General features: G+C 42.9%; 3 protein-coding genes, 1 long non-coding RNA gene and 1 pseudogene across 5 annotated transcripts; 4 read left to right on the top strand and 1 right to left on the bottom strand.

Annotated features, from left to right (window-relative positions):
• Positions 1-293: 293 nt before the first annotated feature.
• Positions 294-9652, top strand: LOC106024640. Its single transcript, XM_029125150.2, has 5 exons — positions 294-662; positions 1148-1990; positions 2118-2518; positions 7065-7194; positions 7933-9652. The coding sequence occupies exons 1-5, from the start codon at positions 602-604 to the stop codon at positions 9009-9011; spliced, it is 2514 nt and encodes an 837-aa protein (XP_028980983.2). The 5' UTR covers positions 294-601; the 3' UTR covers positions 9012-9652.
• A 3178-nt stretch (positions 9653-12830) lies between these two features.
• LOC105015123 lies at positions 12831-15132 on the bottom strand. Its single transcript, XR_828356.5, has 3 exons — positions 15047-15132; positions 14854-14926; positions 12831-14518 (listed from the first exon to the last, which is right to left on the bottom strand). It is a non-coding gene; the product is annotated as an uncharacterized LOC105015123 (long non-coding RNA).
• A 2569-nt stretch (positions 15133-17701) lies between these two features.
• On the top strand, positions 17702-20709 carry LOC114840863 (proteinase-activated receptor 2-like). 2 transcript variants are annotated; one of them, XM_029125175.2, is made up of 2 exons: positions 17702-17840; positions 19348-20709. In XM_029125175.2, exons 1-2 carry the CDS (start codon positions 17765-17767, stop codon positions 20427-20429), a joined length of 1158 nt encoding a protein of 385 aa, XP_028981008.1. In that variant the 5' UTR covers positions 17702-17764; the 3' UTR covers positions 20430-20709. The 2 variants fall into 2 exon arrangements, with proteins under 2 accessions (XP_028981008.1, XP_028981009.1); XM_029125176.2 differs by lacking the exon at positions 17702-17840 and adding an exon at positions 19123-19193 and having other exon boundaries at positions 19348-20699.
• A 19229-nt stretch (positions 20710-39938) lies between these two features.
• On the top strand, positions 39939-44851 carry LOC106024641 (annotated as a pseudogene).
• Positions 44852-58878: 14027 nt separating this feature from the next.
• Positions 58879-65003, top strand: LOC105015156 (proteinase-activated receptor 2-like). The gene is made up of 2 exons (XM_013137179.4): positions 58879-59199; positions 63650-65003. The coding sequence occupies exons 1-2, from the start codon at positions 59052-59054 to the stop codon at positions 64732-64734; spliced, it is 1233 nt and encodes a 410-aa protein (XP_012992633.3). The 5' UTR covers positions 58879-59051; the 3' UTR covers positions 64735-65003.
• Positions 65004-72089: the final 7086 nt, after the last annotated feature.

The following is a 72089-nucleotide window of genomic DNA, read 5'->3' on the forward strand; positions in this document are numbered from 1 at the left end:
AACTGCAGACTGTTTTGCTTGATTTGGGTCAAATACACGGCACCTCACAACATGTAACGCGGCTCTTCGTTACACTGGGAAGTGGGCCTAGCGCATTCCTAGAAACCCCATATATTTAATCTTTAACAAGACCGACCCTGCCCCTCACCCATTTTCGCCACCCGCTTCAACATTGTTGCAACCAACACACACATTAACAAAGAACCTGCTCTCAAACGTAATGTTAGCAGAAAGAAGCAACAACACTTCCCAATCCCTATCTTCCCACATTGCTCTTCGCTTTTATAGTCTCTCCGAGTAGCAGACAGAGCTTTTCCCAGATGCAGTCTGTTCCGAATCTAAAGCTGCCACGCGTGTCAGTAGGCCAACTGCACTGGGAAAATGTGCAGTAACTCCACTAGGAATGCGCTCCTCACTGGACAAATTCCACAGTATGCGTCACAGTGGGACAAGGCGTCAACTGTGAAATAGTTCGCTAACCAACAAACCTGAGACCAAACGTACACCCGCAGATAGGTAATACAACGTTTTCTACCCGAAAAGGCTGTGGACTAAAAGACATTTTCATCTTTAAGGGATTTAATTTGGGATTTCTGCAAGGATGTTTTTTAAAACCGTTATTTTCCTGACAGCCGTGAATGAAGTTTTCTCCGTTTATAACGGTAAGTAGAACACAACTTTATTTGAACATTAACATTTTATCAATGTTCCGTCACTTTTACACGTTTTCATGTTTGATGTGCGGGCCCCATAACTTAGAACACAACATGTTAAATTGATTATGTTGAATCCTAGGGTATAACAAGTCGTTTTTTCTTCACTGACTGTTTATTTTATCACTGACTAGTCAACATGTAAAGCATCATAAGCGTTTGTAGACGTTTTATTCCAAAGCAATTAAATATATTAGCTTATTACCAAAAATGATATGATTTCATTAAATGCTCTTATACATTTTCTTAATTTTACTGTCTAATTTCGTTCTCCCCTATTGTTAATGTCAGGAGATCAAACAGTCACTACTTCAGCCGTCCAGATTACTGAACTCCATTATTGTATTATACTGTAATGTAAATGGCCGTGCTCCACAGTCAACATGGCCAGATATGTGCCTGACTCCTGTTTCTATGATTTTCTCTATATGCAGGCAGCTCCATCATCAGGACCTTTTCCAGGAATAGGTTAGTCATTGAAGGGCCCCTGGTCACAGATGAGCCCATAGATCTGGACTCACTGTACTCAGATGAAGAAATCAACAGGCCCGGCGTCAGAATAAGCAATGGGTCTGGACCAGAGCAGGTGAAACAGAATCATAACTCAATCGAGCAATACACAATCTCTGTTACGGCCAGTGACTTCCTCACAGGCCACCTGTCCACCATCTTCATCCCAACGCTTTACACCACCGTCTTCCTCATCAGCGTGCCCCTCAATGCCATCGCCGTGTTGGCCTTTACCCGATGGATCCGACCCGTGAAGCCGACGGCTGTGTACATGCTGAACTTGGCGGCTGCTGACCTGCTGTTCTCCCTGCTGCTGCCCTTCAAGATTGTGTACCACTACAGAGGCAACGACTGGGTCTTCGGGGAGGGGATGTGCCGCCTGGCCAGCGCGGGCATCTACTGCAACATGTACTGCTCCGTCCTCCTCGTGTCCTGCATCAGCGTGGACCGCCTGCTGGCTGTGGCCTACCCCATTGCCTCCTTGCCCTGGAGGAGCCCCGGTAGGGCCGCCTTGATCTGCGGCATCATGTGGGTCCTGGCCGTGGGCGGCTCACTGCCCCTGGTCCTCTCAAGGCAGACGCTCTACTACGACCCGCTGGGTGTCACCACCTGCCATGACATCCAGGACCGGGAGATGCTAGAGGAGCTTTACGTCTTCTTCTTCCCCATCCTCTCCTGCGCCCTGTACTTCCTGCCTCTTTTGGTCTTTGCAATCTGTTACTCCCGGGTGGTTCAGGTGCTCAACAAGGCTCCTAGTGGTTTTGTAGGTAAATACAAACCAGGGAGACAACACAATAATGTATTGAAGTTAGCAGATATTTGTCGTAATTTTGATGAAAAACCTGAGTAATTGAAAGGCGATAACATGTTCTATTGTAATTGGCTGTGTTCCAGGTCATTCGAGGCACAAGGCACGGGCCATGGTGATGGTGGTCACTGTCCTGCTTGTATATGTGGTCTGTTTCACACCCAGCAACGTCATTCTCCTGGCCCACTATCTGCAGATCGCTGGGCTGGTGGGAGGGCAGTCAGACACTACCCATGTGGCATACCTGCTGTCACTATGTCTGGGGAGCGTCAGCTGCTGCCTGGACCCCCTGATCTACTGTTGTGGCTCATCCCAGTGCCGGAGGCTGGTGACGGGACTGTTTGGATGCACCAAGGGACAGAAGGGCCTGGCCCTCTCCTCTGGTTCCTCCAGGAACAAAACAAAATCCAACCAGAGAAGCAGCACGAGGATTACTAGTGTGGATGCCTTTCAAGCCAGCCTCAAAAACCAGTACAACAAACTCCTGGTTTGATGGATGGAGACACATATCTGTTTCTGATTCATTCACTTAAATAAGGAATATATATTTAGTGTGTGGTGTTTTAGAAACAATTTGGTCAGAAATTCATCCGTAGTTAGTTATTAACACACTGAAGTAGAGACATTAATGTTCCTTTTTAGACAGGGCATGCAGATTCTGTTCTAATTTATTCGCACTATTTTGTCATTTTCATTAGTGGTCAACACTATCTGGTGTGGACATGGAATCAGGGTATATAAAAAGCAATCATATCACACAATTTCAGCAATCATCAAATTATCATAATTTCCACATGATTTTACACAAAATGGGATAACTTGACAAATTCTCCAATTGCCTACAATAATTTGAAAATATAGGTGCAAAAACACTTATTTCAATTTGCAATGCGAAAAATGTAGCTTATAGCGCAAAGATAGCTGTCAGTTTGGAAGAATGGCTGGTAATTTTAGATCAGATTAGATTCAACTTTATTGTCATTGAACAGTACAAGTACTGTACAACGAAATGCAGTTAGCGTCTAACCAGAAGTGCAAATAGAAGAAGGCAGAACATTTTCAAGTATTAAGTATAATGTATTTTACAAGTGTGATGTATAGATGTGCAATGAAGGAAAATCATATTTATTTTATTAATTTACATTGACATACTGCATGGTGACATTCAATATAAAACCCAGACCTGAAACACAACGTTGGGTCGAAAAAAATGTGAATCTCAGAAGAGACAGCAATTCCATTTAAACATCGGAAGTGGGACAATTCTATTTGCCAATTCGAGGTAAATTATATTTTTACTGAATTCATGAACTACAGACATTGATTGTTGTACATTATGGACTTTCAGGTGAAGGAGTGGATGTCTACTGGGGTGGGACCTACAGTGGGGAGAACAAGTATTTGATACACTGCCGATTTTGCCGGTTTTCCTACTTACAAAGCATGTAGAGGTCTGTAAATCCAGAAAATCACATTGGATGATCTTTAAATTATTAATTTGCATTTTATTGCATGACATAAGTATTTGATCATCTACCAACCAGTAAGAATTCCGGCTCTCACAGACCTGTTAGTTTAAGAAGCACTCCTGTTCTCCACTCATTACCTGTATTAACTGCACCTGTTTGAACTTGTTACCTGTATAAAAGACACCTGTCCACACACTCAATCAAACAGACTCCAACCTCTCCACAATGGCCAAGACCAGAGAGCTGTGTAAGGACATCAGGGATAAAATTGTAGACCTGCACAAGGCTGGGATGGGCTACAGGACAATAGGCAAGCAGCTTGGTGAGAAGGCAACAACTGTTGGCGCAATTATTAGAAAATGCAAGAAGTTCAAGATGACGGTCAATCTCCCTCGGTCTGGGGCTCCATGCAAGATCTCACCTCGTGGGGCATCAATGATCATGAGGAAGGTGAGGGATAACCACTCACCGGCAGGACCACTCACCGTGTTAAGAGGAAGAAGAGAGATGAGTACAAACCCAAGAACATCCCAACCGTGAAGCATGGAGGTGGAAACATCATTCTTTGGGGATGCTTTTCTGCAAAGGGGACAGAACGACTGCACCGGATTGAGGGGAGGATGGATGGGGCCATGTATCGCCGGATCTTGGCCAACAACCTCCTTCCCTCAGTAAGAGCATTGACTTCCATTGGGCATTGGGTCTTCCAGCATGACAATGACCCGGAGAAGGTCTGTATGGAAGACTGGGCCAAAATCCCTGCTGCAGTGTGTACAAACCTGGTCAAGAACTACAGGAAATGTATGATCTCTGTAATTGCAAACAAAGGTTTCTGTACCAAATATTAAGTGCTGCTTTTCTGATGTATCAAATAATGATGTTATGCAATAAAATGCAAATTAATTACTTAAAAATCATACAATCAGATTCTCTGGAATTTTGATATTAGATTATGTCACTCACAGTTGAAGAGTACCTATGATAAAAATTACAAACTTCTACATGCTTTGTAAGTGGGAAAATCTGCAGTGTATCAAATACTTGTTCTCCCCACTGTATATAATTCCCATGTAAGTTGAACTTGGTATTATTGAACAAGATTGAAAGTCCCAAAACAAGGAATAACAAAATACTATGGAATCCTGTGTACAAGGACATTCTTTACTATGCAAGCTAAGTGAGGTCACCATTAGGTCAGTTCAATTATGATTTTTTTTTTATAACCATTTTGTATGTTCTTTCCTTTCCAATCAAGTTGAAAAGGAAGGTTTTGAGTGAGGAACAGAAGGGTTAAAATTATGAGACCACTGCAAATTGAACACTCAAAACTTTTCCAAAGAAAAAGGTGCAGTGGTCTCAAAATGTTTTCCGAAGCTTTATATTCAGTCATCACATGTGAATACAAGGAGATTTGGTTGTTGTTATACCAATACCAATTAATGTATATCGCTGTGGAAATTGGCATCTGCAAAGCCATGGTTGTCAGTGTTGTATAGGAATACCATGTGTAATAGACTGTATTTTAACTTAAACATAGACTCATCAAACATAGACCCAAGTGTACATTTGAATGTATAATCAGTGCTTTTAGAAATGTAGGAGCTTTTTGAATATTCAAATCCTTAGACTAGGGTTGTAAGTAATGCTTATGATGCCCTCTACTGGTGTAACTGTTACTTTAAGTCAAGAACATTTACATCACTTCGTCATGATCCTGTGTAGCTACTTATTTAGTACAAACAACTATTTCACTTGATAAGATGGGTCATATTCCGGTCTGAAGTATAACATAAAATAAAAAAATATATATCTCAATGGCTAAAGAAGTGAGCCAATTTGTGCCATAAGATAAACAAAATACAAATAAGCAATGGTGTATGTTTCAAATTAAGCTGAGGCATTTTAGTGTTTGGTCTTGTGAATTTAGTGGTTTCATTTCTTAGAAATGTATAAAATCTAACAAGGAATCATGAGGCATTGCAAATAGCTGAAAACATTTTGGGACTTTCAAGATCTAAAGACAATGGCTCAGATAACGTGAACACTCAACATCATGGTTATTCTCTCCCCCCTCCCCCCACCATTATTAAACTCCATTCCTTTCCTCTGTTTCCGTTTGAACAGTAACAAACTTTGCAAGATAAAGGCCTGAATCATCGAGTAATTTGCTATCCACTTCACATTGAGTTTTACTGACTAAACAGCCAAGTTGCTATAGCCTGCCTTGCTCCAATAGTCTGCCCTCAGGACATCCGGCCTGTTGCAACTCACTCCAGTCTCTCATTACTCTCATAAAGCTTTGTTCTGTGTTGCAACTGAAAACATAAAGGTGGATTAGAAGGCTGGGGAGATCCGACAGAACATCGTACTCTTTAAAACGTTATACACTTAAAGACGAATCTATTAACTAGCGTGCCTACAGCTACATATGCTGGCAGGCTGATGAACAGCTTCGTTACAATACCAAACTATCGCTTTAAGAGGGAAGGAATGTAACCTTATGTCACTTGTATACTAAAGTGTGCCGACTGAAGGAGAAACTGCCCGGTTTTGTATTCAGTCACTTGTGAGTGTACATACCCCCCTTGCTCATCTTCACATTTGGCTTCCTTCACTAATAATCTAAAACTGGTATTTCAGTGGATATTTCCCCCAGCAGACCAACACAGCCTACTCCCCATTTTATTGCTGGCAGCCTAGCACCCTGCACCCCACTGCTGGCCTGTCCCTAACGTTAAGCAGGCCCAGTCCCTGGATAGGGGACCAGATGCTTATCGAAATGTAAAAAAAAATGACTGCAAAAAATATATAAAAACTGTAAAGTACTATATTTTATAAGTGTATACAATCCAAAATGTATGTAAGTTGCTATGGATATGAGCTTTAACTAAAAGTCAAATGTGTGCCTACTCACACACATTCCGATGTATTCACTAATTCGTTCTTTGTCCAATCACATCAGACACTTTGACATTAGATTCATCCTATCATAGCAGGGGTAAAACTAAAATAACCCAATGAGTAGTGTTAGGTTGTAAGATATCCTGTCTCTGGGGAGAAGACAACTATCCCAGATATTTCTGTTTTATTAGGATTTGGCAGTGTGGTATTGATCTTTATGGGAGCTGATGAAAAGAAAAAACAAAATGTGAAAATTTGAATTTTCAAACACAGCCCTCTACTGCAGTAATGACCCGGAAATCTCTTGTCTGCTTGTCAAGGGCTGTGTTTAAACAGAGATTCCAAGGACATTTTTATTTTATTAATTTTTTACTATTTGGTTTCTTCAGCAATCAGATTAGCTATGAAAAATATTGGATATAAAAAGATCCTAATGTTCTGAGGAAAAACACATTTTAATTAGGCAGCCAGTGTGAACGCATCCAAGCAGGTGGTAGTTAACTCAAAGATAGCAAGATAAGCAAAAAACTGGAGACGCCCTCAACTCGGTTTAGAAAAGGACGAGAAAATTGCGCAGGTGACTTACCCTCCTACCGACGACGTGTTTTATATTCTACCTACATTCAGTTGCTTTCAACGTCGCATAGACGAAATCGACATTAAATACTCTTCAAGCATTGCAGATATTATTGTTGTAACGTATCGTTGTCAGTTAATATGACTTTTGACCAACATTGGATTAAACTAATCGCTCTATTGGCCTGCGTCGAACTCTGTCTTTCGAATAAGAATGGTAAGAAAAAGCTTTTTGCATTATAATCATGCAATATCTCTTTGAATCATACAATTCTCTTTTGTTTGACCAGATGACTTGGTATTGAAGATGTTATCTTCAATACCAGTTTTTCAGTACAAATTGGCAGTTTGATTCAGATACGCACTATATTCCAAAATGAAAACATTGTGATGAAGGCTACTACTTGGCAAGTTGTACAGTATTGCCTGGACCTCAGGACATCAATTGATGAAAGTCATCATAGCACATAACACTGATCTTACCAAAGTGGTAGTTTGATTTAGATACGCACTGTAATATTCCAAAATGAAAACATTTAATGTGATGTAGGCTACTACTTGGCAAGTTGTACAGTATTTCCTGGTATCTAAAAAAGAAAAACATTCCTTTTGGGGTTTGTTTTCCTTTTGCCTCACCAGTGCACCTGTTGTCACTTTCATTTGCACCATAACCGGTGACATTGATTCACAATCGCTTATGTTTCCTAACTGGACAGATTGATATCCCTGAAGTTGAATTGACTTGGTGTTATACTGTGATGATTACGTGTTCCCTTAATGTTTTTGAGCAGTGTACATACAGTAAGTGCAGAATATAAGTAATAGTTGAGACATGCACCTAGCTGTCAACTAAATACATCTAACACCTATTGTGTTGAAATGAACATTGAATTTCAACCTCATCATTACATTTGTCATATATCCCCCTTTTCTACACGTCTTCTTTCTTTCTTAGGCCATGGTGATGAAGGCTACTCATACCGTGGCTTATCAGGGATAGAGACAGCGGAGGGGGTGCAAGTCTCCAAGACTGCTGGCATGATCCTGGGCAGTCGTCTGACCACGGTGTTCCTTCCCATCGTCTACATAGTGGTGTTTGCTGTGGGACTGCCCACCAACGCAATGGCCATCTGGGTCTTCTTGTTCAGGACCAAGAAGAAGCATCCTGCCGCCATTTACATGGCCAACCTGGCTCTGTCCGACCTGCTGTTTGTCATCTGGACCCCCCTGAAGATCGCCTACCACTTCAACGGTAACAACTGGATATATGGAGAGGGGCTGTGTAAAGTCCTGGTAGGCTTCTTCTATGGGAACATGTACTGTTCCATTTTCTTCATCACTTGTATCAGTGTTCAGCGGTACTGGGCCATTGTCCACCCCCTCTCTCAGAATAGGAGAAACAACCAGTTAGCCGTTGGTGTCTGCGGTGCCATCTGGGTCGGGGTCTGGCTGCTGACCACCCCTCTGTACCTCTATGACCAGACGGTCAGGGTGACCAACCTCGACATCATCACCTGCCACGACGTTACCCGACCCAGCCAGAATAACATGGCATCCGGCTACTTCCTGACCATGGGAATTGTGGGCTTTGTATTTCCAGCCATTGTGTGTGTGGTGGCCTATGTTCTGATGCTCAAGGCCCTGAGGGAGACCATGACTGACCCCAGCATCACCAACAATCGGCACAGGGCAGTGGTGCTCATCATTACTGTACTGGTCATGTTCCTGGTCTGTTTCACCCCCAGTAACATTATGCTGCTGGTACACTACTCTCTCCTGCTGGCAGGCTTAGAAAACAATGGCTACGGCTTCTACATCACCACTCTGTGTCTGGCCTCCCTCAACAGCTGTCTGGATCCATTTGTATACTACTTCATCTCAGAGGAGTTCAGGGATCATGTGAAGAACTCACTGAGATGTCGCAGCGATAGGACTGTGAAACGAAAGAAGGTCTCCTTCAGTGCTCTGAAGTTCTCAAAGAAGAGCAGCACTTATACCTCAGAGTCTGGCAACACACAGAGCAGCTCCTGTTAGGGAGTTGTTGGCTGGAAAGGAAGTACTGATGTTTTCGAAGAACTGGACAGGTGCCAGAAATACTGCATATTGCTTTCTACGGACATTTTGTTTTTATTGGTATTGGAGAGGAAGCCATTTTAAATGATGTGCTCATTGCATCATAATTATTAACATTTAATTAAGGTTAAATGTTCTTGACCAATATAAATAATACCTAAACCATGAATGTATGATCTTTATATTCTTGTATGTGCACATCTGACTGACAAGAAATGTATTTACTGTACATATTTATTTGTAGTTTAAACCTTTTAAACTGCAATTGAGATGGAAATCTTGCTTTCTCAATAAAGATGTATTTTTTTCAAATGTTATTGCATGCTATGGTCAGCTTAGTGGCATTTATTATTTGTTCCCCTTTGTTGTCATGAGTTTCCTGATAACAAAGACAAAATAGGAAGCTAATGTTTATATTTAATGTTCAGTAAAAGATTTTATTTTCTGTACTGTAGACTATACCCTGAGAGATGCTGATACACCAACTAAAATCGCAAATTCCTGAATTTAATTCAATAAAATAGATCCCTCAGAGCAATTTTAATGTTTATTGTTTACATATTAAAATCATACAACTAAAAATACTTTGTTTGGGAAATGATAGTGTTGATAAAAGTATATAGCTCCCACTTATGTCTGAGCCCAACGTATGGTTTATTGTTTGGGTTGTTTATTTTCTTAATTCATGTTTGCTTAATTTTTAATTGGGTGCCAATACTTCTGGAGTTCAATGGTGCCCTGCATTACAACTGCAGCAATAAAATATATACAAAATAACTGATTTAAAACGGGTAAAAACACACATTAAGAATAGCAAACACAATTTACAGGAAAATGTTTACCCAACTGTTTAAAATCTGGAATGGTGGTCTTCAACTTCAGGCCATCCTGAAAGTATTTCCAGGACAGAGGGGCGTGTTAGTTAAAACAGTAACCAATGCCTCCCTTCTGGAGGACAACGAATCCCAAACAACAGTAGTGTACAAATTACAGTGGTGTCTGTGTACACTCACACCAGTAATAATGTGCAGCGCAGCATGTTAGCCCGGATCCAGACTATTTAAATCAGATGTTGAAGCAGGCATGTATAGTATGTCTTCATAGTCCAGTACTGACAAATGTGGCCTGCCCTTAAAAATGATGTTTCATTGTTGAGGTGGCAGACATGCTTAGTTTATGTGAGGAAATAATGATATACATGTAAATGAGTGTGTAGGGTTTCTTGGGGTTAAATGCCCCCCTTGTAATTTTCCACCAAACCACAAAATGAAGGCAAATTTTATTTCCACACATTCCTTGGTTGCCACTATTCTTGTTCATCTAGAAAACGTTGTTGAATCGTCTCAACTGAGCAAGACGATTTTCACATGAGTTGATCTTATTTTTTATCATTTAGAAAACTTTGTGAAGTGACGTGATGAAGTTGGACCTTTAAACAGATTTTTGATATTTCAATAGCAAGGCCTTAGGCTAAGTAATCTACTTGTTCTGAGAAAAAAAAAATACCCCTGAGAATATTATGTTGAAATATAACAAAATTAGAAAACATTTGCTGAAGTATTACAAAAGTTCAAGATATAACCTAATATAAGTAGTTTTAGTTCAATAGCTAGTTTACTGAGCAAATATTAACCTCTAATATAAAAGGCCTATTAATGGATGCACTGATATTGAATTCCAATTGATGCTCAATATTATTGATTTAATGTTTTTAAATTAATACATTATAGCTATGCATTGGTCCCTGTGTTATGTTATCATCATAGGTGTCATTCACACTGGGGACGCTGTCCCCACCACTTTTTGAAATGGCTGATTTTGTCCCCACCACTTTTTGAAATGGCTGATTTTGTCCCCACCACTTTTTGAAATGGCTGATTTTGACCCCACCACTTTTTGAAATGTTAAAGGTTTATTGGCACAAAATAAAACATGCAATGCAGTTTAGATACAGAAAGAAACAATGTACATTGTCCAAAAAAAGTAACTTAAAATAAAACTATTACTGATTCTAAAATGACCCAAAAACATGCATGCATCAGTAACCTGAACAAATTCTTGACACAGTTTATTTTGGGTGCCGCAATGTTGTCCTGTCAGTCGGATTTAGAGCACGTAATTCATCAGTTTCTCCCGAAATACATACAAGAAAGTGGCCGGTGAACTGTGAGATTGTGGGAAAGCACAGTTTGAATCTGGCTGTTAAACGACGTCACTTGAGCAAGCAGCGTGACATGACCTCTTGCTGTTCGAATGTCTCCAGGCTGGGAATGGATGCAACAAGACTTAATGAAATTGGGAGGGGAGAAAAACTGGGTAAAAAATGGTAAACAAATGTGATAGTAATAAAAGTGAGAATGTATAGGTATTATATGAATGTATTTATGAGAGAAAGAGAAACTGTTTGTTTTTTTAACCTATATTCCTCCTTTTTTTTACTCCTCACTTTCAAAGGAAAAAAATACTTCCCCTCCCACACACACGCACATATACACTCTGCATACACAAATAAAATGTTTCCTTCTGTCACAGATTGTCCCCTTCCCATGTCCAGCTAGGAAAGATCTAAAAATGGCAGCGATGGATTTTGATGGTTAACATGCAACATCTAAGCAGAGATGGGCAAAGATACATCAAAATGTATTTTAAAATAAAATACCAAATACCTTAATACTGAAAATACTTTTACAAGGGAGCATGAAATAACTTCTCAAAACCCTCCAACTATCAGCCTGTTTGATCCATCCCTGTGATCACCCAGATGAAGGTTCGTTTTTAAGTAACCAACAGTTTAATGTTTTACTAACAGTTTGGTTATGACTCATACTTGTATCCTAATTTAGTTACTTGATGTTTGGTAATAAAGGGCCTACTTTGCATCAGCAACACTGACTCAATGAAAAATAAATCATTCATAAGAAGACAACAGATGACACCTTTATTCATAGCAACTCATTTCTAAGTAATGAATCATTTCATTGTTAATCATAAATACACTGCTCAAATAAATGAAGGGAACTCATAAATCACACATTAAGTCTCGATGAAAGAAATGTATTAAAGATCTAAATCTTTACTGTACATTGTGTAATTCATTGAGAACAAAGTGAACTGAACTTGACTTCAAAACCAAAATACACAAACCGATTGAGGGCTGTATTCAAACTCACACATAAAATCAAAGTAAACAATAGAAATCACAGGCTGTTCCAACTTTTGTGAATTTCATCATGGCAACTCAATGTGACTCAATAGTGTGTATGGCCCCTACAGGCCTGTATGCACTTTCAAAAAATGTCTGGACATGCTCCTGGTGAGACGTCAGATGGTGTCCTGGGGGATCTCCACCGAGGACACCATTGTGCGACATGGAGGATGGAGGATATGCACATGAAGGATATACCTTCCCAGACCATCACTGACCCACCGGCAAAACGGTCATGCTGGATGATGTTGAAACACTATTATAATTTTTTTGACAAAAACCTAAGTTAGCTAGAACATTATATTGGTAAAGGATTTAGCCTAGGCTACTATAACACCAAAACATAACAAAAATGTATGGAAAGCTGTCAACCTACATGTTTCTCACCTTAACATTCTTCTTCAGGTATGGATCAATTTCATGTTCTGATCTCAACAAGTTTGGGCAAATTACTGAGTAGGCACCAATCAGAGGCAGCATTTTTATGTTGTCATCATGTACTCTTATCAAAAAGTATTTTACAGTATTTTTTTGATACAAAATACAAAGCCATTTTCATCAAGCCTATCAAATTACAAAATACTATTTTGTATTTGAAATATGTTTTTTAAATACATGTATCATAAATACTGCCCATACCTGCATCTAAGCACATCAGAGGAAGTGTACTGCTCTTCTGTGTTAAGATGAGTTTGTTACGTTTGAAGATTTCTATTTCTGAAATTGTGAATTTGGCAGTGATTTTGTTTGCTTATTCCCACTCTCTTAACTATTATTCTATGTGACAGACTTCATGAATGTCTGACTTCCTCTATTATGAGGAGAGTTCAGGTCAGATTTTCTGATGCAGTTCAGAAAATCGTTTCAGCAGTAATGTAGTGGTTTACGGACTCTTGCACTGACTGGAAGTCATCACGTGATCTCTGGGAAAGTGAGGACCAGAGGCAGACATGAACAAAGCTGTTTGGAATGAGATCCTAGGAGACAAAAACACCTCTTACATAAACACACAGGCACACACAGAGACAGAGAGGCACGAACACAGAGAGACACAGAGACCCACAGTATAGCATGGCATGAGCTTCAATATAAGTGGAATTGTCATTACAAAAGGCAGGCACACAGGTGTTCATCTAGGGCGTATCTGTGCCCAGATGGGTAAAGTCGAGTAAAAAGTACCCAATTCAAGTCAATTGCGGCCTATGGTGTATCTAGCAAAAATTGGCTAAAGGTTGTGAATACTTATGTAATCAATTCCTTACTGTTCAGACTCAAGAAATCAGTCAGACTAAATACATTTGTCAGGCCCTACTCTATGGATTTTGCATTACTGGGAAAATAAGTATCAATCTGTTTGACACAGATAATGTAGCTTGAGAAATAACAAAAAGGTAGGAGTGTGGATCACTAAACCAGTTTGACCACTATTTACCTCAAGTAATACAATACCTCTCATCAAAGCGTTGATCGTGCTGTTGTTTCGTCACGGCGTAAATGTGCGACTCCAAATTGCTACTGATAAAATGCAATTTTGCATGCTGTCCTTATGTCTGTCTACATCACAGGCAACAAATCGATTTCACAGAGGCCAAAGTGTATGCTGGTTTTTGGGTTTCCCTTTCAATTGGTGCCCAATTGAAGCCTACACAACCAGGTGAGGGAAGAGCAAACACCAGCAGACACACGGCCCTCTGCGGAACTGGTTGGACAACTATGTCCATATCATAACCCATCTGCCACTATTGGGCTCTATTCACAATGTTGACAAGAGCAAAATGCTTTTGTCTGGTACAGTTTGAACCTTCACAGGTACTGCAAAGCATGTTCATAACAATGAATAAATCAGTGATCTTACACTGTGGGACAGTACATTGCTGTGTTATGCACTCTATAAAAAAAATGTAGAACTTGACGTTATACAAATAAAAATGTCAGATGTTGACATTGTTTAAACCAACACATCGATTTTTCTAAACATTTCCAGAGGCCTGTTTTCCATTGGAAAATAAACTGACCTTGTAGAACCTGCCCCCTTGAATGGTTTTGTTTAGCTGTGACATTGACTTGTTTAGCTGTGACATTGACTTGTTTAGCTGTGACATTGCTTGTAGGAGGCAGAACACAGGTATAGAGAGTACAGAGGATGGATAGTGTAGCGGCCCCTTGGATTTATTGATCAAGGCGAAGAGAGTTTCAAACGGGTGTCGATTTATTTCTACCTCTCAACGAGCACCATGCACCATAAGCATGAACACTGTGAAAACTACAGAATAAAACAGAAGAAATACAAAATGCTTCTATGAAGTTTCACAAATAATTTGCACATAAATCATGTTCACATATTAATCATGTTTACACCCAATACAAATCATTTTAACTAATAACCGAAATGAAATATGACATATGTTTATAAGCTATTATGACAAATATCACATGCTTCTTTTAAATGAAATACAATATATTATAATTGTTCACAGAAAGAATATATTGCTTTTATCTTGATGACATGTACAATTATCCCATAAACAAATGAAGTAATGACATTTTCTTTTCCTTAAACAAATCCCTTCTGATAATACACACATTTTTCCTTCATACCTCATTCCGTTCACCAAGGGCCGCCATCAGCAAGCATGCTCTCTAGTTCGACACACCTTCACAGTTCGGAGCTCTTAGGAATAACGGTTACGAACAATACAAAATAATGAAGTAAATCACAATGTAAACTCTTTCTTTACAGGATTCAAATGGATGAACATGATAAATAACTACTGTGTTTACACGTTTTTACCGTTTCTCCGACGATGCGTGAGCATCACATTGTGAAGAGAGTGTAGCAGGAAGTTTAGCATCATAAAAAACATAAGAAAACGGCGCCTTTCAAAATAAAAGCAGAACAGCCCACAAGGTGGCACTGTAGAACTACAATGTCTTGTTAACACAAATATAATGCCGTGTGGGAGAATATTAATGCAATTGAATCAGACATTTACAGATAGCAAGGACATTGGTTGAAATGATTTGTATTGGGTGTAAACATGATTAATATGTGAACATGATTTATGTGCGAATTATTCATAATTTCCGCAAGGTCTTACACAAAATGTGAAACTTGACACATTTTCCAATTGACTACAATATTTTGAAAATATAGGAAAATTTAGCTTATAGCGCAAAGATGGCCGTCAGCTTGGAAGAATGGCAGGTGATTTTAGATTAGATTCAACTTTATTGTCATTGAACAGTACAAGTACAGTACAACGAAATGCAGTTTGTGTCTAACCAGAAGTACAAACAGAAGAGGGCAGAACATTTTCAAGTATTAAGTATAAGCTTATAATGTTACAAGTGTGATGTATAGATGTGCAATGAAGGCAAATCATATTTTCTTTATTAATTTACATTGACATACGATATGGTGACATTCAATATAAAACCCAGATCTGAAACACAACTTTGGTTTGAAAAGAATGTGAATCTCAGAAGAAGAGACAGCAATTCCAATTAAACATCGGAAGTGGGACAATTGTACTTGCCAATTCAAGGTAAATTGATTGTTGTACATTATGGACTTCCAGGTGAAGGAGTGGATGTCTACTGGGTGGGACCTATATAATTCCCATGTAAGTTGAACTTGGTAATGTTGAATAAGATTTAAAGTCCCAAAACAAGGAATAACAAAAGACTATTGAATCCTGTGTACAAGGACATTCTTTACTATGCAAGCTAAGTGAGGTCACCGTGAGGTCAGTTCGATTATGATTATTTGTTTACCATTTTGTTTTGTGTCCAAGTATACACAGTTCCGGAAGAATGTAAGAGACCACTGCACCTTTTTCTTTCCTTTCCAAACAAGTTGAAAAGGAATGTTTTGAGTGAGGTACAGAAGGGTTAAAATTAAGAGACCACTGGAAATTGAGCACTTCTGTTCCTAACTCAAAACTTTCCTTTTCAACTATTTGGGAAAGGAAAGAAAAAGGTGCAGTGTGCTCTTACTTTTTCCAAAGCTATATATTCAGTCATCACATATGAATACAAAGGAGATTTGGTGTTTGTTATACCAATGCAATTCTTATTAATGTATATCACTCTGGAAATTTGCATCTGCTAAATGGCTAACATCTGAAAGCCAAAGTAGTCATTGTTGTATAGGAATACCATGTGTAATTGCCTGTATTTTAACTTAAACATAGACTCATCAAACATAGACCCAAGTGTCAATTCAAATGTATAATCAGGGCTTTTAGAAATGTAAGAGCTTTTTGAATATTCTAATCCTTAGACTAGGGTTGTAAGTAATGCTTATGATGCCCTCTACTGGTGTAAATGTCACTTAAAGTCAAGAGCATTTCCATCACTTCGTTATGATCCTGTGTAGCTACTTATTTAGTACAAATATTTAACTTGATAAGATGTGACATATTCCAGTCTGAAGTATAACATGAAATAAAAAAATATATATCTCAATGGCTAAAGAAGTGAGCCAATTTGTGCCATAAGATAAACAAAATACAAATAAGCAATGGTGTATGTTTCAATGGTGTATGTTTCATTTTAGTGTTTGGTCTTGTGAATTTTGTGGTTTCATTTCTTAGAAATTTATCAGATCTAAAAAGGAATCATTAGGCATTGCAAATACCTTAAAACATTTGCCCTCAGGGCATCAGGCCTGTTGCAACTCACTCCATTCTCTCATTACTCTTATAAAGCTTTGTTCTGTGTTGCAACTGAAAACATAAAGGTGGATTAGAAGGCTGGGGAGATCCGACAGAACATCATACTCTTTAAAATGTTATACACTTTAAGACTAATCTATTAACTAGCGTGCCTACAGCTACATATGCTGGCAGGCTGATGAACAGCTTCGTTAAAATACCAAACTATCGCTTTAAGAGGGAAGGAATGTAACCTTATGTCACTTGTATACTAAAGTGTGCCAACTGAAGGAGACACTGCCCTGTTTTCTATTCAATCACTTGTGAGTGTACATACCCCCCTTGCTCATCTTCACATTTGGCTTCCTTCACTAATAATCTAAAATTGGTACTTCAGTGGATATTTCCCCCAACAGACCAACACAGCCTACTCCCCATTTTATTGCTGGCAGCTCAGCACCCTGCACCCCACTGCTGGCCTGTCCCTAACGTTAAGCAGTCCCTGGATAGGAGACCAGATGCTTAACGAAATGTTTAAAAAAATGACAAAGAATATAAAAACTGTAAAGTACTATATTTAATAAGTGTGTACAATCCAAAATGTATGTAAGTTACTATGAATATGAGCTTTAACTAAATGTCAAATGTGTGCCTACTTTCACACACATTCCAATGTATACACTAATTCCTTCTTTGTCCAATCACATCAGACATTTTGACATTAGATTCATCCTATCATAGCAGACCCTCCTACCTACGACGTGTTTTATAGCCTTCCTACAATGTCGATTTCGCATAGATTAAACACTTCATCTCAAGCATCGCAGATATTATTATTATCGTCGTCAGTTAATATGACTTTTGACCAACATTGGATGAAACTAATCGCTTTATTGGCCTGCTTCGAACTCGGTCTTTCGAATAAGAGTGGTAAGAAAAAGCTTTTTCCATCATGCAATATCTCTTTCTATCATACAATTATTTTTTGTTTGACCAGGTGACCTGGTATCGAAGATGTTGTCATCTTCAATACCAGTTTTTCAATACAAAATTGGCAGTTTGATTCAGATACGCACTATATTCCAAAATGAAAACATTGTGATGAAGGCTACTACTTGGCAAGATTTACAGTATTGCCTGGACCTCAGGACATCAATAAGTGATGAAAGTCATCATAACACATAACACTGATCTTACCAAAGTGGTAAATTGATTAACTAGAGTCTTATTAGTAAATATGTCTTGTTACATGTGCAGACTGCAGAATCTATGTACACTGCTCGAAAATATTAAAGGAACAGTTAAATCGCACATCGGTTCTCGATTAACAAAAAAAAGATCAAAATCTTCACTGTACATTCTTTAATTTGTTGAGAACAAAATGGTAATGGAAATCAAAATCACCACCTGGTTGATGGATTCAAACTTCCACTGAAAATCTAAGTAAACGGTTGAAATCATAGGCTGTTGTTCCGTCTTGCGTGAATTTCATAACGGCAACTTATAATGTGACTCACTAGTGTGTATGGCCCCCACATTCCTGTATGCACTCCTGACAATGTCTGGGCTTGCTCCTGATGAGACGACAGATGATGTCCTGGGGGATCTCCACCCAGATCTGGATAAGAGCATCAGTGAGCTCCTAGACAGTCTGTGGAACTACTTGGCGGCATCAGATGCACCAATACAGAACGTCCCTGAGGTTCTCAATTGGATTCAGGTCTGGGGAACATGATGACTCATCGTCATCCAGAAATTGCCTACACACTCTGGCCACATGAGCCTGGGCATTGTCCAGCAACAGGAGGAACCCAGGGTCCCACTGCACCAGCATAAGGTCTGACAATTGAGCTGCACGGTGCTGGGCTGCGAGCACAGGTCCCACTAGAAGACATAAGGCCCTGATGCCACCCTCATGGAGTCTGTTTCTGATAGATGGTTCAGAAACATGCACACCAGTAGCCCAATGGATGTCATTTTTAGGGCTCTGGCAGTGCTCCTCCTCTTCCTCCTCTCACAAAGGAGCAGATACCGGTCCTGCTGATGGGTTGATGCCCCTCTACGGTCCTGTCCAGCACTCCCTGTGTAAAGGCCTGTCTCCTGGTATCTCCTCCATGCTCTTGAGACTATACTGGGAGGAGACCCAGCAAACCTTCTTGCAACGACAGGTATGGATGTGCCATCCTGGAGGAGCTGGACTACCTGTGCAACCTGAATGGGCTGCAGGAACCGCCTCATTCTACCAGTGATGTTCCCTTAATATTTCTGAGCAGTGTACATACAGTAAGTGCAGAATATAAGTAATAGTTGAGACATGCACCTAGCTGTCAAATAAATACATCTCACATCTATTGTGTTGAAATGAACATTGAATTTCAACCTCATCATTACATTTGTCATATATCCCCCTTTTCTACACGTCTTCTTTCTTTCTTAGGCCATGGTGATGATGTCTACTCGTTCCGTGGCTTAACAGGGAACGAGACGGCGGAGGGGGTGGAAGTCTCCAAGACAGCTCAGATGATCCTGCGCAGTCGTCTGACCACGGTGTTCCTTCCCATCGTCTACATAGTGGTGTTTGCTGTGGGACTGCCCACCAACGCAATGGCCATCTGGGTCTTCTTGTTCAGGACCAAGAAGAAGCATCCTGCCGCCATTTACATGGCCAACCTGGCTCTGTCCGACCTGCTGTTTGTCATCTGGACCCCCCTGAAGATCGCCTACCACTTCAACGGTAACAACTGGATATATGGAGAGGGGCTGTGTAAAGTCCTGGTAGGCTTCTTCTATGGGAACATGTACTGTTCCATTTTCTTCATCACTTGTATCAGTGTTCAGCGGTACTGGGCCATTGTCCACCCCCTCTCTCAGAATAGGAGAAACAACCAGTTAGCCGTTGGTGTCTGCGGTGCCATCTGGGTCGGGGTCTGGCTGCTGACCACCCCTCTGTACCTCTATGACCAGACGGTCAGGGTGACCAACCCCGACCTCTACATCATCACCTGCCACGACGTTACCCGACCCAGCCAGAATAACATGGCATCCGGCTACTTCCTGACCATGGGAATTGTGGGCTTTGTATTTCCAGCCATTGTGTGTGTGGTGGCCTATGTTCTGATGCTCAAGGCCCTGAGGGAGACCATGACTGACCCCAGCATCACCAACAATCGGCACAGGGCAGTGGTGCTCATCATTACTGTACTGGTCATGTTCCTGGTCTGTTTCACCCCCAGTAACATTATGTTGTTCGTACACTACTCTCTCCTGTTGGTAGAGTTAGACAACAATGGCTACGGCTTCTACATCACAACTCTGTGTCTGGCCTCCCTCAACAGCTGTCTGGATCCATTTGTATACTACTTCATCTCAGAGGAGTTCAGGGATCATGTGAAGAACACACTGAGATGTCGCAGCGATAGGACTGTGAAACGAATGAAGGTCTCCTTCAGCGCTCTGAAGTTCTCAAAGAAGAGCAGCACTTATACCTCAGAGTCTGGCAACACACAGAGCAGCTCCTGATAGGGAGTTGTTGGCTGGAAAGGAAGTACTGATGTTTTCGAAAAACTGGACAGGTGCCAGAAATACTGCATATTGCTTTCTACGGACATTTTGTTTTTATTGGTATTGGAGAGGAAGCCATTTTAAATGATGTGCTCATTGCATCATAATTATTAACATTTAATTAAGGTTAAATGTTCTTTACCAATATAAATAATACCTAAACCATGAATGTATGATCTTTATATTCTTGTATGTGCACATCTGGCTGACAAGAAATGTATTTACTGTACATATGTTTTTGTAGTTTAAACCTTTTAAACTGCAATTGAGATGGAAATCTTGCTTTCTCAATAAAGATGTATTTCTTTCAAATGATATTGCATGCTTTGGTCAGCTAATTGGCATTTATTATTTGTTCCCCTTTGTTGTCATGAGTTTCCTGATAACAAAGACAAAATAGGAAGCTAATGTTTATATTTAATGTTCAGTAAAAGATTTTATTTTCTGTACTGTAGACTATACCCTGAGAGATGCTGATACACCAACTAAAATTGCAAATTCCTGAATTTAATTCAATTAAATAGATCCCTCAGAGCAATTTCAATGTTTATTGTTTACATATTAAAATCATACAACTAAAAATATTTTGGAGGTACTGATTTTCATCCCCACCGCTTCACACTCGGCTGCAAACCGTCCAAGTGCATGCTGAAGGTCCTGGCTTGAAGGGGCCAACACGACAACATCATCCGCAAAGAGCAGAGACGAAATCGTGTGGTCCCCAAACCTGACACCCTCCGGCCCCTGGCTGCGCCTAGAAATTCTGTCCATAAAAATTACGAACAGAACCGGTGACAAAGGGCAGCCCTGCCGGAGTCCAACATGCACAGGGAACAAGTCTGACTTACTGCCGGCAATGCGGACCAAGCTCCTGCTTCGGTCGTACAGGGACCTGACAGCCCTTAGCAAAGGACCCAGGACCCCATATTCCCGAAGCACTCTCCACAGGATGCCGCATGGGACACAGTCGAATGCCTTCTCCAAATCCACAAAACACATGTGGACTGGTTGGGCAAACTCCCATGAACCCTCCATCACCCTGTAGAGGGTATAGAGCTGGTCCAGTGTTCCACGGCCATGGTCCTCAGTCGGAAAAGGGTGGCTTGCCCACTTCAGGTTGGTGGAGAGTGCCTGCCTCAAGTGGAGGAGTTTAAGTATCTAGGGGTCCTGTTCACGAGTGAGGGAAGGATGGAACGGGAGATTGACAGACGGATCGGTGCAGCTTCTGCAGTAATGTGGTCGATGTATCGGTCTGTCGTGGTGAAGAAAGAGCTGAGCCGCAAGGCGAAGCTCTCGATTTACCGGTCAATCTACGTTCCTACTCTCACCTATGGTCATGAGCTTTGGGTCATGACCGAAAGGACAAGATCCCGGATACAGGCGGCCGAAATGAGCTTTCTCCGCAGGGTGGCTGGGCGATCCCTTAGAGATAGGGTGAGAAGCTCGGTCACCCGGGAGGAGCTCAGAGTAGAGCCGCTGCTCCTCCACATCGAGAGGGGTCAGCTGAGGTGGCTTGGGCATCTGTTTCGGATGCCTCCGGAACGCCTTCCTGGGAAGGTGTTCCGGTCCCGTCCCACCGGGAAGAGACCCCGGGGAAGACCTAGGACACGCTGGAGGGACTATGTCTCCCGGCTGGCCTGGGAACGCCTCGGTGTCCCCCCGGAAGAGCTGGAGGAAGTGTCTGGGGAGAGGGAAGTCTGGGCATCCCTGCTTAGACTGCTGCCCTCGCGACCCGGCCCCGGGTAAGCGGATGATGATGATGATGATGATGATGATAAAAATATTTTTTGGGGGAAATGATAGTGTTGATAAAAGTATATAGCTCCCACTTATGTTTGAGCCCAACATATGGTTTATTGTTTGGGTTGTTTATTTTCTACATTCATGTTTAATATTAAATTGGGTGCCAATACTTCTGGAGTTCAATGGTGTCCTGCATTACAACTGCAGCAATAAAATATATACAAAATAACTGATTTAAAACGGGTACACATACACATTAAGAATTAAGAATAGCAAACACAATTTACAGGAAAATGTTTACCCAACTGTTTAAAATCTGGAATGGTGGTCTTCAACTTCAGGCCATCCTGAAAGTATTTCCAGGACAGAGGGGCGTGTTAGTTAAAACAGTAACCAATGCCTCCCTTCTGGAGGACAACGAATCCCAAACAACATTAGTGTACAAATTACAGTGGTGTCTGTGTACACTCACACCAGTAATAATGTGCAGCGCAGCATGTTAGACCGGATCCAGACTATTTAAATCAGATGATGAAGCTGGCATGTATAGTGTGTTTTCATAGTCCAGAACTGACAAAAGTGGCCTGCCCTTAAAAACGATGTTTCATTGTCGAGGTGGCAGACATGCTTAGTTTATGTGAGGAAAAATGATATACATATACATGTAAATGAGTGTGTAGGGTTGCTTGGGGTTAAACGCCTCCCTGGGTTAAATGCCCCCACTGTAATTTTCCACCATACCACAAAATGAAGGCAAATTTCATGTCCACACATTCCTTGGTTGCCACTATTCTTGTTCATCTAGAAAACGTTGTTGAATCGTCTCAACTGAGCAAGACGATTTTGACATGAGTTGATCTTATTTTTAATCATTTAGAAAACTTAGTCAAGTGATGTGATGAAGTTGGACCTTTAAACAGATTTTTGATATTTCAATAGCAAGGCCTTAGGCTAAGTAATCTACTTGTTCTGAGAAAAATAAATTACCCCTGAGAATATTATGTTGAAATATAACAAAATTATAAAACATTTGCTGAAGTATAACAAAAGTTCAAGATATAACCTGATATAAGTAGTTTGAATGTCGAATGTCCCCAGGCTGGGAATGGATGCAACAAGACTTAATGAAATTGGGAGGGGAGAAAAATGGCAAACAAAAGTTATAGTAATAAAAGTGAGAATGTATAGGTATTATATGAATGCATTTATGAGAGAAAGAGAAACTGTTTGTTTGTTTTTTGAACCTATATTCTTGCTTTGTTTTTACTCCTCACTTTTAAAGGAAAAAAATACTTCCCCTCCCACACACACGCCCATATACACTCTGCATACACAAATGCAACATCTGAGCAGAGATGGGCAAAGATACATCAAAATGTATTTTAAAATAAAATACCAAATACCTTAATACGGAAAATACTTTTACAAGGGAGCATGAAATAACTTCTCAAAACCCTCCATCTATCAGCCTGTTTGATCCATCCCTGTGATCACCCAGATGAAGGTTCGTTTTTAAGTAACCAACAGTTTAATGTTTAACTAACAGTTTGGTAATGACTCATACTTGCATCCTAATTTAGTTACTTGATGTTTGGTAATAAAGGGCCTACTTTGCATCAGCAACACTGACTCAATGAAAAATAAATCATTCATAAGAAGACAACAGATGACACCTTTATTCATAGCAACTCATTTCTAAGTAATGAATCATTTCATGGTGAATCATAAATACACTGCTCAAATAAATTAAGGAAACACTTAAATCACACATCAAGTCTTGATGAAGGAAATGTATTAAAGATCTAAATCTTTACTGTACATTGTGTAATTCATTGAGAACAAAGTGAACTGAACTTGACTTGAACGTAAAAACGGTCAATGGAAACCAAATACACCAACCCATTGAGGGCTGTATTCAAACTCACACATAAAATCAAAGTAAACAATAGAAATCACAGGCTGTTCCAACTTGCGTGAATTTCATCAGCAACTCAATGTGACTCAATAGTGTGTTGGCCTCTACATGCCTGTATGCACTCTCAAAAAACGTCTGGGCATGCTCCTGATGAGATGGCAGATGGTGTCCCCACCCAGGACACCATTGTGCGACATGGAGGATGGAGGATATGCACATGAAGGATATACCTTCCCAGACCATCACTGACCCACCGGCAAAACGGTCATGCTGGATGATGTTGAAACACTATTATAAGATTAAAAGATTTAGCCTAGGTTACTATAACACCAAAACATAACAAAAATGTATGGAAAGCTGTCAACCTACATGTTTCTCACCTTAACCTTCTTTTTCGGGTATGGATCGATTTTATGTTCTGATCTCAACAAGGTTGGGCAAATTACTGAGAAGGCACCAATCAGAGGCAGCATTTTTATGTTGTCATCATGTACTCTTATCAAAAAGTATTTTACAGTATTTTTAAACCACAAAATACTAAAGTATTTTGATACAAAATACAAAATACTATTTTGTATTTGAAATATGTTTTTTAAATACATGTATCATAAATACTGCCCATGCCTGCATCTAAGCACATCAAAGGAAGTGTACTGCTCTTCTGTGTTAAGATGAGTTTGTGACGTTTGAAGATTTCTATTTCTGAAATTGTGAATTTGGCAGTGATTTTGTTTGCTTATTCCCACTCTCTTAACTTTTATTCTATGTGACAGTCTTCATGAATGTCTGACTTCCTCTATTATGAGGAGAGTTCAGGTCAGATATTCTGATGCAATTCAGAGAATCGTTTCAGCAGTAATGTAGTGGTTTATGGACTCTTGCACTGACTGGAAGTCATCACGTGATCTCTGGGAAAGTGAGGACCAGAGGCAGACATGAACAAAGCTGTTTGGAATGAGATCCTAGGAGACAAAGACACCTCCTACATAAACACACAGGCACACACAGAGACAGAGAGGCACGAACACAGAGAGACACAGAGACCCACAGTATAGCATGGCATGAGCTTCAATATAAGTGGAATTGTCATTACAAAAGGCCGGCACACAGGTGTTCATCTAGGGTGTATCTGTGCCCAGATGGGTAAAGCCGAGTAAAAAGTACCCAATTCAAGTCAATTGCGGCCTATGGTGTATCTACCAAAAATTGGCTAAAGTTTGTGAATACTTATGTAATCAATTCCTTACTGTTCAGACTCAAGAAATCAGTCAGACTAAATACATTTGTCAGGCCCTGCTCTATGGATTTTGGTATGAATCTGTTAGACACAGATACTGTAGCTTGAGAAATAACAAAAAAGGGTGGAGTGTGGATCACTAAACCAGTTTGACCACCATTTACCTCAAGTAATACAATACCTCTCATCAAAGCGTTGATCATGCTGTTGTTTCGTCACGGCGTATATATGCCACTCCAAATCGCTACTGATAAAATGCAATTTTGCGTGCTGTCCTTATGTCTGTCTACATGACAGGCATCAAATCGATTTCACAGAGGCCAAAGTGTATGCTGGTTTTTGGGTTTCCCTTTCAATTGGTGCCCAATTGAAGCCTAAACAACCAGGTGAAGGAAGAGCAAACACCAGCAGACACACGGCCCTCTGCGGAACTGGTTGGACAACTATGTCCATATCATAACCCAACTGCCACTATTGGGCTCTATTCACAATGTTGACAAGAGCAAAATGCTTTTGTCTGGTACAGTTTGAACCTTCTCAGGTACTGCAAAGCATGTTTATAACAATGAATAAATCAGTGATCTTACACTGTGGGACAGTACATTGCGGGATTATGCACTCTATAAAAAAAATGTAGAACTTGACTTTATACAAATAAAAATGTCAGATGTTGACATTGTTCAAGCCAACCCATCGATTTTTCTAAACATTTACAGAGGCTTGTTTTCCGTTGGAAAGTAAACTGACCTTGTAGAACATGCCACATTGAATGTTCTTGTTTAGCTGTGACATTGATTTGTTTAACTGTGACATTGCTTGTAGGAGGCAGAACACAGGTATAGAGAGTACAGAGGACTTAAACAAAAATATCTATGTAGCAAATCTAAAACAAGAAAATAACAAGGTCACAAAAGGAACGGAATGCAAACAATGACCAACAAGACACACTTGGGAAGGAGTATTAAGTAGGGACAGTGATGAGGAATGGAGGTGAGGGCAATAACATCAAACAGGTGTCCATGCTCCAAATGAGGTAGAGAGGATCTCACTGGCCCTGCAGGCTTGCCATGCCAAGACATGACATTAGCTTCAAGAATCCTGCATTAATTAATAGGATCAATGTCTCTAAATGATTTAACTACTGAAGAAAAAAGAAATCTAACAAAACAAGGATTTTCTTCATTTTGGGTCTCATTGAATTTCATACCCTAGGTTAGAGATTCTGTCTGTAGCCCACCTTCCCACCTCACATTTTTAAAAGTATGAAATAAATACATTTTACAGACCTGCTCAGAAATCAGCTGGCAGTCTCTTGATTCATCTCGAAAATCCTGTTCCTCTTCGCGGACAGTATGGGTGGAGGGGGGTGCGTTAACAAAAAACGCAAGCAGCTTCAATTCATTCCCTAATCTTTCTCATTGTTTCCCTCAACTTTTATTAATTTCATACACTTTTTCATGAATTTTCTTAGATCTCACATGTTGAGTACATATTTGAGGATTAATGGCATAACAACTAATCCATGCAATTTAAACTACATAATATTTGGTTGTACTTTTTTAATGTGTAGGGCTGACGGTTATATAAAGTGCTTATTTTTTTCTAGATTTTGTAAATTGGGAAACTCTGAATCACTGAAATCACAAACAATTTATCATGGCAAGCAATCTTCAGAAGATCAAATTTGAGATTGCAGAAATTCCTAGCTGTTTTCAAATGAAGCATATGTGTCGAACTGGGAGTTGACACGCATTTACGATAAACTGCAGACTGCTTTGCTTGATTTGGGTCAAATACAAGGCACAAATATGTAACTCTCTTCTTTAAACCGGGAAGTGGGCCTAGCGCATTCCTAGAAACCCCATGTAATCTTTAACATGACCGACCCTGCCCCTCACCCATTTTTGCCACCCGCTTCAACATTGTTGCAACCAACACACACATTAACAAAGCCCCTGCTCTCAAACGTAATGTTAGCTGAAAGCAGCAACACCACCGCTTCCCAATCCCCATCTTCCCAATATTATACATCTTCCCATATCGCTCTTCGCTTTTAGTCTCTCAGAGTACCAGACAGAGCTTTTCCCAGGTGCAGACTGTTCTTAATGTAAAGCTGCCACGTCTGGCAGTAGGCCAACTGCACTGGGAAAATGTGCAGTAACTCCACTAGGAATGCGTTCCTCACTGGACAAATTCCACAGAATGCGTCCCGGTGGGACAAGGCGTCAACTGTGAAATAGTTCGCTAACCAACAAACCTGAGACCAAACGTACACAAATAGGTTATATAACATATTCTTCCCGAAAACACTGTGGGCTAACAGACATTTTCCTCTTTAAGGGATTTAATTAGGAATTTCTACGATAATGTTTTTTAAAACCGTTATTTTCCTGACAGCCGTGAATGAAGTTTTCTCCGTTTATAACGGTAAGTGAACACAACTTTAATTTAAACAGTGATAAAATGTTAATTTTCCGTCACTTTTACTCGTTTTCATGTTTGAAGTGCGGACATCATACCTAACTTAGACCACAACATGTTAAATTGATTATGTTGAATCCTAGGGAATAACAAGTTGTTTTTTCTTCACTGACTGTTTATTTTATCACTGAATAGTCAACATGTTAAGCATCACAAGCGTTTGTAGACGTTTTATTCCAAAGTAATTAAAAATATTAGCTCATTGCCAAAAATAATATGATTTCATTATATGCTCTTATACACTTTATTCATTTTACTGTCTAATTTCGTTCTCCCCTATTGTTAACGTCAGGAGATCAAACAGTCACTACTTCAGCCGTCCAGATTACTGAACTCCATTATTGTATTATACTGTAATGTAGATGGCCGTGCTCCACAGTCCACATGGCCAGATATGTGCCTGACTCCTGTTTCTATGATTTTCTGTATATGCAGGCAGCTCCATCATCAGGACCTTTTCCAGGAATAGGTTAGTCATTGAAGGGCCCCTGGTCACAGATGAGCCCATAGATCTAGACTCACTGTACTCAGATGAAGAAATCAACAGGCCCGGCGTCAGAATAAGCAGTAGTTAGTGTAGGGTATATTGTGTCAGAATGGTGATTTATGGCCCTGGGGGGGCGGGACATATTGATGTGACAGGTGGACGGGACATCCGGTTTGTAGGGTGGGACTTCCGGTATGACGTATGTTAGGGTGGGACTTCCGTTATGACGGGGTGGGACTTCCTGTATGACGTATGTTAGGGTGGGACTTCCGGTATGACGTATGTTAGGGTGGGACTTCAGGAGTGACATATGCATGTCTGGTGACTTTGTTATTTATGATTACATTGATGTTTGATGTTTTACAACGCTTGATGTGCAAACCAGACTAGTGTTATAACAGGTGGGTTATGTTTGATGATTAACAAATGGGGCTTAGGGTTCCGGAATGTTAAATTCCCAGGCAGTAAATAAGTGTTGTGTCAGCGGTAAGGTGTTTGGTGTTAAACAAAAGGAGGCCAGGGTTCCAATGCCTTGTGGTACAGACATAAACTTCCATGTTTTGCAATGTGGTTGTAACATGGTGTGTTTCCACAAACACGGAGTTACATGAGAGAGACGTGTTTTTCTGTAAGATACAAAGAAGGGGATGGGACGGGACTTATGAGTTTGGATATTTTTCAGCCCGACATTCATTTTAACAAATGATGGGCTTCAAGGTTATATCTGCCCAGTAGTAATGGTCCCTAAATAACCACTAATACAAACTGTAGTATATGCAGGTTAGAAACCATCCCATGTCTCACGGTTTGAAGTCCAACACAGCATTACATCAAACTAACATCACATGAGCAATGCTATTATTTTGAAGGAGCTTCCATGGCCCCAGGCCAACAACACATTTCGCAAAGGTGGATTGTGTCGTGGTTGGGGGGGTTTTAAAATATTGTTATAAATAAAAACAAGTGTATGTATGAGCAATGTTGAGTTTTGTAATAAAAATGGTTGTTTAAGTCAGCATTAACTTCTAAGTTGCATTATAAGGCAAAACGTTACAAAGTTACCAGCAAGGTCGCGTATAAATTTGCATGAACAACGGGGAATCGTTGACAGGTAAGGATAGGTTATTTCAGGTAATTAAAACAATCGTAAAGGCGTCTTTTGAAATTGTACAACAGAGATCAACGCAAGATTGTTTTCTACACATTGGTAGATATGTTTAATAATAGGCAACGTTGGTTAAAAAAAATACTATAGTATTTGTGTTAGTATGGGGTTATGCTGTCACTTCCGGGTGAAGATGTGCTGCATTCTCTTAACGAACAACTCGTGAAATCTGATTTTGTATTGCTGCATTATGGTCCTGTGTTTGTTAAATGTTGAACTGATTAATGGCGATATGGTGACAATAGCAAGCGTTTATATGTAAGCAGATGAGTTTATCGTTAATATATACAATTCTATGACGTGATGTCACGGCTGAGCCGCGAAAATTAACGAGAACGGCTGTTCTACCAGACAGGATATAGCAATATATTTGGTTGCCAAATGGCTACAAAAATCAGAACTAAATAGTTAAGTTTTATCCTGAATTTGTATCATTGCAGCATATATAGTACTAACACAATTTGAATCTAACGTGAAGAACGATGACATGTAACCAATGACAAAGTTAAGAGGCGTGACTTGCTGGAGGAGCCCCGGCTGCGATGTGAAGACAGTAATTAAACCCCGCCGCATCCACAAAAGACAGCTGGTGTTTAAAGCGTGGAGTATATCGTTTCTGTTGTAAGTACACGTTATTTTATTTGAAGTAATTTATTTGAATTGTGATGCAACTTTTTAAGAATTTGTAATCAATTTTACGATTGCGCAATCCATTCATTTTTAGCTGTCTTTCATATTGCCTGTTTAAATCTCCGGTTTAGGTTGAGCGGATTTGAACACCGACCGTGTTTGATAAACACATTTTTGGACCTCCAAATCTTGGTAAGTAGACTTTTGACATTATTGTTAATCAGCTTTAATTACCTGTATACGCTTGTTAATCCTATTTGTATTTAGTTCAAGTGACCGGCATCTGCGTCAGTTGGACTGGGTGGTCAGACTGTGATCTTACACAACCTGAGCAGATACTTTGTGTAAGTTTAATTATTTACAGACATTTTTAGTCTTGTTCTAAAGTGTTATTAACAATTATGACTATGCATACTGACCCTTGGTACAACATTCTATATTCCAACAGATTGAGGACAGCCGGGTGATGATACAAGTACATTACCACAATGGGGTCAGTTACGGACACCCTTCCTTGTGGCTGCACAGCGTGAGGGGATTTTTGTTTTCTTTCAGGCTTGAAAGCTGAAGGTAATACAGCCAACTCTTCAAAACTGTGCTGTATGTAAATGTATGTCTGAGTTAGAATATTCAAATCTGAAAAGTGGATTGTTATTTACACGTTAAACCAGAGAAATGGCGAAAGATAATGCTAACGACAGTCCAGACACGGAACAGCCAACAACCTCTACAAATAATCAATCGACCATACCCCAAAATACAAATGAACCAACCGCTACTTTGTTACACAGCGATGCGCACAATAATCCTCAGATACAAGGCTTGTTAACCGAGCTTAGTAGCCCCCATTTTTCACACGATCTAGTTGACACTACTTCGAGCTCTCTGATGCAAACTCAGTGCAGTGATGGCGATGTTAGAGTTATACAACGTAATGCGTTTGACAATGTTGAATTACGACAGTTGATAAATTTACAAAATACTGGTGAAGTTGGTGATTTTGGCACATTCTACACAAGTATTATGGCAGGCTTGGATACTTTGATTGTTAGAGCCTCAGACTTTGTACAAGGGCCTGGTGATCGTCTGCAGATTGAGTTGATTGGTGAATCTCTGATATCCCCCGTACATGTGACCATGAGAGCGGATGAATATAATGAACGCACGTTTGGTAATTTACTTGAAAGTGTTATGCAGAGTAATGCGGAGCTTATGATTGATGAATCACTAGAACTGGTGGTACAAATTGTCAAAAACCGTGAGGGTGGTGCCCCACGACGTAAAGCTCAAACATTGTTGATAGATCAGATTATCAATAAAAAAAGAAGACATTTATATGTGGCTGTGAATAATGATTCTACGTGTTTTTCTGTTTGTTTGATGGGTATGTTAAACCCGCAGTACACATATCCCGAGGCCCTGGTTAGTGGTCGTGAGCTACATAAGGGGGCTGGTTTAGATGAATGTGTGTCATTCACAGATATTGTTCGGTTTGAAGAAATGACAGGGTGTAAAATTGTTGTCTTTCACCGAACACGGGATGGGCACTTTACCAAGTTTCAAAACAGCGAGGAAACCCACCCTAGAACTGTCTTTATGTACTTACACGATAACCATTTCTACGGTATCATGAATCTGAAGGGTTTTCTGGGTGTGTCTTATGTTTGTGACTGGTGCTATACCGGTTTCAACACACGTGGTGATCATGGTTGTAAACATAGCTGTAGTGTCTGTCTTCATGAAGATTGTCATACCCAACCCCGTAACACAAAGCAGTGCCCTGACTGTAAACGGATATGTTATTCAGATTTTTGTTATAGCCAGCATAAACGTTTGAAGCACCACAAAAGTGGATCGTTGGGTTAGCAGGTGTGACCAGAAGAAATACTGTGTCGATTGTGGTCGCTATTACAATGTCAGTATTACAGACTATAAAGCACACAGGTGCATTGCTAACATGTGCCCCAATTGTAATGTGGATCTGGCTTTTGAAATGAATCATCAGTGTTTTATAAAATCCTCCAAGCCCGAGGACCCCAGTGAGCGCTACATATTTTATGATTTTGAGACTTTTGCCAATCCGGTGAATGGTGTACACACTGCAAATTTTGTGTGTGCAATAATCTTTGATAACAAGACGTGGTGTTGAGCCGGAGATGGGTGTCACTGCTTTTTTTCAAAAGTTTAGGCAACCGAAATATAATGACTACACATTTATAGCACACAACTCTAAAGGTTTCGATGGTTACATCTTGATGCAGTACCTTGCTAACAATGGTATTGGCACGACACTTATTGCTAATGGTAGCAAGCTCATGATTTTTACAGACAGCACATTCAATCAGAGATACATTGATAGTCATTGCTTTCTACCTATGAAGCTGTCAGCCTTGCCACGTGCTATGGGTTTTAAGGATTCGAAAAAAGGCTACTTTCCTTACAAATTTAACATCAAGGAGAATGAGAACTATGTTGGCCCCCATCCGGAACCGCATTACTATGGTGTGAATAGCACGATGGCTAAAGAAAAATATGAGTTTTTGCAATGGTATGCAACTGTTTCCGCAGACCCCTTTGTCATGCAGGATGAAATAAAGGCTTACTGCGTGAATGATGTGGTCATCTTGAGAGAGGGTTGTATGCGCTACAGACTCGAGTTCCTTGAGTGTGGTGGTGTTGACCCATTCCGGTCAATTACGATTGCTTCGGCTTGCATGAAAGTCTTTTGCAACAGATTCCTCACCAAGGACACCATTGCATTGGTCCCCTCAGACAACTACAACCGTTGTCAGAAGACATTCTCAAACAGCTCAATCCAGTGGCTTGAATATGTGGCCTCCGATGAGAATATATCAATACAGCACGCCCTGAACAGGGGTGAAGTGAAAATCGGTGCCTACTACATTGATGGATATGCTGAACGCGATGGTTTTAGCACTGTCTATGAATTTCTATGTTGTTTATGGCACGGTCACCCAAAGTGTCATTGTTCAACAAGCATCAATCCAATGACAAAGATTCAGTATGGGTTGATGCACCAGCAATGGTTGACAAAGCTAGAGGCTTTGAAAGAACAACACAACGTACATGTTCAATACATATGGGAGTGTGAGTGGAACCGGCTTAAAAACACATCCGCAGATGTCAAAGCTTTCTTGAAGACCTTTGGTGCTCCAGAGCGCCTTGACCCTCGGGATGCTATTTTTGGTGGTCGTACTAATGCGATTCATCTGAAGTTTACGGCTCGAGAAGGGGAGACCATTCAGTATAACGATGTCTGTAGTCTTTACCCATTCTGCAACAAGACAAAGACTTATCCGATTGGGCATCCAGACATAATCTTTCGAGATTTCAAACCACTACACAACTACTTTGGTATTGTTAAGGCTACAGTGTGTCCACCGAAAGGCCTTTATCACCCCGTTTTACCACACAGGGTTGGTGGTAAACTGTTCTTTCCATTGTGTAGATTATGTGCAGAGTCTGAAAACCAGGTAACTGATTGTTCACATACTGATTCAGAAAGATCTTTAACCGGTACCTGGGTTTCTATCGAGCTGGTTAAGGCTGTTGAGAAAGGTTATCGCATTGTGGAAATATTTGAAGTCTGGGATTTCACCAGGACATCAGATGATCTTTTTGCAGATTACATGAGAACATTCCTGAAGCACAAGCAGGAAGCTAGTGGATTCCCACCATCTGTGGTTGACGATGAGGCTAAAGACCGGTATATCCGTGAATATCATGAAAAGGAGGGTGTGCAGCTTGACAAGGAAAACATTGTTGTAAACAGTGCTAGGCGATCTTTAGCTAAATTGGCAATGAATAGTCTTTGGGGTCAGATGGGTGAGCGGACTAACCTTATGAACACAATGTTGATTACAGATCCGGAGGAGTTTAGCCACTACCTATTTTCCAGTGAAATAGATGTTGGTTATTTCTCGTTCATCTCAGACAGTTGTGATGGTACAGTGGCGTTACACAAAACAGACACCAATCAAACCACGTAACGGCAACATTTTTATTGCTGCGTTCTCAACCGCTTATGCTAGACTCGAGTTGTATTCACTCTTGGAGAAGTTGGATAGACATGTACTCTACACAGACACGGATTCCGTGATCTTTGTCACACGCCATGGGGATTGGGTCCCCCCACTGGGCCCGTTCTTGGGTGACTTGACCGATGAGTTACCGGATGGTGACAACATAGCTCAATTTGTTAGTGGTGGGCCAAAGACATATGGTTACAAAACCGTTAAAGGTCTGACCTGTCTCAAAGCAAAAGGCATTACGCTCAACAGCTACAACACAACCATTGTTAATTTGGAGACGGTGACACGACAGGTTGACAACTTTGTACGGGGTGAGGGCGGTGATGATGATCATGTCCTTGCTAATGCAGACACAATTGCTAGAGATAAAAGAACATTCACGTTGAAAAACCGAGTAGTGTCTAAGCGTTTCAGAGTTGTGTACAACAAGCGTGTACTGCTCCCTGATTACAGCACAAGGCCTTACGGGTACTAAACCACAGTCTAGGATGGATAGCGGTTTTGACCCGCGACTACAACACCCGTTCAGCTGTGTCATTAGTGGCCCCAGTAACTCTGGTAAAACATATTTTGTGAAGATGTTGTTGGATAATGCAGAGGTTGTATTCTCCAAAGAAATTCAAAATATCGTCTGGGTTTATTCATGTTGGCAACCGCTGTATGACGAACTGTTAAAAGTAAGGGAGATACATTTTATAGAAGGTCTACCAACATCGCTGTTAAAGACAATCTGCTACCGATTCAGAAAAACAACCTTTTAATTATTGACGATTTAATGAAAAGTGCATCAGAGAGTTTGGAGATGGGGAGAGTTTTCACACAATATTCACACCACCGTAACCTGAGTGCAATTTACCTCGTCCAAAACATGTTTGTTAAAGGCAAATCTAGTAGAACTATTAACTTGAACACAAACTACCTCATCTTGTTTAAAAACCCCCGTGACAATCAGCAGATTAGTATTTTAGGCAGACAGATATACCCCGATCTTTCTCGATTCTTCATGGAGAGTTTTAAAGATGCAACACATCCGCCTTTTGGTTATTTACTTATTGTCTTTAAAGCTACAACACCAGAAGACTACCGTCTGAGAACAGGGTTATTTTCAGGGGATTGGCCTGTCGTGTATGTTCCTAAGAAAGTTTGATCATGTCTAAACGCATTCGTAGAAATTTACCACTTTTGAAAATGATATTTAAGGCACCGGCAAGTCAACTAAAAGTTATTTTAGAATCAGCATCCACCGACCTCATTCTATCACTCTGTGAAATAGCGCTTAATCTAAGGCGCGGTAATATACCCTTAACCAAGTCGCAGCTCCGAAAAGTAAAGAGACAAAAAGCCAAAATTATATACATGTCTAGAAAGAACACTTCAGTTGCACAGAAAAGAAAAACCATCAACCAATCTGGAGGTTTTCTACTGCCGTTACTAAGCGTTGCAGTTCCATTCTTAACCAGTCTAATTGCATCGAGACAGGGTTAAACAACATGGAGCATGCTCAGAAAATGTTTCTGGTGCCACAACATCAGTTGGAAAAACTGCGAGAATCCAAAACGACTAGCACCGATGTAAGACAATCTGTTGAGAATGATTTGGACTCATCGATTTGCAATATACTGTTGAAGCCTGATATGGATTTACATGAGAAAGCTAAAAGATACTCTGCCATTTTACAAAGATTTTTGACTGTTGTGCGCCAGGGGGAGCTTGATACAAACACCCTGACTTTAAGTCTACCTGGGTCTGAGACCGGGTCTGCTGTAGTAAACGTGACTGAGAATAAGCAAACTGTTGACCTTGTTGATGAAATTTTGGATAATGTGCCTGTGAAGCGTAGAAAGAATGTTGAATATATTCTTAATAGAATACACAGGTCTAAAGATTTGACTTCATGGAATTCAAATGGTGAATTTGTTTTCAAAGGAGAGATAATCAAGGGCTCGCACCTATTGGATCTTGTTAAAAGTGTGACAGCTACCAATAAAATTGCTGACGATAGAAGACCGTTGGGGTGGGGTGTGTTTTTAGAGGCCATGGCATGTCTCAACATGCCTTTTACAACTATTCCAAATGCGCATGTAAGACTCAAAATCAATTTGTATAAACAAAAGTCTGGTGACACAATGGATGATTTAGCCACACCACCAGCAACTGGTTTTCAAACAACCAAAGCTTTCTTTGAACCTCATACCACGGACCCCGCAAAATGGCTTCCATTTTAATGTTTTTATTTGATTTGTGATACATTGTATGTTTGTTTTATCTTGAATAAATGTTGTATGAAAAATAATATGTAAACATTGATGTGGTTTTACAAATGTTTTTATTTTTGAATAATAAAGTTGACATACACATGATTGGCTTTTCTATTTCTTCAACAACCATGGCACAAATTAAACGTTTCACAAGATTGAGCATGTTGTATGCAATTAAACATTTGCTTATCACGCTTACTCTGGTACATCTTAGCTACAAACTTTGAGACTAGGGCATCATTTTCTCGTAAATCATCAGCATAAAAAGACAAAATCTTTATAAGTCAGACCTTTTGTCATTAGAAAGAGAAAGAACAAACAATGCTGTCCACACGTGGTTGAAACCAGGTCCTGTACTTGTTTTGAACGGTCTTCCACATTCTCACAGGTTTTTAGAAAGGCCTTGATTGACTTGGGAAAATATGTAAAGTCCGGGGGGTTTCCAAAACTGTCATAAAACCTTCCCATGCCATCATCCGTTATCTAAACAGCCAGCCAGTGCTCCCCAGGTTGATTGCTTGGGTGTGTATTAACAATCATCATTGATGCAACATCTCGGACAGGCACCCTAGGTAGTTGGTCACTTGCCAGTACACCATAGAAATGGGTCCTAGATGAAAATTGGTTCACCACACTGGTCAACTCTGCGGTATTCATTTCCACACAGTTCTCCTAATAGTAGTCAACCATGACTTGTCGCCGGTTTGACACTTCGATAATAGAGTCAAAGATTGAATAAACAACTAAATTAATTGTGTGGGGTAGTGGTTGTCTGAACCTCATCTCAAGTCGTACATTCCCTGACTTGATCAAGGATATGTGCTGACCACATTCCTCGTCTGGCGCACAGTTGAATGCATAAAGGGCATGGCCGTGTAAGAAGTCCGACCTGTCAATAGCCAAGGCTTGGTCCTTTAGGTGTTTTCCAGAAGCTAAGGCCAATTGGTAAAATTCACGAACTGCTGACCCTGTTGTGTAATTTGGTTGGAATGGTTTGCTAGGAAATTGCTGACCATCTACATACATAGCCATAAACTCCAAATTATAATGTTTGAAATTAAATGGATTCTTTGTGTAACTTCCGGTAAAACTGTCATTGTCCACCAATCCGATTACAATACATTTTGGCAGAGGTCCTAAAAATAGGTTTTCCTGGTTACAAACACGAACCCCAGCCGGTAAACTAAATGTCTTCATACACACTCTTTCAATTGGGTACTTGGCATTGGTTGAGAGTAGCGCTTGAGCGTGTCCAAGTTTCACGGCTGGCGATACAGACACTTTCTTGACAAATAGTGATGCTGATAGTATATGCAAACGAAAACGCACATCCCCGACCCCCATAAGGCAGAACTCATCTTTACCGCGCACCATCCTAACCTTTATGTCAACGCCGTTTAACATAAGTTTCTCTTGAAAGAAGTGTTGAAGTCTAACACTTCCCCGAGTTGGTTTGTTGGAAAGGAGAATAAAACACCAGGAGTCAGGGCAATTGCCGTATCATATGTCCATTTATTACAGAAGCTTCTGGAGACACGTGTCGCCGCACAATGTCTAAGGATCAACATTCAACAGATAATTTTATACTTCTACTACGCCCAAAAGATAGAGTCGTTAAATTCACAGAACAACTGTGCTATTGGTCCAGTTCCAATTCTATTCCTTATAAGGATAAACGCAAACATCTTCTAGTCTCCTCCTGGTATCTGTCTGGCCTGTCAGACTATGTGGGTGTGTCTCTAACCTGTGTCCTGTTTCTCACAAAACAGACATACTAAATCTTTCTCTCCCCGGCAACTGCTTAAACAGGGTTTCCTATTCTCCTACTTGCTCCTTCAGTTTCGGTTCATTTTACAGACATTTAATATTTTCTTTCATTGGTTACAACAGCTTATGACAATTCACTAACTTATATAATCAATACATCTACATTGGTTACAACAGCTTACAACAGTTCACTAACTCATACAATCACTACATCTACAATTCCCCCTTTTGATCTCTCCCCAGAGAGATCACCCCTATTCGCCAAGCTCCAATTCTCCCGGGTCATGCTGCTCCAGTAGAGGCATCAGCATCCCTGGTGGCAGTCCTGGAGCCTTCTCAATGGCTGTTGAGATCACTCTCATGGCAAGCCCTCTTATGCATGGGATACAACAACACCCACAAGTAACCATTATAGCACCAAATGTAGAAAGCGATAAAAGAACAGACATTATCAAACCTCTCCACTGGCCGAACATCGAGGTCAGCCATTCCTCCAGCGGATTATCTATCCCAGAATGCTCGTGCATAGTTCGCGAGAGAGTCCTAACGCCCTGCAGCGCCTTAGCAAACGATCCGTCCGGAGCTGTATTGTTAGGAATGAAAGTACAACACATGTCCCCAAACATCGCACACACCCCGCCCTTCTCTGCCAATAACATATCGAGGGCTATGCGATTTTGCACCACCATCAACGAGGTGGGGCCCAACTGTTCTGACAGGCCCTCCACCGTGTCACGTGTCAAATTAGAGAGACGTAAGACATTATAATGTACATAGTTAATGCGGTCTACATTCTTGTTTGGAGTGACGGGGAACAAAGCGGACAGGATAGGAATATTTTCAAATCCTGCCGCGACTTGGTCTGCGAGTTTAAATTCTTTGGGGACCCCTCTAGGGACCCCTATCGTATCTATATAAGTTGGGGAGTCCACAGTGAGGTCGAATGCATCACGTTAACGACGGCCTATTACATGTCTATGCCGGCGCTGAGTAAGGGCATCGCTCCTTTTTGCCTGGAGTGCTTTAACTCGGTCACCTATCAGCACTAAGGGTGCTGCTAACCGTACCATCGCACATACCCCCTGGGTGCCTGTTGGGATTCTTACCAGGAGTCGGGTGCCCCCACAATAGTAATACAGGCCAGACCGGGCCCAGGGTTCGATAATAGATCTGCTCTGAATCGTAACATTACACCACTGCAAGGGGATCTTGCCAACGTTTACCACGGGTTTCTGACTGGTAAAGCGGAAACAGGTATATCCCCCTCCCCCTTTATGGGGAGTGAACGGCCCCGTCCTGGTGTCGTTAGCTATCGGAGGAAACACCCTTGCCAGGGTGATGCAGTTCACAGGGGAAGCGCTATGTGTAAGAGCTAACATGCACCGATATCCCCAAGGGTCCTCTGAATACAAAGGAGCCGGCTCAGTGTATAGTTGAGGTCGGGCGGCGGCACATGCCACACAGTCCCCTAAATCTTGTTATTTAGCATTTTGCAACATCCAATCAAGCCAAATATTACTCCTGTGATACCCCGTGGCTTTCTCGATCACCTCTAATGGTTTCAATTTGGTATAGTCCACCCCTACCACTTCCACCGGTTGCACCTTACCTGCTGAGGTGTCCACAGTCCCCGTAACTGCCACAGCTGGAGAGCTAGTGGTCGGCACCCTAATGTTAGTCTTAATAAACGCTTTGGTGTCAGTCCCTGCATGCTCCACTCCGAGAACCAAATATGTCTTGTCCGCGCCTCTGTATGGAGAGGTATCCCAACCTCCGACAGACAAGGTAAGTGGATTCTGGGAGGAGCTGAAATCTCGTTGGAACTTAAACGAGCTCCACATAGTGGCATTGGGTCCCCACGGGAGTCCGGGCTGCCACTGTCCCGTATACGCTCGGACCTCGTCCCATCCCGGGCACCACCTCTCACCCGGCAGACGTCCCACCGATAAACCATGTGTTTTTATATGACTGTTGAGCTCTATCACTAGTTTTAATATGCTGCTGTAATAACCGGTGTCGAGTTCATATTTCCAAGTTTTGTCGTTTTTCAAGTCAAGTAGTTCAAATGCATTTTCGCCCCGTGTAAAAGTTTTCCACGTATGCGGGTATTGGAACTCTATCAAAGATACTTCCCAATCGCCTTTCAAATCTATACCTTTGGCAAATTTAGTGGTATAGCACAAACTCGTGTTGCTTGGATAGACATGTCTCGATGAGTTACTGGGCAGCGTTATGTAGAAGCCACCGTCACCCATGCTGATCGCAGTCAATGTAAATGACGTGATCCTGTAAATCCTGGAGTTTTATCCAGTTTCTAGGTCAACCACTTGTTCCGATGGTATCCAGCTGTTGAATTTCTCAGGCCAACCAAGCCACTTCACAAGATACATTTTCCTCCCATTCTGTACTTTCTCATTCAAAACTGCTTCCACTTTAAAAGTTTTATCCTTAGCCACGATTATTTTCAGCAATTCCTGTTCATAAAAGGTTCCAACTATCACATCACCATCGTAATCTTTTATTCTATATACAGGAGGTACCCGAGGAATGCATTCTGTTATTGTAAAATATTCATCTGTGTACCCTTTTTCATAGCCTTTTGTAAACGCACCTCTCAGCTTTGAGAGTCTCACAGTATCCCCAACCTGGAACTTGTAGCTTTGATTACCATTTCTCGTTAATGTTGTGCCATACAGGTTCTTGAGAACTAATCTAACATTTTCTTCACAAACGTCAGCAGGCTTCATCTTAATAGACCGATGGTAGCTATGGTTGTACCCACGAACTAAATCTTGAATAACCTCAACATAGCGGTGAGTGTTGGCTGCTGTCAGATACCTCCACATTCGTGATTTAATTGTTTTATTAAACCTCTCAACGATACTCGCTTTGACATCATTTCCTGTAGCAAAATGTTTTATGTTGTACTTCGTCATCAACATTTCAAAATGTGAATTAAAAAACTCCTTCCCCTTGTCCGTTTGGACATTTTGTGGTGTTCTTCCTTCTTTTAATGTCTTCAAATGCTCGCTTTACCTCTATAGCGCTTTTATTTCTCAGCACGCGAATCCATGCGTATTTGCTTAATACATCTATGCATGTTAACATAAATTTCATGTTATCGTTTTCCACGCTGTAAGCACTCATGTCAACCAAATCCAGCTGAAATTGTGAATTTATATCATGAACAATAACTCTATTTCTTTTAAAATGTATAGCTACAGGCCTGTGTAGCGTGTATGCATCCTGGGCGAGCAGCCAGTCATCAGCCTCACCATTTTTGAGGATCTCCCCGGTTTTTTCCAAGTATGCTCTTTTCAAACCCTCTCTACCCACATAAGCACCAGGGTTTGCCGGGTCATAGTAAATACTTTTCATAACCTGTTCAGACATCGTAGAGTGTTCGAGCAATAATGAGAATTAATACATGTTTAACAATGATTTATTTGAGTTTTCGAAATTACACAACCAATATATTCAGAAAAGTTACACAAACATTCAGATTTCTCATAGTCTTTGTTTATATACATGTTAACATGAGAACTGAAGCAACCCTGGCCTTAGACAACAGACTCTTTGCTTTCATCACACCATGACCCCGCTGCGTCACATACAACATCCTCATTAAATTTGTCCATGTACTCATCCCTGTTCTCACTCAGTCTCTGTGTGATGTTCGGCTCCAACTTGAGCTCGTGCAGAAAGTTCTCAGCGGCCTCGTGAACATCAGTCATCGGTGTGTGAAAACCAGATGCGTTCAAAGCCTTGACCAACACATGTTTCAGTCGCGGTGTTAAAACTGTCGCCACAATGTCATCATAATGTGCCTCAAAAAAATACTCAGGCGGTTCGAGACATGAATGTCTTGTCTGGCTCGGGTGGTCCACTTCGCATCCGATGCATGCTTTGTGTAGAATAGCCCCAACAACGTTTTCCAGAATCATACCCATTGTTGCTTTGATGATCTTTAAAATTTTTGGTGCAAGTTGTTTGTCCATTTTGTGATAACTCTTGTTAGCATTTGAAAGGTATGACAGGTTAAGAGGACCTAGTAGATCACCAACCCTGTCAATCCAATGGTAGTTTCTTGTTGGGTATGCCGGTGGAATCGAGCTGTCTGGGTCAGGGGTTCCGTAGAAGGCTTCAGCGTTGTCATCCCAGGTGTCACACAGCCAGTCCTCAGCCTTGGGTTCTTCAATCACCGCTTGGTTGTAATCTTGAGACATGTTTCGTAAATTCTTCCGACTGCTTGAATGTCACCGGCGGTCTGTCAGTTTTTATGCTGTGCTGATGAAGGTGTTGGCTTAAGGCGGGGCTTCGGGGTCTTAGGTCAGTTGATCAGTCCTCAGTCACAAACTAACGCTGATATTTTCCGGAAATAACTCCAATCTGACAGAGTCATACTCTTTCAGCCCCTCGACAACTTTAAACAGTACATCTACTGTATTATGTGGGCCTTGTTTTGGCCCCAAATAAAACACTTTTCGAAAGGTGCCCCATAAACTGGCATTAAAAACCATTTGATCAGTCACACCAGCCTTAAACACTTGGCCTTCGGGTAATTCATAAAATGCAACCTCCGGTTGCTCTGGGTTGAAGATGTATCCCCCGATCCGACCATCGTCCAATTTCCACTCCTGTGCCACCATATCCGGGTGTAGTTGATGGATTCGCGTTAAACTCTGCATCGGTTTCTTCGGGGCTGGCATGTTGATTGCATCTCTGCGGTCCATTTGCAATTTCTTACCAAATCGCTGAGCTGCGTTTAAGATGTTAGCTTTCACCGGTGTTTCAACCAAAACATTGATAGCTGCACAATCCTCCATGTTTTGTAATGTGTAAGTAAGTTCGCTCAGGCAAGACTGAATGACCAACCCCGATGTCGGCGTGGTTTAAATACACACACCACGCCAGTCAACCCATAAAACATGAAAGGTTAACAAACACCGTTTGTATGCCAGCTGTTGCAACACTTGTCAGAAGATAAAACACCCGGGTTTTATATTTATCGAACACCATTTGCTGTACACCAAACACCTTACCGCTGACACAACACTTATTTACTGCCTGGGAATTTAACATTCCGGAACCCTAAGCCCCATTTGTTAATCATCAAACATAACCCACCTGTTATAACACTAGTCTGGTTTGCTCATCAAGCGTTGTAAAACATCAAACACTGACACATCAATGTAATCATAAATAAAGTCACCGGACATGCATACGTCACTCCTGAAGTCCCACCCTAACATACGTCATACCGGAAGTCCCACCCTAACATACGTCATACCGGAAGTCCCACCCTAACATACGTCATACCGGAAGTCCCACCCTAACATACTTCATACCGGAAGTCCCACCCTAACATACGTCATAATGGAAGTCCCACCCTACAAACCGGATGTCCCGCCCACCTGTCACATCAATATGGAAGTACAGCCCCCCAGGGCCATAAATCACCATTCTGACACAATATACCCTACACTAACTACTATAAGCAATGGGTCTGGACCAGAGCAGGTGAAAGCGAATCATAACTCAATCGGGCAATACACAATCTCTGTTACGGCCAGTGACTTCCTCACAGGCCACCTGTCCACAATCTTCATCCCATCGCTTTACACCACCGTTTTCCTCATCAGCATGCCCCTCTGACCCGTGAAGCTGACGGCTGTGTACATGCTGAACTTGGCGGCTGCTGACCTGCTGTTTTCCCTGCTGCTGCCCTTCAAGATTGTGTACCACTACAGAGGCAACGACTGGGTCTTCGGGGAGGGGATGTGCCGCCTGGCCAGCGCGGGCATCTACTGCAACATGTACTGCTCCGTCCTCCTCGTGTCCTGCATCAGCGTGGACCGCCTGCTGGCTGTGGCCTACCCCATTGCCTTCCTGCCCTGGAGGAGCCCCGGTTGGGCCGCCTTGGTCTGCGGCATCATGTGGGTCGTGGGTGGCTCACTGCCCCTGGTCCTCTCAAGGCAGACGCTCTACTACGACCCGCTGGGTGTCACCACCTGCCATGACATCCAGGACCGGGAGATGCTAGAGGAGCTTTACGTCTTCTTCTTCCCCATCCTCTCCTGCGCCCTGTACTTCTTGCCTCTTTTGGTCTTGTAGGTAAATACAAACCAGGGAGACCGAACAATGTATTGAAGTTAGCAAATATTTGTCATAGTTTTGATTAAAAACCTGAGTAATTGAAAGGCGATAACATGTTCTATTGTAATTGGCTGTGTTCCAGGTCATTTGAGGCACAAGGCACGGGTCATGGTGATGGTGGTCACTGTCCTGCTTGTATATGTGGTCTGTTTCACACCCAGCAACGTCATTCTCCTGGCCCACTATCTGCAGATCGCTGGGCTGGTGGTAGGGCAGTCAGACACTACCCATGTGGCATACCTGCTGTCACTATGTCTGGGGAGCGTCAGCTGCTGCCTGGACCCCCTGATCTACTGTTGTGGCTCATCCCAGTGCCGGAGGCTGGTGACAGGACTGTTTGGAGGCACCAAGGGACAGAAGGGCCTGGCCCTCTCCTCTGGTTCCTCTAGGAGCAAAACAAAATCCAACCAGAGAAGCAGCATGAGGAATACTAGTGTGGATGCCTTTCAAGCCAGCCTCGACAACCAGTACAACAAACTCTTGGTTTGATGGATGGAGACACATATCTGTTTCTGATTCATTCACTTAAATAAGGAATATATATTTTAGTGTGTGGTGTTTTAGAAACAATTTGGTCAGAAATTCATCCGTAGTTAGTTATTAACACACTGAAGTAGAGACATAAATGTTCCTTTTTAGACAGGGCATGCAGATTCTGTTCTAATTGATACGCACTATTTTGTCATTTTCATTAGTGGTCAACACTATCTGGTGTGGATATGGAATCAGGGTACATAAAAAGCAATTTCAGCATTCATCAAATTATCATAATTTCCACAAGATTTTACACAAAATGTGAAACATGACAAATTATCCAGTTGACTACAATAATTTGAAAATGTGGGTGCAAAAACGCTTATTTCAATTTGCAATGCGAAAAATGTAGCTTATAGCGCAAAGATAGCTGTCAGCTTGGAAGAATGGCTGGTAATTTTAGATCAGATTAGATTCAACTTTATTGTCATTGAACAGTACATGTACTGTACAACGAAATGCAGTTAGTGTCTAACCAGAAGTGCAAATAGAAGAGGGCAGAACATTTTCAAGTATTAAGTGTAATGTATTTTACAAGTGTGATGTATAGATGTGCAATGAAGGCAAATCATATTTTTTAAATTAATTTACATTGACATACGATATGGTGACATTCAATATAAAACCCAGACCTGAAACACAACGTTGGGTTGAAAAAAATGTGACATCAATTCCAATTAAACATCGGAAGTGGGACAATTCTATTTGCCAATTCGAGGTAAATTATATTTTCACTGAATTCATGAACTACAGACATTGATTGTTGTACATTATGGACTTTCAGGTGAAGGAGTGGATGTCTACTGGGGTGGGACCTACAGTGGGGAGAACAAGTATTTGATACACTGCCGATTTTGCAGGTTTTCCTACTTACAAAGCATGTAGAGGTCTGTAAATCCAGAAAATCACATTGGATGATCTTTAAATTATTAATTTGCATTTTATTGCATGACATAAGTATTTGATCACCTACCAACCAGTAAGAATTCCGGCTCTCACAGACCTGTTAGTTTTTCTTTAAAGAAGCACTCCTGTTCTCCACTCATTACCTGTATTAACTGCACCTGTTTGAACTTGTTACCTGTATAAAAGACACCTGTCCACACACTCAATCAAACAGACTCCAACCTCTCCACAATGGCCAAGACCAGATTGCTGTGTAAGGACATCAGGGATAAAATTGTAGACCTGCACAAGGCTGGGATGGGCTACAGGACAATAGGCAAGCAGCTTGGTGAGAAGGCAACAACTGTTGGCGCAATTATTATAAAATTCAAGAAGTTCAAGATGACGGTCAATCTCCCTCGGTCTGGGGCTCCATGCAAGATCTCACCTCGTGGGGCATCAATGATCATGAGGAAGGTGAAGGATAACCACTCACCGGCAGGACCACTCACCGTGTTTAGAGGAAGAAGAGGGATGAGTACAAACCCAAGAACATCCCAACCGTGAAGCATGGAGGTGGAAACATCATTCTTTGGGGATGCTTTTCTGCAAAGGGGACAGAACGACTGCACCGGATTGAGGGGAGGATGGATGGGGCCATGTATCGCAGGATCTTGGCCAACAACCTCCTTCCCTCAGTAAGAGCATTGACTTCCATTGGGCATTGGGTCTTCCAGCATGACAATGACCCGGAGAAGGTCTGTATGGAGGACTGGACCAAAATCCCTGCTGCAGTGTGTACAAACCTGGTCGAGAACTACAGGAAATGTATGATCTCTGTAATTGCAAACAAAGGTTTCTGTACCAAATATTAAGTGCTGCTTTTCTATTGTATCAAATAATGATGTCATGCAATAAAATGCAAATTAATTAATAAAAAATCCTACAATCAGATTTTCTGGAATTTTTATTTTAGATTATGATGAAAATGATGAAAATTACAGACTTCTACTTGCTTTGTAAGTGGGAAAATCTGCAGTGTATCAAATACTTGTTCTCCCCACTGTATATAATTCCCATGTAAGTTGAACTTGGTTATATTGAACAAGATTGAAAGTCCCAAAACAAGGAGTAACAAAAGACTATTGAATCCTGTGTACAAGGACATTCTTTACTATGCAAGCTAAGTGAGGTCACCGTGAGGTCAGTTCGATTATGATTTTTTTTTTAACCATTTTGTATTTTCTTTCCTTTCCAATCAAGTTGAAAAGGAAGGTTTGAGTGAGGAACAGAAGGGTTAAAATTATGAGACTCAAAACTTTTCCAAAGAAAAAGGTGCAGTGGTCTCAAAAGGTTTTCCGAAGCTTTATATTCAGTCATCACATGTGAATACAAGGAGATTTGGTTGTTGTTATACCAATACCAATTAATGTATATCGCTGTGGAAATTGGCATCTGCAAAATGGCTAGAATCTGAAAGCCATAGTTGTCAGTGTTGTATAGGAATACCATGTGTAATAGACTGTATTTTAACTTAAACATAGACTCATCAAACATAGACCCAAGTGTACATTTGAATGTATAATCAGTGCTTTTAGAAATGTAGGAGCTTTTTGAATATTCAAATCCTTAGACTAGGGTTGTAAGTAATGCTTATGATGCCCTCTACTGGTGTAACTGTTACTTATAGTCAAATGCATTTACATCACTTCGTCATGATCCTGTGTAGCTACTTATTTAGTACAAACAAATATTTCACTTGATAAGATGGGACATATTCCGGTCTGAAGTATAACATAAAATTAAAATATATATATCTCAATGGCTGAAGTAGTGAGCCAATTTGTGCCATGAGATAAACAAAATACATATAAGCAATGGTGTATATTTCAAATTAAGCTGAGGTATTTTAGTGTTTGGTCTTGTGAATTTAGTGGTTTCATTTCTTAGAAATGTATAAAATCTAACAAGGAATCATTAGGCATTGCAAATAGCTGAAAACATTTTGGGACTTTCATGATCTAAAGACAATGGCTCAGATAACATGAACACTCAACATCATGGTTATTCTCTCCCCTCTCCCCCCACCACTATTAAACTCCATTCCTTTCCTCTGTTTCCGTTTGAACAGTAACAAACTTTGCAAGATGAAGGCACCTGAATCAGCGAGTAATTTGCTTTCCACTTCACATTGAGTTTTACTGACCAAACAGCCAAGTTGCTAGCCTGCCCTGCTCCAATAGTCCCTCAGGACATCGGGCCTGTTGCAACACACTCCAGTCTCTCATTACTCTCATAAACCTTTGTTCTGTGTTGCAACTGAAAACATAAAGGTGGATTAGAGGGCTGTGGAGATCTGACAGAACATCATACTCTTTAAAATGTTATACACTAATCTATTAACTAGCGTGCCTACAGCTATATATGCTGGCAGGCTGATGAACAGCTTTGTTACAATAACGTTATACACTTTATAAGTGTATGCAATCCATAATGTAAGTTGCTATGGATATGAGCTTTAACAAAATGTCAAATGTGTGCCTACTTTCACACACAGTCCAATGTATACATTAATTCATTGTTTGTCCAATCACCATCCATCCATCCATCCATCTTCTTCCGCTTATCCAGGGCCGGGTCGCAGGGGCAGCAGTCTAAGCAGGGATGCCCAGACTTCCCTCTCCCTAGACACTTCCTCTAGCTCTTCCTGGGGGACACCGATCCGTCTGTCAATCTCCTGTTCCATCCTTCCCTCACTCCTGAACAAGACCCCTAGATACTTAAAGTCCTCCACTTGAGGCAAGAACTCTCCACCAACCTGAAGTGGGCAAGCCACTCTTTTCCGACTGAGGACCATGGCCTCGGATTTGGAGGTACTGATTTTCATCCCAACCGCTTCACACTCGGCTGCAAACCATCCAAGTGCATGCTGAAGGTCCTGGTTTGAAAGGGCCAACACGACAACATCATCCGCAAAGAGCAGAGAAGGAATTGTGTGGTCCCCAAACCTGACACCCTCCGGCCCCTGGCTGCGCCTAGAAATTCTGTCCATAAAAATTACGAACAGAGCCGGCGACAAAGGGCAGCCCTGCCGGAGTCCAACATGCACTGGGAACAAGTCTGACTTACTGCCGGCAATGCGAACCAACCTCCTTCTTCGGTCGTACAGGGACCTGACAGCCCTTAGCAAAGGACCCAGGACCCCATACTCCCGAAGCACTCTCCACAGGATGCCGCGAGGGACACAGTCGAATGCCTTCTCTAAATCCACAAAACACATGTGGATTGGTTGGGCAAACTCCCATGAACCCTCCATCACCCTGTAGAGGGTATAGAGCTGGTCCAGTGTTCCACGGCCTGGACGAAAACCACACTGTTCCTCCTGAATCCGAGGTTTTACTATCGGCCGTATTCTCCTCTCCAGTACCCTGGCATAGACTTTCCCAGGGAGGCTGAGAAGTGTGATCCCCCTGTAGTTGGAACACACCCTCCGGTCCCCCTTCTTAAAAAGAGGTACCACCACCCCGGTCTGCCATCCCAGAGGCACTGTCCCCGACCGCCACGCAATGCTGCAGAGGCGTGTCAACCAAGACAGCCACACAACATCCACAGACTTGAGGCACTCAGGGCGGATCTCATCCACCCCCAGGGCCTTGCCACCGAGGAGTTTCTTGACAACCTCAGTGACTTCATCCTGGGTGATGGACGAGTCCACCTCTGAGCCCTCAGCCTCTGCTTCCTCAATGGAAGACGTGACGGCGGGATTGAGGAGATCCTTGAAGTACTCTTTCTACCGCCCAACGACATCCCCAGTTGAGGTCAACAGCTGCCCACCTCCACTGTAAACAGCGTTGGTAGGGCACTGTTTCCCTCTCCTGAGGCGCCGGACGGTTTGCCAGAATCTCTTCGAGGCCAGCAGATAGTCCTTCTCCATGGCCTCACCGAACTCCTCCCAGGCCTGAGTTTTTGCCTCCACAACCACCCGGGCTGCAGTCTGCTTGGCCTGCCGGTTCCCGTCAGCTGCGTCAGGAGTCCCACAAGCCAACCAGGCCTGATAGGACTCCTTCATCAGCTTGACGGCATCCCTTACTTCAGGTGTCCACCACCGGGTTCGGGGATTGCCGCCTCGACAGGCACCGGAGACCTTATGGCCACAGCTCCAAGCGGCCGCTTCGACAATGGAGGTGGAGAACATGGTCCACTCGGACTCAATATCTCCAGCCTCCCTCGGGATCCAATCGAAACTCTGCCGGAGGTGGGAGTTAACAATCTCTCTGACAGGAGACTCGGGCCAGACGTTCCCAGCAGACCCTTACAGTACGCTTGGGTCTGCCGAGTCTTTCCAGCTTCCTCCCCCGCCATCGGATCCAGCTCACTACCAGGTGGTGATCAGTTGACAGCTCCGCCCCTCTCTTTACCCGAGTGTCCAAGACATACAGCCACAGGTCAGATGAAACGACAACAAAGTTGATCATCGACCTACGGCCTAGGGTGTCCTGGTGCCACGTGCACTGATGGACACCCTTATGCTTGAACCTGATGTTCGTTATGGACAAACTGTGACTAGCACAAGTCGGAGCACTTTTCAGCACCCCTCCCTGGGACTCCAAAAAGGATGGGTACTCTGCACTGCCGTTTGGCCCGTAGGCACAAACAACAGTGAGAGACCTATCCCCGACCCATAGGCGCAGGGAAACGACCCTCTCGTTCACCGGGGTAAACTCCAACACATGGCGGCAGAGCTGGGGGGCTATAAGCAAACCCACACCAGCCCGCCGCCTCTCACCATGGGCAACTCCAGAGTGGTGAAGAGTCCATCCTCTCTCAAGGAGTGTGGTTCCAGAGCCCAAGCCGTGCGTAGAGGTGATCCTGACTATCACTAGTCGGAACATCTCAACCTCACGCACAATCTCAGGCTCCTTCCCCGCCAGCGAGGTGACGTTCCATGTCCCTAGAACTAGTTTCCATGTCCAAGGATCGGGTTGTCGAGGCCCCCGCCTTTGACTGCCGCCCGATCCTCTACGCACCGACCCCTTATGGTCCCTCCTGCAGGTGGTGAGCCCTACCGGGCGACGTCACGGTCCTCAAAATGTTTTCCATCATAAAGAGTTTTTGAACCGCTCTTAGTCCGACCCGTCGCCCAGGACTTGTTTGCCTTGGGAGACCCTACCAAGGCAAGGCAAGGCAATTTTATTTATATAGCACATTTCATACACAATGGTCATTCAAAGTGCTTTACATAAATATCCATTTGACAGAGGAACTGTTACAGAAATAAGAAATAATAAAAACCATTAAGAATATAAAATCAAATACAGAACAGTGAAGAAATAAGAAAAATTAAAACCGTTAAGAATATAATGTCAAATACAGTTTAGAATAAAAAATATAATAAAATAAAGGACAGTGAAAACAGTCGGACGGACAGTGGCACAGTGCTCATTCATTAAATGCAAAGTAAAATAGATGTGTTTTGAGTCTGGATTTGAATGTGACTACTGTAGGAGCACATCTGATCTCTTCTGGAAGCTGGTTCCAGCTGCGACTGGCATAATAGCTAAAAGCAGACTCTCCTTGCTTAGAGTGAACCCTTGGTATTTCTAGCTGATGTGATCCTAATGATCTGAGTGTTCGTTTGGGTTTATATTCATTGAGCATATCTGCAATGTATTGAGGTCCTAGGCCTTTGAACGATTTATATACCAGTAGTAATACTTTAAAATCGATCCTATATGTAACTGGCAGCCAGTGTAAAGACCTGAGGACTGGTGTGATATGATCATATTTTCTGGTTCTGCTGAGAATCCTGGCCGCGGCGTTCTGTACGAGGTGCAACTGTCTTATGGTCTTTTTGGGAAGGCCAGTGAGGAGTCCATTACAATAATCCACCCTGCTGGTGATGAAAGCATGCACTAGTTTTTCTAAGTCTTGACTAGAAACAAAGCATCTAATTCTTGCAATATTTTTCAGATGATAGTATGCTGATTTAGTTATTGCTTTGACATGACTACTGAAGTTAAGGTCTGACTCTAGAGACACACCGAGATTCCTGACTTGATTTTTAGTTGTTTGACCTTTAGAGTGAAGGTACGCGTTCACCTTGAGAACTTCATCTTTATTTCCAAACGCAATAACTTCAGTTTTATCTTTGTTTAACTGAAGAAAGTTTTGGCACATCCAACTATTTATTTCATCAATGCATTGGAGCAGGGAGTCAATTGGGCTGTAATCGTTTGGCGATAGGGCTAAGTAGATCTGTGTGTCATCTGCATAGCTGTGATAAGAGATTTGGTTCTTTCTCATTATTTGGCTCATTGGGAGCATGTACAGGTTGAATAGGAGTGGCGCAAGAATTGAGCCTTGAGGAACTCCGCATGTCATGGACGTCCACTCAGACCTATGGTCTCCTATACTCACATAATACCCTCTTGCTTCTAAGTATGACCTGAACCATTTTAGGACTATCCCAGAGAGCCCCACCCAGTTTTCCCGCCTGTCTAGAAGTATGTTGTGATCGACAGTGTCAAATGCAGCACTGAGATCAAGTAGTATCAGCACTGATAATTTGCCTGAGTCAGTATTTAAGCGAATATCGTTTATTATCTTAATGAGCGCTGTCTCTGTGCTGTGATGCGGTCGGAAACCGGATTGAAAATTGTCAAAGTATCCGTTTGAGCTTAAGAATTTGTTCAGCTGATTGAAGACAACTTTTTCAATGATCTTGCCTATGAAAGGAAGATTTGAGATCGGTCTATAGTTGTTTAATATGGTCTTATCCAGATTGCTCTTTTTCAGGAGGGGTTTGACAACACCAGTTTTCAGGGAGTTTGGGAAACTTCCAGAGAGAAGTGAGGCATTTACCACTTTTATGAGATCTACTTCTAAACAGTTTAACACACTTTTGAAAAAAGATGTGGGAAGTGCGTCAAGGGCACATGTTGATGTTTTAAGGTGTTGAACAGTTTCTTCCAAAACTTTGCAATCAATTTCTTCGAAATCAGACATAGTAACCACTTTCTCAGGTTGTGGTTGGATCTGTCTGACCCCAGCACTACTCGAGGATGTGCTGATCACCTTTCTGATATTATTGATTTTCTCAGAGAAAAAGAATGCAAACTCACTGCACTTGCTGTCTGAGAGCATTTCACTGGGAATCTGGCTTGGGGGATTTGTTAGTCTATCGACAGTAGCAAAAAGAATGCGAGTATTATTTAGATTTCTGTTTATAATATTTGAGAAAAAAATCTGTCTAGCTTTGCCTAATTCCATGTTGAAAGCATGGATGGTGTCTTTGTAGATGTTGTAATGGACTACAAGTTTTGTCTTTCGCCACATGCGCTCTGCTTTTCTGCATTGTCTTTTCATATTTTGCACTGCTGTCGAGTTTCTCCAAGGTGCTTTTTGTCTTCCATTCTTCCTGACTTTCACAGGAGCAATATCATCAATTACACTTTTAACCTTTGAGTTAAAAGAATCAAGGAGAAAATCAACAGAGTCAGCAGATATGCTTGGTGTTAAAGATATGGCCTTCATAAATAGTATACTAGTGTTCTCATTTAAGCATCTCTTCTTGACAGACACAGATCTAACTTCGATGGCAGGAGAGATCAATATATCAAAGAAAATACAGAAATGATCAGACAGTGCTACATCCTTAATAATAATTGATGAAATATTTATACCCTTGCTGATAAGTAAATCTAGAGTGTGTCCATGATAGTGTGTGGGTCCATGTACCATGTACCAGGGGCATATAGCCCCAGACAACATAGCTCCTAGGGTCACTTGGGTACTCAAACCCCTCCACCATGTTAAGGTGGCAGTTCATGGAGGTTTTGTCCAATCACATCAGACTTTTGACATTAGATTCATCCAATCATAGCATGGCTGAAATATTAAATAAACCAATGAGTAGTGTTCAATTGTAATATCCTGTCTCTGGGGAGACACAGTGACAACTATCATTTTTGAGACTAATCTATTAGCCTGCCTACAGCTATATATGCTGGTAGGCTGATGAACAGCTTTGTTAAAATACTGTAATGATCTAGTGTTATGCACTAATGTTACCAGCAGAGGTCAATGTGGTTCTATTGAGACCTATTGGGGGGGCGGGGGATTGTCTCACAAGGGGCGGGGGGGTTGAGGATGAGCGGGGCACTCTTGCGTTGTTGTGCGACTGCAGCACTGTGGTGAGCATTACACTGGTGTCTGAAGTGGGATTGCCCCAGATGGCCATGAGAGAGGCGTGTCTCCGTGAGGACACGCTCTCCCGTTTGGTGGGGGTAGAGTAGCGACCTTGGTAAGGCCACTACTCGCCCCTCCAAATGGAGTGTGCCCGCCTGGGGACCCGAAAGTCGTGGGTTCGAGACACTGCCCGCCAGATGCTACACTGGTGTCAGAAGTTTAAAATGACGGACTGGTTTCTTTTTCAGTGTTAGCCTAGCTGGCTAGTGGACCTACCGAGCAGAGCCGCTGTTTGTACTGTCAATGGACATGTCGCAAGAGGGAGGAGCACGGCCGAAAGTTAAGGAGGAAGAGGTGGGCTACAGTTGCGGAGGGTCTGGCAACAGAGATTGAGCGCGCTGAAGAGACCAAAGCCTGCTTGAAGCTGGCGGCAAGGAGCATGGCCAACGATGCGGGAATGGGCTCAGCTGACCCCCGGCAGAGCGGAGGACGTGAGGAAGGCTTCCTCACTGGCACGTCGGCTCCACCACAGCATTACAGCAGAGAGAATGCACAGCCTGTATGGCAAAAGGGCGATGCCCATGCTTACCGGGCCCCATGTAAAACACAGAAGTACTCCAGTAAGGCAGACTGGCAGGAATGTCATGCCCAATTTGAACTGCTATCACAAGCTGCGGGCTGGACAGAGAATGCTAAAGCATTACAGTTAGCCTTATGCCTTACAGACAAAGCACTAGCGTGCCTGTTACCCAGAAGAAAGAAATGATTATATGGCTCTTGTTGGAGCCCTACAGAGACGTTTTGGACACTGTGAACTGCCCGGTCTCCTGCACTCTGAACAGGGAGCCCCTCCGTGTCTAAGCTAACGACATTGAAACTCTACCCCGGAGGGCACATGCCCCCTGCAGTACAGACGGAGCTTGCCAGGGACCAGTTCATCCAAGCCATAACCCCCAGGGGGCTGCGCATTCAGACCCAGCTTGCCCATCCCCATTCCATACAAGAGGCTTTGGAGCTGGCTCTAGAAAGGGAGATTGTGGAGGGCGGGACCTTGGAATGCGGTGGTCCTACAGTGAGAGCCACTGCATGCACTTACACAGCCCAAGTAAAGCCTGCATGAGTGGCTGAAATGACTGAACTGATCCGGGCTGTTTCCATGCATTCGCCATAAAGTGCCACACGCCCTGGCCAATGCCCCCCAGTCTGCTGGGGATACAGACAGCCTGGCCATCTCCTCAGACAGTGCCCCAAGCATTCCAACGACTAGGGAAACGGACCAGGGCCATTATAGATGGGACGGTACGGACCCCTGGCATTATGTCCCATGCTGCATCATCGAGAGAAGGAGGGGCCAAACAGCACAGGCGGGGGAGAGGGGCTCCACTCCCCCTTGAAGCAGACGAGAACACAGAATCCACGATGGTGGTGGGTTGGACTCATGCTGGGAATTTCTGCCATGTTCCCGTCACCATATGTGGGGCCTCATGTAACGCCTTTGGGGACATGGGCTCCACAGCGACATTGATGCGGCCAGATGTGGTTCCAGAGGGGACGCAGTTGGAGCGGACTACAGCAGCTGAGGACAGTGGTGGTGACCTGGCCCTTATGTTTGGTAGGGGGGGAGGGTGATGTTGAATGTGGGAGGTCGGCCAGTGGATTTTACAGTGTGGGTGGCGCAGGAGCAGGACCCTTGTATACTGGGGATGGAATTTTTTAGGTCTGTGCGCTGCCTGTTGGACCTAGGGGAGAACCCATTGACCTTCTCCGGGGGCCCCACTGTCAGAATGATCCCACTCACACAGTCCGGGACAGCCGTGGAGACACACCGCCATGACACAAAACCCCAGAAGAGAGCAACAACTCCCCAATCCGCAGTGCCCTGCCATTGGTGTCCCATGCCCCCAGCAACAGTCAGCCCATCTCTGCACACTCCAGTTAATCTCCCCCAGCCCAGTCAACTACGGTGGAGGGGACGGACAGGTTGACAGCAGTGAGAGAGATATTGTGACCAATTGGAGCAATGGCAGCAGGAGGAGCTGTGGGAGGTGTTATCTGACTTCACAGTCATTTTTGCATAAGACAATGAAGTGGGCTTAACACACCTGGTGCAGCACGAAAAAGACACCGGAGACGCACAGCCCATCAAGACGCATCCCCGGCGCCTCCCCATGGCTCACCGTGAGGCTGCAGACAGAGCAGTGGAAGAGATGCAAAGAGCTGGCATTATCGAACTGTCAGACAGCCCATGGGCCTCGGGAGTGGTAATGGTTTCGAAAAAGAGGAGCCTCAAGATGAGATTCTGCGTGGACTACAGACTGCTGAAAAGCGTGACCAAAAAGGACACATATCCATAACCCAGGGTCGATGAGTCACTGGACTTGGCGTCTGGCTCCTCCTGGTTCTCTTCACTCAACCTGCAAAGCGGATACTGGCAGGTGCCACTCAGGCCTGAAGCGAGACCAAAGACTGCCTCTTGTATGGACAGGGGGTTGTGGCAGTTCCAGATCCTCAGTTTTGGCCTGTGCAACACCCCAGCCACCTTAGAAAGACTCATGGACCGGGTGCAGGCTGGCATCCCCCGTCAGAGATGTCTGGTGTATTTGGATGACATCCTGGCCCATGGGAGCTCCTTCCAAACAGCCTTGGAGTCGCTGAGGCTGATGCTGCAGAGAGCCTGAAATTATACCCACAAAAGTGCTGAGTTTTTGGGTCACAGACTGGGGGGAGAAGGCATCAGCACACTGGAAGCGAAAGTGTATGCAGTGAGAGACTGGCCCACACCCACTGACCAACGACAACTGAAGAGCTTCCTTGGCCTGGGCTCATATTACAGGAAGTTTGTGCAAGGTTTCTCCTGAACAGCCGCCCCCCTGTACCACCTGCTGCAGAAGGTCAAGGGCAACACCTGGACGCCACAATGCCAGCAAGCCTTCAACTCCCCCCAGAAGGCGCTGACAGAGGCGCCCATCCTCACCCTGACCACATGTTGCCATTTATTCTGGACACAGACGCCAGCGACGTGGGCATGGGCACAATGCTAACTCAAGCGGGGCCAGAAGGAGAGAGAGTAGTGGCGTATTTCAGCAAAACCTTTAACAACGTACCGAGAGCTCCTCGCCATGGTGGTGGCGATAAAACACTTCAAGTACTACCTGTGTGGCCGCCCCTTCACTGTCAGGACGGATCATTCAGCATTTCAGTGGCTGATGTCCTTCAGAGAACCAGAGGGCCAAGTTGCACGCAGTATTTAAATGCTGCAGTCCTATGTTTTCACAGTGGTACACAGGGCCGGAGCCAGCCACACCAACGCAATACTAAATCAGGAAGCGGAGTGGTCGACGTTCTGGTAGAGGGCATGTTCAGCAACCTAGGGAGGCATTTTGAATCACAGGTCTTTGCCACCATGTGTGAGCGTATGGGCATGCATAAGACCCGGACCACAGCGCTGCACCCCCAGAGCAACGGCCTCGTCAAGAGGTTGCAAAGCAGCTGGCAATCCTCACCGCAGAGCATCAACGCGATTGGGACACGCACCTGCCCTTGTCCTCATGGCCTACAGGTCTGCTGTTCAGGAGTCCACCTCATGCACGCCTGCCCTCCTTATGTTAAGGAGGGGGGTAAGGACACCTGTGGAGGTAGCCTTTGGCAAACCCCCTGACACCCCTGCTGTTCCTCCAGGAAGAGAGTACACCAGGAAACTCAAGGATCGGTTGAAAAAACATCTTTGCCTGAGAACAGCTGGAGAAAGCGGGCATGAGACAAAAAAGGAACAACTACATAAGGTCAAATGGGAGACACTTCAAAGCCGGAGAGCTGGTTTGGATGTACAGCCCACGTAGGAAGGGACGGTGCCCCAAGTTGGACTGTCATTGGGTGGGGCCTTGTCAGGTGGAGGAGCGGCTGGGCGAAGTAGTGTACAGAGTCCAGCCGCCAGGAAAAAGAAAGAAGGTCGCACTCCACAGAGACAGATTGGCCCCGTACAGAGGAGACTGGCTCCCTTCCCAAACGCGGAGGAGCGACGGCACAATCACTACACGCAGACACACACACCAGCCCTGTCAAAGCCCCATTCCCCCTGCACATACTTCCCCAGAGACAGGGATTGACCCCACTGTTCACACCCCTCCGTCCCCCTTCCCACCACACATACCTTTCACTGCACAGCGGCGTAGCCCCCCCCCCCTCCAGGCAGAGGCGCCTGCGTCCCCTTCTTGTCCATGGCCGCGGAGACAGAGACGTCGGCCAGGCCATCTCAGAGACTTGTGAAACCTTGTTGAGGGGGAGCTGTGTAATGAGCTGAGTTAATGTGTCCCTGTTATTATGAGTTCTTCAGTTATGCAAATGTTTACATGTGTTTGTGTTATGCACTAATGTTACCAGCAGAGGTCAATGTGGTTTTATTGAGACCTATTGGGAGGGGTTGTCTCGCGATGGGGGGGAAGGGGGGACGACAACCCGAGTATTGGATGTTGAAGTTGAGGAAGTGTGGGGCGCTCTTGCGTTGTTGTGCGACTGAATGTACGCCTTGGTCTCGGCCAACAGTGACTGGATTTAAGCTGTGTTCCCTTGTTGCAAGCCAGTCATCGCTTCCTTATTCAACGCTGCAGCACTGGGGTGAGTGTTACAATACCAAACTATCGCTTTAAGGAATGTAACCTTATGTCACTTGTATACTAAAGTGTGCCGACTGAAGGAGACACTGCCCTGTTTTGTATTCAGTCACTTGTGAGTGTATATACCCCCCTTGCTCATCTTCACATTTTGCTTCCTTCACTAGTAATCTAACACTGGTATTTCAGTGGATATTTCCCCCAACAGACCAACACAGCTTACTCCCCATTTTATTGCTGGCAGCTCAGCACCCTGCACCCCACTGCTGACCTGTCCCTAACGTTAAGCAGGCCCAGTCCCTGGACAGGAGACCAGATGCTTATCGAAATGTCAAATGTGTGCCTACTTTCACACACATTCCAATGTATTCACTAATTCCTTCTTTGTCCAATCACATCAGACATTTTGACATTAGATTTATCCTATCATAGCAGACCCTCCTACCTACGACGTGTTTTATAGCCTACCTACAATGTCGATTTCGCATAGATTAAACACTTCATCTCAAGCATTGCAGATATTATTATTATCGTTGTCAGTTAATATGACTTTTGACCAACATTGGATGAAACTAATCGCTTTATTGGCCTGCGTCGAACTCTGTCTTTCGAATGAGAATGGTAAGAAAAAGCTTTTTCCATCATATCTCTTTCTATCATACAATTATTTTTTGTTTGAACAGGTGACCCGGTATCGAAGATGTTGTCATCTTCAATACCAGTTTTTCAATACAAAATTGGCAGTTTGATTCAGATACGCACTATATTCCAAAATGAAAACATTGTGATGTAGGCTACTACTTGGCAAGATTTACAGTACTGCCTGGACCTCAGGACATCAATAAGTAAAGAAAGTCATCATAGCACATAACACTGATCTTACCAAAGTGGTAAATTGATTAACTAGAGTCTTATTAGTAAATATGTCTTGTTACATGTGCAGACTGCAGAATCTATGTACACCGCTCGAAAATATTAAAGGAACAGTTAAATCGCACATCGGTTCTCGATTAACAAAAAAAAAGATCAAAATCTTCACTGTACATTCTTTAATTTGTTGAGAACAAAATGGTAATGGAAATCAAAATCACCACCTGATTGATGGATTCAAACTTCCACTGAAATTCTAAGTAAACAGTTGAAATCACAGGCTGCTGTTCCGTCTTGCGTGAATTTCATAACGGCAACTTATAATGTGACTCACTAGTGTGTATGGCTCCTGTATACACTCCCGACAATGTCTGGGCATGCTCCTGATGAGACGACAGATGATGTCCTGGGGGATCTCCACCCAGATCTAGATCAGAGCATCAGTGAGCTCCTAGACAGTCTGTGGAACTACTTGGCGACATCAGATGCACCAGTACAGAACGTCCCTGAGGTTCTCAATTGGATTCAGGTCTGGGGAACATGATGACTCATCGTCATCCAGAAATTGCCTACACACTCTGGCCACATGAGCCTGGGCATTGTCCAGCAACAGGAGGAACCCAGGGCCCACTGCACCAGCATAAGGTCTGACAATGGGTCTGAAGATTTCATCGTGGTACCTAACAGAAGTCATGGTACTGTTGGCTAGCACGTTGAGGTCTGTGCATCCCTCCAAGGATATGCCTCCCCAAACCATCACTGACCCACCACCAGACCGGTCATACTGGATGATGTTACAGGCAGCATAACGTTCACCACGGTGTCTCCAGACTGTCGTGCTCAGTGTGAACCTATCTGTGAAGAGAACTAAGTGCCAATGGTGGACCTGCCAATTCTGGTGTTCTCTGTGGAATGCCAATTGAGCTGCACGGTGCTGGGCTGCGAGCACAGGTCCCACTAGAGGACATCAGGCCCTGATGCCACCCTCATGGAGTCTGTTTCTGACAGGTTGTTCAGAAACATGCACACCAGTAGCCCAATGGATGTCATTTTTAGGGCTCTGGCTGTGCTCCTCCTCTTCCTCCTCTCACAAAGGAGCAGATACCGGTCCTGCTGATGGGTTGATGCCCCTCTATGGTCCTGTCCAGCACTCCCTGTGTAAAGGCCTGTCTCCTGGTATCTCCTCCATGCTCTTGAGACTATACTGGGAGGAGACCCAGCAAACCATCTTGCAACGACAGGTATGGATGTGCCATCCTGGAGGAGCTGGACTACCTGTGCAACCTGAATGGGCTGCAGGAACCGCCTCATGCTACCAGAGGTGTTCCCTTAATGTTTTTGAGCAGTGTACATACAGTAAGTGCCGAGTATAAGTAATAGTTGAGACATGCACCTAGCTGTCAACTAAATACATCTCACACACATTGAATTTCAACCTCATCATTACATTTGTAATGTGTTGGAGTTTACCCCGGTGAACGAGAGGGTCGTTTCCCTGCGCCTACGGGTCGGGGATAGGTCTCTCACTGTTGTTTGTGCCTACGGGCCGAACGGCAGTGCAGAGTACCCGACCTTCTTGGAGTCTCTGGGAGGGGTGCTGGAAAGTGCTCCGACTGGGGACTCTATCGTTCTACTGGGGGACTTCAACGCCCACGTGGGCAACGACAGTGACACCTGGAGGGGCGTGATTGGGAGGAACGGCCCCCCTGATCTGAACCCGAGCAGTGTTCAGTTATTGGACTTCTGTGCTAGTCACAGTTTGTCCATAACGAACACCATGTTCAAGCATAAGGGTGTCCATCAGTGCACGTGGCACCAGGACACCCTAGGCCGCAGGTCGATGATCGACTTTGTTGTCGTTTCATCTGACCTGCGGCCACATGTCTTGGACACTCGGGTGAAGAGAGGGGCGGAGCTGTCAACTGATCACCACCTGGTTGTGAGTTGGATCCGATGGCGGGGGAGGAAGCTGGACAGACTCGGCAGGCCCAAGTGTACTGTAAGGGTCTGCTGGGAACGTCTGGCCGAGTCTCCTGTCAGAGAGATCTTTAACTCCCACCTCCGGCAGAGCTTTGACTGGATCCCGAGGGAGGCTGGAGATATTGAGTCCGAGTGGACCATGTTCTCCACCGCCATTGTCGAAGCGGCCGCTCGGAGCTGTGGCCGTAAGGTCTCCGGTGCCTGTCGAGGCGGCAATCCCCGAACCCGGTGGTGGACACCTGAAGTAAGGGATGCCGTCAAGCTGAAGAAGGAGTCCTATCAGGCCTGGTTGGCTTGTGGGACTCCAGAGGCAGCTGACGGGTACCGACAGGCCAAGCGGACTGCAGCCCGGGTGGTTGTGGAGGCAAAAACTCGGGCCTGGGAGGAGTTCGGTGAGGCCATGGAGAAGGACTATCGGCTGGCCTCGAAGAGATTCTGGCAAACCATCCGGCGCCTCAGGAGAGGGAAACAGTGCCCTACCAACGCTGTTTACAGTAGAGGTGGGCAGCTGTTGACCTCAACTGGGGATGTCGTCGGGCGGTGGAAGGAGTACTTCGAGGATCTCCTCAATCCCGCCGTCACGTCTTCCATTGAGGAAGCAGAGGATGAGGGCTCAGAGGTGGACTCGTCCATCACCCGGGCTGAAGTCACCGAGGTGGTTAAGAAACTCCTCGGTGGCAAGGCACCGGGGGTGGATGAGATCCGCCCTGAGTACCTCAAGTCTCTGGATGTTGTGGGGCTGTCTTGGCTGACACGCCTGTGCAACATCGCGTGGCAGTCGGGGACAGTGCCTCTGGGATGGCAGACCGGGGTGGTGGTCCCTCTTTATAAGAAGGGGGACCGGAGGGTGTGTTCCAACTATAGGGGGATCACACTTCTCAGCCTCCCCGGGAAAGTCTATGCCAGGGTTCTGGAGAGGAGAATACGGCCGATAGTAGAACCTCGGATTCAGGAGGAACAGTGTGGTTTTCTTCCAGGCCGTGGAACACTGGACCAGCTCTATACCCTCTACGGGGTGATGGAGGGTTCATGGGAGTTTGCCCAACCAGTCCACATGTGTTTTGTGGATTTGGAGAAGGCATTCGACTGTGTCCCTCGCGGCATCCTGTGGAGAGTGCTTCGGGAATATGGGGTCCTGGGTCCTTTGCTAAGGGCTGTCAGGTCCCTGTACGACCGAAGCAGGAGCTTGGTCCGCATTGCCGGCAGTAAGTCAGACTTGTTCCCTGTGCATGTTGGACTCCGGCAGGGCTGCCCTTTGTCACCGGTTCTGTTCGTAATTTTTATGGACAGAATTTCTAGGCGCAGCCAGGGGCCGGAGGGTGTCAGGTTTGGGGACCACACGATTTCGTCTCTGCTCTTTGCGGATGATGTTGTCGTGTTGGCCCCTTCAAGCCAGGACCTTCAGCATGCACTTGGACGGTTTGCAGCCGAGTGTGAAGCGGTGGGGATGAAAATCAGTACCTCCAAATCCGAGGCCATGGTCCTCAGTCGGAAAAGGGTGGCTTGCCCACTTCAGGTTGGTGGAGAGTGCCTGCCTCAAGTGGAGGAGTTTAAGTATCTAGGGGTCCGGTTCACGAGTGAGGGAAGGATGGAACGGGAGATTGACAGACGGATCGGTGCAGCTTCTGCAGTAATGCGGTCGATGTATCGGTCTGTCGTGGTGAAGAAAGAGCTGAGCCGCAAGGCGAAGCTCTCGATTTACCGGTCAATCTACGTTCCTACTCTCACCTATGGTCATGAGCTTTGGGTCATGACCGAAAGGACAAGATCCCGGATACAGGCGGCCGAAATGAGCTTTCTCCGCAGGGTGGCTGGGCGATCCCTTAGAGATAGGGTGAGAAGCTCGGTCACCCGGGAGGAGCTCAGAGTAGAGCCGCTGCTCCTCCACATCGAGAGGGGGTCAGCTGAGGTGGCTTGGGCATCTGTTTCGGATGCCTCCGGAACGCCTTCCTGGGAAGGTGTTCCGGTCCCGTCCCACCGGGAAGAGACCCCGGGGAAGACCTAGGACACGCTGGAGGGACTATGTCTCCCGGCTGGCCTGGGAACGCCTCGGTGTCCCCCCGGAAGAGCTGGAGGAAGTGTCTGGGGAGAGGGAAGTCTGGGCATCCCTGCTTAGACTGCTGCCCCCGCGACCCGGCCCCGGATAAGCGGAAGATGATGCTATGCTATGCATTACATTTGTCATATATCCCCCTTTTCTACACTTTTCTTTCTTTCTTAGGCCGTGGTGATGAAGACTTCTCGCACCGTGGCTTAACAGGGAACGAGACAGCGGAGGGGGTGGAACTCTCCGAGACAGCTCAGATGATCCTGCGCAGTCGTCTGACTACAGTGTTCCTTCCCATCGTCTACATAGTGGTGTTTGCTGTGGGACTGCCCACCAACGCAATGGCCATCTGGGTCTTCTTGTTCAGGACCAAGAAGAAGCATCCTGCCGCCATTTACATGGCTAACCTGGCTCTGTCCGACCTGCTGTTTGTCATCTGGACCCCCCTGAAGATTGCTTACCACTTCAACAGTAACAACTGGATATATGGAGAGGGGCTGTGTAAAGTCCTGGTAGGCTTCTTCTATGGGAACATGTACTGTTCCATTTTCTTCATCACTTGTATCAGTGTTCAGCGGTGCTGGGCCATTGTCCACCCCCTCTCTCAGAATAGGAGAAACAACCAGTTAGCCGTTGGTGTCTGCTGTGCCATATGGGTCGGGGTCTGGCTGCTGACCACCCCTCTGTACCTCTATGACCAGACGGTCAGGGTGAGCAACCTCAACCTCTACATCATCACCTGCCACGACGTTACCCGACCCAGCCAGAATAACATGGCATCCGGCTACTTCCTGACCATGGGAATTGTGGGCTTTGTATTTCCAGCCATTGTGTGTGTGGTGGCCTATGTTCTGATGCTCAAGGCCCTGAGGGAGACCATGACTGACCCCAGCATCACCAACAATCGGCACAGGGCAGTGGTGCTCATCATTACTGTACTGGTCATGTTCCTGGTCTGTTTCACCCCCAGTAACATTATGCTGCTCGTACACTACTCTCCCCTGCCGACAGGCTTAGAAAACAATGGCTACGGCTTCTACATCACGACTCTGTGTCTGGCCTCCCTCAACAGCTGTCTGGATCCATTTGTATACTACTTCATCTCAGAGGAGTTCAGGGATCATGTGAAGAACTCACTGAGATGTCGCAGCGATAGGACTGTGAAACGAAAGAAGGCCTCCTTCAACGCTCTGAAGTTCTCAAAGAAGAGCAGCACTTATACCTCAGAGTCTGGCAACACACAGAGCAGCTCCTGTTAGGGGGTTGTTGGCTGGAAAGGAAGTACTGATGTTTTCGAAGAACTGAACAGGTGCCAGAAATACTGCATATTGCTTTCTACAGACATTTTGTTTTTATTGGTATTGGAGAGGAAGCCATTTTAAATGATGTGCTCATTGCATCATAATTATTAACATTTAATTAAGGTTAAATGTTCTTGACCAATATAAATAATACCTAAACCATGAATGTATGATCTTTATATTCTTGTATGTGCACATCTGACTGACAAGAAATGTATTTACTGTACATATTTTTTTGTAGTTTAAACCTTTTAAACTGCAATTGAGATGGAAATCTTGCTTTCTCAATAAAGATGTATTTTTTTCAAATGTTATTGCATGCTATGGTCAGCTAAGTGGCATTTATTATTTGTTCCCCTTTGTTGTCATGAGTTTCCTGATAACAAAGACAAAATAGGAAGCTAATGTTTATATTTAATGTTCAGTAAAGGATTTTATTTTCTGTACTGTAGACTATACCCTGAGAGATGCTGATACACCAACTAAAATCGCAAATTCCTGAATTTAATTCAATAAAATAGATCCCCCAGAGCAATTTTAATGTTTATTGTTTACATATTAAAATCATGCAACAAAAAATACTTTGTTTGGGAAATGATAGTGTTGATAAAAATATATAGCTCCCACTAATGTTTGAGCCCAACGTATGATTCATTGTTTGGGTTGTTTATTTTCTAGCAATAAAATATATACAAAATAACTGATTTAAAACGGGTAAAAATACACATTAAGAATAGCAAACACAATTTACAGGAAAATGTTTACCCAACTGTTTAAAATCTGGAATGGTGGTCTTCAAATTCAGGCCATCCTGAAAGTATTTCCAGGACAGAGGGGCGTGTTAGTTAAAACAGTAACCAATGCCTCCCTTCTGGAGGACAATGAATCCCAAACAACAGTAGTGTACAAATTACAGTGGTGTGTGTGTACACTCACACCAGTAATAATGTGCAGCGCAGCATGTTAGACCGGATCCAGACTATTTAAATCAGATGCCAAAGCTGGCATGTATAGTATGTCTTCATAGTCCAGTACTGACAAAAGTGGCCTGCCCTTAAAAACGATGTTTCATTGTCGAGGTGGCAGACATTCTTAGTTTATGTGAGGAAAAATTATATACATATACATGTAAATGAGTGTGTAGGGTTGCTTGGGGTTAAACGCCTCCCTGGGTCAAATGCCCCCACTGTAATTTTCCACCATACCACAAAATGAAGGCAAATTTTATGTCCACACATTCCTTGGTTGCCACCATTCTTGTTCATCTAGAAAACGTTGTTGAATCATCTCAACTGAGCAAGACGATTTTGACATGAGTTGATCTTATTTTTAATAATTTAGAAAACTTTGTCAAGTGATGTGATGAAGTTGGACCTTCAAACAGATTTTTGATATTTCAATAGCAAGGCCTTAGGCTAAGTAATCTACTTGTTCTGAGAAAAAAAAATTACCCCTGAGAATATTATGTTGAAATATAACAAAATTATAAAACATTTGCTGAAGTTCAAGATATAACCTAATATAAGTAGTTTGAATGTCGAATGTCTCCAGCCTGGGAATGGATGCAACAAGACTTAATGAATTTGGGAGGGGAGAAAAACTGGGTAAAAAATGGTAAACAAATGTGATAGTAATAAAAGTGAGAATGTATAGGTATTATATGAATGTATTTATGAGAGAAAGAGAAACTGTTTGTTTGTTTTTTGAACCTATATTCTTGCTTTGTTTTTACTCCTCACTTTCAAAGGAAAAAAATACTTCCCCTCCCACACACACGCCCATATACACTCTGCATACACAAATAAAATGTTTCCTTCTTTCACAGATTGTCCCCTTCCCATGTCCAGCTAGGAAAGATCTAAAAATGGCAGCGATGGATTTTGATGGTTAACATGCAACATCTAAGCAGAGATGGGCAAAGATACATCAAAATGTATTTTAAAATAAAATACCAAATACATTAATACTGAAAATACTTTTACAAGGGAGCATGAAATAACTTCTCAAAACCCTCCATCTATCAGCTTGTTTGATCCATCCCTGTGATCACCCAGATCAAGGTTTGTTTTTAAGTAACCAACAGTTTAATGTTTTACTAACAGTTTGGTAATGACTCATACTTGCATCCTAATTTAGTTACTTGATGTTTGGTAATAAAGGCCCTACTTTGCATCAGCAATACTGACTCAATGAAAAATAAATCATTCATAAGAAGACAACAGATGACACCTTTATTCATAGCAACTAATGTCTAAGTAATGAATCATTTCATTGTGAATCATAAATACACTGCTCAAATAAATTAAGGGAACACTTAAATCACACATCAAGTCTCGATTAAGGAAAAGTATTAAAGATCTAAATCTTTACTGTACATTGTGTAATTCATTGAGAACAAAGTGAACTGAACTTGACTTGAATGTAAAAACGGTCAATGGAAACCAAATACACCAACCCATTGAGGGCTGTATTCAAACTCACACATAAAATCAAAGTAAACAATAGAAATCACAGGCTGTTTCAACTTGCGTGAATTTCATCACAGCAACTCAATGTGACTCAACAGTGTGTTGGCCCCTACATGCCTGTATGCACTCTCAAAAAACGTCTGGACATGCTCCTGATGAGACGGCAGATGGTGTCCCCACCCAAGACACCATTGTGCCACATGGAGGATGGAGGATATGCACATGAAGGATATACCTTCCCAGACCATCACTGACCCACCGGCAAAACGGTCATGCTGGATGATGTTGAAACACTATTATAATTTTTTTGACAAAAACCTAAGATTAAAAGATTTCGCCTAGGCTACTATAACACCAAAACATAACAAAAATGTATGGAAAGCTGTCAACCTACATGTTTCTCACCTTAGCCTTCTTCTTCAGGTATGGATCAATTTTATGTTCTGATCTCAACAAGTTTGGGCAAATTACTGAGTAGGCACCAATCAGAGGCAGCATTTTTATGTTGTCATCATGTACTCTTATCAAAAAGTATTTTACAGTATTTTTTTGATACAAAATACAAAGCCATTTTCATCAAGCCTATCAAATTACAAAATACTATTTTGTATTTGAAATATGTTTTTTAAATACATGTATCATAAATACTGCCCATGCCTGCATCTAAGCACATCAGAGGAAGTGTACTGCTCTTCTGTGTTAAGATGAGTTTGTGCCGTTTTAAGATTTCTATTTCTGAAATTGTGAATTTGGCAATGATTTTGTTTGCTTATTCCCACTCTCTTAACTTCTATTCTATGTGACAGTCTTCATGAATGTCTGACTTCCTCTATTATGAGGAGAGTTCAGGTCAGATTTTCTGATGCAGTTCAGAGAATCATTTCAGCAGTAATGTAGTGGTTAACGGACTCTTGCACTGACTGGAAGTCATCACGTGATCTCTGGGAAAGTGAAGACCAAAGCTGTTTGGAATGAGATCCTAGGAGACAAAGACACCTCCTACATAAACACACAGGCACACACAGAGACAGAGAGGCACGAACACAGAGAGACACAGAGACCCACAGTATAGCATGGCATGAGCTTCAATATAAGTGGAATTGTCATTACAAAAGGCAGTCACACAGGTGTTCATCTAGGGCGTATCTGTGCCCAGATGGGTAAAGCCGAGTAAAAAGTACCCAATTCAAGTCAATTGCGGCCTATGGTGTATCTACCAACAATTGGCTAAAGGTTGTGAATACTTATGTAATCAATTCCTCACTGTTCAGACTCAATCAGTCAGACTAAATACATTTGTCAGGCCCTACTCTATGGATTTTGCATTACTGGGAAAATAGGTATCAATCTGTTTGACACAGATACTGTAGCTTGAGAAATAACAAAAAAGGTAGGAGAGTGGATCACTAAACCAGTTTGACCACTATTTACCTCAAGTAATACAATACCTCTCATCAAAGCGTTGATCATGCTGTTGTTTTGTCATGGTGTAAATTTGCGACTCCAAATTGCTACTGATAAAATGCAATTTTGCGTGCTGTCCTTATGTCTGTCTACATCACAGGCATCAAATCGATTTCACAGAGGCCAAAGTGTATGCTGGTTTTTGGGTTTCCCTTTCAATTGGTGCCCAATTGAAGCCTAAACAACCAGGTGAGGGAAGAGCAAACACCAGCAGACACACGGCCCTCTGTGGAACTGGTTGGACAACTATGTCCATATCATAACCCATCTGCCACTATTGGGCTCTATTCACAATGTTGACAAGAGCAAAATGCTTTTGTCTGGTACAGTTTGAACCTTCTCAGGTACTGCAAAGCATGTTTATAACAATGAATAAATCAGTGATCTTACACTGTGGGACAGTACATTGCTGTGTTATGCACTCTATGAAAAAAATGTAGAACTTGACTTTATACAAATAAAAATGTCAGATGTTGACATTGTTCAAGCCAACCCATCGATTTTTCTAAACATTTCCAGAGGCTTGTTTTCCATTGGAAAGTAAACTGACCTTGTAGAACCTGCCCCATTGAATGTTCTTGTTTAGCTGTGACATTGATTTGTTTAGCTGTGACATTGCTTGTAGGAGGCAGAACACAGGTGTAGAGAGTACAGAGGACTTAAACAAAGATATCTAAGATGTAGCAAATCTAAAACAAGAAAATAACAAGGTCACAAAAGGAACGGAATGCAAACAATGACCAACAAGACACACTTGGGAAGGAGTATTAAGTAGGGACAGTGATGAGGAATGGAGGTGAGGGCAATAACATCAAACAGGTGTCCATGCTCCAAATGAGGTAGAGAGGATCTCACTGGCCCTGCAGGCTTGCCATGCCAGGTCATGACATTAGTTTCAGGAATCCTGCATTAATTAATAGGATCAATGTCTCTAAATGGTTTAACTATTGGAAAATGTGGTATGCAAAACAAACAACAACAAAAAAATTGAATAAAACATGGATTTTATTCATTTTGGGTTTCATTGAATTTCATACCCTAGGCTAGAAATTCAGTCTGTTGCCCACTTTCCCATCTCAGATTTTAAAAATTATGAAATAAATACATTTTACAGACCTGCTCCGGAATCAGTTGGCATTCTTGTGATTCATCTCGAAAATCTGGTTCCTCTTTGCGGACAGTATGAGTGGAGTGGGGTGCGGTAATACAAATGCAAGCAGCTTCAATCCATTCCCTAATCTTTCTAATTATTTCCCTCAACTTTAATTAATTCCATACATTTTTAAATGAATTTTCTCAGATCTCACATGTTGAGTACATATTTGAGGATTAATGGCATAACAACTAATCTCCCTCTCTCATCTCTCTCTCTCATCTTCATCCGCTAATCCGGTATAAGGTCGCAGGGGCAGCAGCTCCAGCAGGGGACCCCAAACTTCCCTTTCCCGAGCCACATTTGCCAGCTCTGACTGGGGGATCCCCAGGCGTTCCCAGGCCAGTGTCGAAATATAATCTCTCCACCTAGTCCTGGGACTAACCCGAGGTCTCCAGGGAGACGTCCTGGGGGCATCCTTACCAGATGCCCGAACCACCTCAACTGGCTCCTTTCGAGGTAAAGGAGCAGCGGCACTACTCAACTAACAACTAATCCATGCAATTTAAACTATATAATATTTGGTTTTACTTTTTTAATGTGTAGGGCTGACGGTTAGTGCTTAATTTTTTTCTAGATTTTGTAAATTGGGAAACTCTGAATCACTGAAATCACAAACAATGTATCATGGCAGGCAATCTTCAGAAGATCAAATTTGAACCCATGTGGCTTGCCGCCAGAGATATGAACGCGGCCGAGGTTGAATAGATTCTATAGATTGTGCTATCTCGCATACGTTGTCAATGACTTCTTCTGTGGCATACACTATCCTTGGGCGTAGGGGATGGTAGATAATAGCATGGATAGTGTAGCGGCCCCTTGGATTTATTGATCAAGGCAAAGAGAGTTTCAAACGGGTGTCGATTTATTTCTACCTCTCAACGAGCACCATGCACCATAAGCACCATGAACACTGTGAAAACTACAGAATAAAACAGAAGAAATACAAAATGCTTCTATGTAGTTTCACAATTAATTTGCATATAAATCATGTTCACATATTAATCATGTTTACACCCAATACAAATCATTTTAACTAATAACCGATATGAAATATGTTTTCAAGCTATTATGACAAATATCACATGCTTCTTTTAAATGAAATACAATATATTATAATTGTTCACAGAAAGAATATATTGCTTTTATCTTGATGACATGTACAATTAACCCATAAACAAATGAAGTAATGACATTTTCTATTCCTTAAACAAATCCCTTCTGATAATACACACATTTTTCCTTCATACCTCATTCCGTTCACCATGGGCCGCCATCAGCTAGCATGTTCTCTAGCTCGACACACCTTTACAGTTCGGAGCTCTTAGGAATAACGGGTACGATCAATACAAAATAATAAAGTAAATCACAATGTAAACTCTTTCTTTACAGGATTCAAATGGATGAACATGATAAATAACTACTATGTTTACATGTTTTTACCGTTTCTCCGACGATGCGTGAGCATCACATTGTGAAGAGAGTGTAGCAGGAAGTTTAGCATCATAAAAAACATAAGAAAAACACTGTAGAACTACAATGTCTTGTTAACACAAATATAATACCGTGTAGGAGAATATTAATGCAATTTAATCAGACATTTACAGATAGCAAGGACATTGGTTGCTATCTGGGACAGTGAGACCCCTTACAAGGAGAGGGCGACCCACATCAAATAGATCACATACCCTGTGTAGATGTATTGATTGTATGAGTTAGTGAACTGTTGTAAGCTGTTGTAACCAATGTAGATGTATTGATTGTATAAGTTAGTGAACTGTTATAAGCTGTTGTAACCAATGAAGCAGAATATTAATTGTTTGTAATATGAGCTAAAATGAAAGGTGCAAGTAGGAGAATAGGACACCCTGTTCAAGCGGTTGCCGGGGAGAGAAAGATTGAGTATGTCTGTTTTGTGAGAAACAGGTCACAGGTCAGAGACACACACACATAGTCGGATAGACAACACAGACATCACAAGGGGGGCAAGGGGGTACTTGCAGTTATCCTATAAGGAATAGAACTAGGATTGGGCCAAGGACACACTTGCTTTGTAAGTAAACGCCTATATCTTTGTTGGCGTAGTAGAAGTATAAAAATTATGTTTTGACTGTTGATCCTTAGACATTGTGCGGCGACACTTGTCTCCAGAAGCTTCTGTAATAAATGGATATACGATACGGTAATTGACCTGACTCCTGGTGTTTTATTCTCCTTTCCAACAAACC

The sequence above is a fragment of the Esox lucius genome, chromosome 14 (assembly GCF_011004845.1).
Source record: "Esox lucius isolate fEsoLuc1 chromosome 14, fEsoLuc1.pri, whole genome shotgun sequence".
NCBI lineage: Eukaryota > Metazoa > Chordata > Actinopteri > Esociformes > Esocidae > Esox > Esox lucius.

What these genes read in the sequence shown, in the direction of transcription:
- LOC106024640 (XM_029125150.2), top strand. Translation starts at nt 602, where the DNA reads ATGTTTTTTAAAACCGTTATTTTCCTGACAGCCGTGAATGAAGTTTTC. An exon ending in AGTTTTCTCCGTTTATAACG is followed by an intron (nt 663 to 1,147) that starts GTAAGTAGAACA and finishes CTCTATATGCAG; the next exon opens with GCAGCTCCATCATCAGGACC. An exon ending in ACCAGTACAACAAACTCCTG is followed by an intron (nt 2,519 to 7,064) that starts GTTTGATGGATG and finishes AATCGACATTAA; the next exon opens with ATACTCTTCAAGCATTGCAG.
- LOC114840863 (XM_029125175.2), top strand. Translation starts at nt 17,765, where the DNA reads ATGACTTTTGACCAACATTGGATGAAACTAATCGCTTTATTGGCCTGC. An exon ending in CGGTCTTTCGAATAAGAGTG is followed by an intron (nt 17,841 to 19,347) that starts GTAAGAAAAAGC and finishes TTTCTTTCTTAG; the next exon opens with GCCATGGTGATGATGTCTAC.
- LOC105015156 (XM_013137179.4), top strand. Translation starts at nt 59,052, where the DNA reads ATGTCGATTTCGCATAGATTAAACACTTCATCTCAAGCATTGCAGATA. An exon ending in CTGTCTTTCGAATGAGAATG is followed by an intron (nt 59,200 to 63,649) that starts GTAAGAAAAAGC and finishes TTTCTTTCTTAG; the next exon opens with GCCGTGGTGATGAAGACTTC.